Source organism: Rattus rattus, chromosome 1, assembly GCF_011064425.1.
Source record: "Rattus rattus isolate New Zealand chromosome 1, Rrattus_CSIRO_v1, whole genome shotgun sequence".
Classification (NCBI taxonomy): Eukaryota; Metazoa; Chordata; class Mammalia; order Rodentia; family Muridae; genus Rattus; species Rattus rattus.
In genome coordinates, this window is record NC_046154.1 from 252,057,877 (window position 1) to 252,111,091 (window position 53,215).

The 53,215-nt window shown below is 49.9% G+C and overlaps 5 protein-coding genes across 5 annotated transcripts; 2 read left to right on the forward strand and 3 right to left on the reverse strand.

Moving 5' to 3' along the window:
- Window positions 1-1,014: 1,014 nt before the first annotated feature.
- On the reverse strand, window positions 1,015-9,745 carry Naga (alpha-N-acetylgalactosaminidase). Its single transcript, XM_032918496.1, has 10 exons — window positions 9,570-9,745; window positions 9,031-9,107; window positions 8,208-8,343; window positions 7,555-7,726; window positions 6,547-6,724; window positions 6,205-6,299; window positions 5,487-5,648; window positions 3,316-3,513; window positions 2,069-2,212; window positions 1,015-1,651 (listed from the first exon to the last, which is right to left on the reverse strand). Exons 2-10 carry the CDS (start codon window positions 9,044-9,046, stop codon window positions 1,505-1,507), a joined length of 1,248 nt encoding a protein of 415 aa, XP_032774387.1. The 5' UTR covers window positions 9,047-9,107; window positions 9,570-9,745; the 3' UTR covers window positions 1,015-1,504.
- A 1,826-nt stretch (window positions 9,746-11,571) lies between these two features.
- On the forward strand, window positions 11,572-16,164 carry Pheta2 (PH domain containing endocytic trafficking adaptor 2). The gene is made up of 2 exons (XM_032890893.1): window positions 11,572-11,813; window positions 13,721-16,164. The coding sequence occupies exon 2, from the start codon at window positions 13,928-13,930 to the stop codon at window positions 14,705-14,707; it is 780 nt and encodes a 259-aa protein (XP_032746784.1). The 5' UTR covers window positions 11,572-11,813; window positions 13,721-13,927; the 3' UTR covers window positions 14,708-16,164.
- A 128-nt stretch (window positions 16,165-16,292) lies between these two features.
- Smdt1 (single-pass membrane protein with aspartate rich tail 1) lies at window positions 16,293-19,490 on the forward strand. The gene is made up of 3 exons (XM_032918507.1): window positions 16,293-16,643; window positions 18,272-18,412; window positions 19,265-19,490. The coding sequence occupies exons 1-2, from the start codon at window positions 16,323-16,325 to the stop codon at window positions 18,407-18,409; spliced, it is 459 nt and encodes a 152-aa protein (XP_032774398.1). The 5' UTR covers window positions 16,293-16,322; the 3' UTR covers window positions 18,410-18,412; window positions 19,265-19,490.
- Window positions 19,491-20,527: 1,037 nt separating this feature from the next.
- Window positions 20,528-24,491, reverse strand: Ndufa6 (NADH:ubiquinone oxidoreductase subunit A6). Its single transcript, XM_032918520.1, has 3 exons — window positions 24,311-24,491; window positions 21,358-21,473; window positions 20,528-20,759 (listed from the first exon to the last, which is right to left on the reverse strand). Exons 1-3 carry the CDS (start codon window positions 24,453-24,455, stop codon window positions 20,628-20,630), a joined length of 393 nt encoding a protein of 130 aa, XP_032774411.1. The 5' UTR covers window positions 24,456-24,491; the 3' UTR covers window positions 20,528-20,627.
- An 11,349-nt stretch (window positions 24,492-35,840) lies between these two features.
- Window positions 35,841-45,800, reverse strand: LOC116914293 (cytochrome P450 2D4). The gene is made up of 10 exons (XM_032918532.1): window positions 45,625-45,800; window positions 41,125-41,373; window positions 39,637-39,808; window positions 39,259-39,411; window positions 39,018-39,178; window positions 38,459-38,635; window positions 38,133-38,274; window positions 37,727-37,914; window positions 37,157-37,298; window positions 35,841-37,056 (listed from the first exon to the last, which is right to left on the reverse strand). Exons 2-10 carry the CDS (start codon window positions 41,311-41,313, stop codon window positions 36,878-36,880), a joined length of 1,503 nt encoding a protein of 500 aa, XP_032774423.1. The 5' UTR covers window positions 41,314-41,373; window positions 45,625-45,800; the 3' UTR covers window positions 35,841-36,877.
- Window positions 45,801-53,215: the final 7,415 nt, after the last annotated feature.

Genomic DNA, 53,215 nt, shown 5'->3' on the forward strand with positions numbered 1-53,215 from the left:
TATGAGACAGGTACTACTGAGACCATTTCAACCATATTTCCTAGACCAACTTAACAGATCCTTTTAAAACACACACACCACACACACCACATACACCACACACACACACACACATACAGAGAGATAGAGAGAGAGAGAGAGAGAGAGAGAGAGAGAGAGAGAGAGAGAGAGATTTTGTGTTCCTCTAGAGAACCCACACATGGGTGTTCTAAGGTTTTTACATCTTACTGTAGACTTAGGGGCCTCGGAAACCTGAAGGTGGAGATCTTCGAATGCATGGCAGGATAAACACAAGGCCTGCAGCTCAGCTGCCCTGCATTTAAGGTGTAAGGAGGACCTAGCAAGCCTGCTTTGCCACCGCACTGGGAATGGTAAAGAACCAGAGCTGCTGGGCAAAAACGGTGTCCTCCACCCGAAGCTGAATAACGACACGGGGCTCAGGTGTCAGCACCGGTAACAGCTGGTCCAGGTGGTCCAGAGCCTCCCATTCCCTCACCGTTTCTTCCCTTCTGCAATAGACCCCAGGACAGAAAGGGCCCCCAGACTTGTGAACTTAGTGGGGGAATCTGAATCTCTTCTGCTGCCGGGGTAGATAAGAAGACGGGGTAGGGGGCAGTCACCAGGCTGTGGAGCTGGGCAGAACTGACGCTGGGGGGTCTTAGCGTGCTGTTGCTCCATGTCACCTCATGGCCACCAGCTCACCAGTGCCAGGCTCGCCAAGGGTGGCCCCTGTTGGGAGGTAAGTCTGACATTTTCAGAAAGTGGAAAATTGCAGGAAAAGAAATTTTTAAAAGGAATTAGGTCCAAAGGTCACTGTGGAAACACGAGGGTCAGTAAGATGCTATATATGTCGTGTGTGGGATGAGACTCGCTGCCAGCATCTGGCCAGTGCCACCCAGCGCCCTTCAATGAGCCCCCACCCCTGCCACAGGTCATAGTATCACTGGTTGACCAGAGAACATTTTTTTTTTTTTAAAAAAAAAAAACAGCTTTATTCATGACCTAAGGGAGCTAAGGGAGCTAAGGTCTCTGATCCATCCCTCACTCCCCAGGGTACCAACTGCAAAGGCCCTCTCCAGTAGGAAGGCCAATCACATGATTCTGAAAATTCCTGGCAAGGAGTCAAATCTCTATTCTTAATTTTAAAAATTCCAAATCCTGATTTCTGAGTCAGCAAAGTCAGAGGCTGGAGTCCAATGGGCATCAGGGCCCTGCCCGAGGGGGCTCAGGAGACTGGCCCAGTTGTTCAGCGAAATCTGCAGAGCTGGGTGGGGACAGAGGCCCAAAGGCCACAGGAAACCGCCCCAAGAGTTCCAAGTTTCCAAGGGGGCCCCTGCCTCAGCCGGGCATGGCGTGGATCCTGACCCTGCAAACGCACTTTGGGCATGATGGCCGGCACATTCCCAAGTAGCCTGGGGAGGCAGGGCCCTGCCATGCCCTTGGCGTGCCAAGGCTCCATGGTCTAGGCTCAGTGGAGCTGCCGTAGCCTGTCATTCTTGGGTCCTCACAACTGGGACATCATTGTGTATATCCCCAAGCCCTTGACGGGATATAGGTACCACATCACAACCCCCGAAGGGTTGATGGTCACAGTGAAGTTGGTTTCAGGGTGGAGCCCGCTGATGATGTCTCCTGTGAAGACGTTCTGGCCCTGTATTGCGGAGGGATACATTGCTATCAAGGTTACACACCCACCCCATCACCACACACACACCCGCCACTGGAGAAGCCTGTATTTCAGCCTACCTGAGCAAGGCCTCCAGTACACCCCCTACTTATTAGCAAGGCTGACAGATGTTCAAGCAGAAAACAGAAAAGGTCCCACCCCATGGAAAACATAAGGATGTCAGCCGACCACGCTGACCGCTGATGCAAGGGTCATTCATACCCAGCTGGAACCAACGTGCCAGAGAACTACAGAAACAGACACAGCCCCTGGTGCCTCCAGCTGGCCCCACCCACCCCAGGCACCACCTAGGGCCCCAAGGCATCGGTTCACCATGACTGAGGCAGAGCCACCTGGATGCCAGAGGGCTGGGCCAGGGACCGCCGGTGGCAGGGCACTCACCTCATACACACTGCCTTTGGGGTAGTTCAGTTCCAAGAGGGAACAATGGAAGTGGTAAGGCATGTCGGTCCTGCGGCTGAAGAAGACCAGGGCACTGGCATCGTCAGACAGATTCCGCTTGAACACTTCGATGTGGGATTTGCTCTAGGCATAAAAGATAACCCCTGGCTGGAGTCTCATGTTCAGTGTGGCCCTGACATGACATCCCTGCTTTCTCTAGTCCCCCAACCCCCCACCAGCTCTCTTCTATACCAAGCCCAGCCCACAGCTCTGTCACAGAGACCAGAGGAGATGTGACGTGACAACCATCTAGCACCTACATTTCTCTCTCCCTTCCTTCCTGACTCAGCAGGTGCTCTGTGCCAGGCCCCCACGTCAGGACGTCAAGAGGGACAAACCCAAAGACCTGAGGGGCCTGCCGTATGAACACTGCCAAGACTGTTCCAGGGCTGCAGTTGTGGGCCCTGCTAAGAGGGACAAAGGACAGTGCTGGGGAGTACGCATCTGGCCTCAAGCACAGAGTTTCATTCCCAGCTCCTCCAGGGGTCCTGAGGCAGGAACTAGTTATCTCCTTGGGACATCAATAGTTCAAAAGTGCCTTCTGGCCTTTTCATTTTGGGGTAAGACTTATTATTATTCTCATGTGTATGGGCGTTTTGCCTGCATACATGTTATTAACTATTAATGTGTGCGCACGTGTACGCGCATCAGAAAACAACAACTTGCGGCGTTTGTTTCTCTCCTTCTACCTTGCGGGTCCTCAACAAGTACCTTCTATCGCATGACATATTTCTCTCCGTTAGAGGCAAGGATTTATACACAGAGCAAAGGCTTTGGGGTGACACTGTTGAGTTCAAGTATAAACGTGTGGCCTTGGGAAAGTTGCTTAGATTCTGCAAGTCCCAATTTCAGTAGAACAGAGAAAATGTATGCAGGGTGCCCAGCCCTTAGTGATGCTCAATGAACAGTTGACACCTGCAATAGCAACCGTGTCTTTGGCTAAAACATTCTTGAAATTCTGGAGAAAGGTACCCATTTTCTGCAGGACATCACGTGCGCCTGGCTGCTGTGATTCCCTGTCTTCTGTGGGCCTGTCATGTGTCCCCACACTGACTCCTGGGAACTGTCCTACTCTGACCCTGGCAAGAAGGCAGCAGCTCCCACGCAGCCAGAAGGGAGACCCGGCCCCAAGTCCACTGCTCTCAGGGGAGCCCAGTCTCTCTGCCTTCCTGTCCCCATCCTGATACCTTGAAGATCAAGCGTCCCTGGATGCCTAAGGGGTCCTGATTGATTTTGATCAGGAGTGGATTCTGAAGAATGTCTATATTCTGGGGGGAGATGGTACGCAGGTCCGTGGACATGAAGAGGGGGGCTGCCAGCACTGTCCACAGGGCCATCTGGGCCCGGGATTCATCGAAGCTGAGGCCGAAGTTCCCGATGAGCAGCTGGGGACAGAGGAAAGGAGCAGTCAGGTTGGTCTCCTCAGGGAGATGAGCACCAGGGCCACTGCCAAACGTGGCTAAGGCAGGCCTGGCTCACTTAGCACAGTGGAGGAGCACTGGGACAGCAAGCCACGTCCCATTTAGCATCAGCTTCCCCAGCCTCAGTGCAGAGTCGGGGTGACTGGCCTTTTGTGGCTGACTCAGGTGATACAGTGGGATCCTGGGGCCAGAAAGTTTGTGAGTGGGGATCTGCAGGCTAATCAGTACAGGAGCCTGCTCTGGACTAGAGGGTGTTCGGGGTTAGCCTGCGGGGTTAGCCTGAGCAACCCAGTGAGATTTCTCCCAAAGTAAAAAATGTAAAAAGAGTGAGTGTGTAGCGTAGTGAAGGGTGCTTGCCTAGGGCGTGTAAAGCCTGGGTTCGACCTCAGTACTGGGAAAAAAAAACAACGAAACATCAAAAAACAACCAAGCAATCAACCAAAAAACAGAAGAGGCTGGCTGGGCTCTGGGGCTCCTGCCTGTAATTCCAGAACTTGGGAGGAAGAAGCAAGAGGATCAGGCATTCAAGGCTAACCTTGGCTACATAAAGTCTCCACTAAACATGAAAACACACGCCTTTAACCCCAGCACTTGGGGGCGGAGGGAGAGGCAGGTGGGTCTCCATGAGTTCAAGGGCAGCCTGGTCTATACAGTCAACTAGGGCTATACAGATGTCTCAAACAGAACATAAAATAAAAGGAAGAGAGAGGGAAGGAGGGAGAGGTGAAAGGGAGGAGTGAAAGAAAGACATGCTAGAGAGAAGTGGTAGAAACCAGTTTTAGAAAGCCCCTGTAACTGCCACCATTGGATGGACCACAGCAAATCCTGACTGCAAGGAATCAAGTAGTCCATAGTTGAGATGCAAGGAATTCTGGGTAATGCTGTAGCTCTTGCCATTGTCCTCACTTTTCCCAATGACGAGACTGAAGCGTAGAGGATATTAAAGGGTCTGGAGAGATGGCTCAGTGGGTTAAGAGCACTGACTGCTCTTCCAGAGGTCCTGAGTTCAAGTCCCAGCAACCACTTGGTGGCTCATAACCATCTGTAATGGGATCTGACGTCCTCTTCTGGTGTGTCTGAAGACAGTGACAGTGTACTCATACATATAAAATAAATAATTCTTAAGCAGAAGAAGGAGAAGAAGAAGATATCCAGGCCAGTTTGGAGTCCATAAAGACATAGTGAGAAATTGGGGGTAAGTGGAGAGAGAGTAAGAGAGAGAGAGAGAGAGAGAGAGAGAGAGAGAGAGAGAGAGAGAGAGAGAGAGAGAGAACAGGCCAGGTTTGGATCAGGAGCTCTAAAGCAGGTGACTCAGGTCTCCAGACTGATCCTCCCACTAGCCCCGCCACAGGAGTACTTGTGTAAGCCCCCAGGGCTGTGATTGAGATCCAAGGACTAAAAGCAAGATGGAGGGGGTGGGACAGGGCTGGGGTGCTTTGCAGGGTGAGAGAGTAGCGCCTCAGGGGAGCCAGAGCAGAGGTGAAGGCACACAGGCAAGCTGGATGAATGCCACAGATGCAGAGCTCTTTAAGAGACATCAGAATGTCCCGGGGAAGGGTCTAACAATGGGTATCCCAAACTCTGCTCTTGAACATTCTGATGTGTTGGGGAGGCGGGGCAGGGCGGAGCCTAGAAGACTTCAACACACCCAATCCAGGGACACAGTTTAGTGTTGATGTAGGGCCTAAAACAGTGGTTCTCAACCTGTAGGTCAAGACCCCATTGTAAATATGATATCAGATATTTACATTACAATTCATAGCTATGAAGAAGCAGTAAAATAATTGTGTGGTCGGGGTCACTAAAGGGCTGCAGCATTAGAAAGGTTGAGACCCACTGCCCTAGAAGAAAGAGAAGCACAGGGTGTCCGTTGTAAGGGCTGCAGGGACGGAATGCACGATGGGGCTAGAAACCTCCTCCCCCTTCCACACTGGTACCATATCTGGGTCATTCCAGTGCCCAGGACCCGACACGGGCTGCAGTATGTCCTGGTGTTTCACAAACCAGTCCAGAATGGTCAGCACACTCTTCCAGGAGTCCTGGATGTCTTTATAGTTGCGCCAGAGATTGCAGGTGCCGGCGACCTCAGTGTAGTTCACCTGAGTGTGGGAAAAGGCAGGAGTTAGTACCGGTCGGTCACCCTGCTGCTCAAGGCTGCAGATGGAGACTTGGACTGAGGCAGAGAACAGGTTCTCGTGGGTGTGTAGTCTGGGAAGGTAGCCCTGCTCTGGGAATGTCCAGTCCTTCCCTCCATAGAGGGAGCAGGTGCCCCCATCACCCTCCCCACCATGATGTGCACTCCCGTTGACAGTGCCAACGCCTGCCTCCTTTAGGTGTGGAGGTCTGAGCCCTTCTGAGGCTATGCATGGCTTTGGTAGCCTTCTGGGGCTTCAGGCCCACATGGAACCGGGATTCTGGCCACTTGCTGAACACGGTGTCTGTGGTTCACTTGCCTCAGATGCAACCCCAACAGCCTACCTGATAAGCTGGCGGGGGCTATGGCTCAGTGACCTGGTCTCTAGACACCTACACATGGGTGTATTGGCTAACTATGATCAGATCGCTTCTACCTATGCTGTCAGCCTCCCCTAGGCCTGGCACATAAGAGGTGAGGGGGCCAGGCAATGTGAAGCTGTAGCAGGCAGAATGGCTTACCTTGGGAGGTAGGCCCCCTTCATAGGCTGGCCAGCTGCAAGAAAAGGCGATGGGACGGCCTGTGGCATTCAGGGCAGCAGCCATCTTGGGGTACCCTGCAGAAACCCCGATTTGGTGACTGAGCAGGCACAGGGGACAGCCTAGGAAGTGCTTCCCTGTACCTTAAGGCCTACTTGCCAGGTGCCAAGCCTTAGGAGGCACCTATGATGTCATCGCCCCTTTTAGAAGAGCCCGGGAGCCGTAAGCATGGGTGAGGGATTTGGGGAAAACTGTCACCAACTGTGTGCAGACGGAACTCCACAGCGGCCGACCTCTCTGCGTTCCAGCCAGATGTGAACGTACCCTCTGCACGTTCCTTGGGAGTGGAGTAACAGCCATCCAGTTTCAGCATGTCCACCTTCCACTCTGCGAAGGTTGCAGCGTCTAGCTCCACTTTGTCTAGAGTGGTGCCAGGGTAACCCATGCAGGTCATTTTGCCCATGTCCTCATAGATGCCTAGCTTCAGACCCAAAGAATGAGCCTGTAGGGGTTGAAGAGACATGGGCTAAGTGAGACCCTCATCCCAGGCACCTGTGATGGACCCCATTAAAGCTTTCAGTGGTGGGGTTGGGGATTTAGCTCAGTGGTAGAGCGCTTGCCTAGCAAGTGCAAGGCCCTGGGTTCAGTCCCCAGCTCCGGAAGAAAAAAAAAAGCTTTCAGTGGTTCCCAGGGCTGGGGATATAATTAACTAGCACAATGCTTGCCTAACATGTGAAAAGCCATGGGTTCTATCCCCAGGCACTGCACAAACCGTGCATGGTGGCATGCACCTAAACTCCCAGCATCAGGTGTGAGACACAGCCTCTTTATGTAATCCTGGCCTACAGCAGGCTGGCCTTGAACTCACAGAGATCTGCCTGCCTCTGAAGCACAGGATTAAACACATCACCACACCCAGCTAACACCAGAACTTTAAGGTTATCCTCAGCTACAGTGTTGGAAGTCATCCTGGGCTACACAAGATCCTGTTTCAGTAAGAAAGAAGAAACTCTTAGTGGCTCCTGCTGGCCAAAAGATATGTCCCAGGTAGCTGGTTTCTGCCAACTGTGGCCACTTTTTCTCCAGCTGTCTCTTGCCTTGAAGCCTTTGCTACTGCTTCTCAGGCCCCATCTCTGGGATGGATTCAACCAGACGCCTCCTCCAGGGGATCTTTCTTTTTGCTAAGGCCCCTTTCTGGGCCTTTCTCACCTCATTAGGCCAATAGTATGTGTTCATTTTTCTGTTTCTGCCATCATGCTGAGTTGTCACTGGAGACTGTGTTAATGAGTCCCAGGCCCTCCCACTAAGGGGCAGGACTGGAGTAAGACTTACATAGTCAGCCAGGAAGGCAATCCCGTGAGGGAATCGCTTGGGATCAGGTATCAGGCGGCCTGTGGCATCACGTCCACCAATCCAGCAGTCATCGATGTTGAGGTATACATAGCCTAGGTCCCGCCATCCATCCTGAGCCAATCTGTCAGCCATCTCCATAAAGAGTCGTTCACTAGCAAGGGACAGACAGGAGGGTGGCGCTGCTCAGTAGCCCAGGCTGTCCCTCGTCCCTGCATTTCCCCTCTGCCCTGAATTCTGGCTATAAAAACCAAGCCTCTGCTGTCAGCTGATGCTGGGCCAAGATAAGAGTAAATGACCTTCCAGGAGTAGGGTAGGGTGAAAGAGGTGGTCTGGCCTCCAGGCCAAAGGGCAGGACTAGGCCAAGGGAAGCATGTGGGGGCCTGTCTGGCGTTTTATCTTCTTTCAGTTACCTCAGAGGCTAGGTCCACCCACTGAGGCCCCAAGTAAGTCATGGGGCTAGGTGTCAGATACACCTCAAATCGCTCCAGCGTGTAGAATCTCAAGGCTTGGTGATTCTGACTCTGCTTTTTTTTTTGGGCTGACGAGTGTCTTTCACCCACTGACCCACTGACCCACTGACCCACTGACTCACTGACCCCATTTGTCGCCCTGGGTATGCAGATCTTACTCACCTGATGCAGTTCTTCGGGTCCTCCTCACAGTTGATGTTACATCGGAAACGTTCCCAGGCCAGCCAGCCCATGGGTGGCGTCCGCAGTAGCCCATTCTCCAGCATCAGTACCTGAGCCACCAGGGCCAGTAAGAGCACTAGAGGGAGGTGGATGGTGACATGTAAATGGCTCCTCCAGCCCTCCAGTCATCACCTCACTCCTCCAGCCCTCCAGTCATCATTTCACCAGGCACAGCCCAGTAGGGTTAGCGTTGCCTTAGCCTGTGAGTGCAGTACGGAGGGGGAGGTAGGTGGGGCAAGGTACCATATTTAAAAAACTGTTACTACAGACTAGCAATCAACAGAACCAACCCCTGAAGTCACATCCTTGATATAGGTGAGACCAGACCCCCTCTTCCCTCCCTACACAGAAGTGGCAGTACACTGTGGATAGACTCTAGGTTTCTGAGGCCTTGATGTTTTTGTTCTCCACCTCAGAAGGGCCTAACGGGTAGGATGGACTCATACCCAGCTGCTCAACTGCATAAGCCCCTTCCTCTAGGATTTCAGTCTCCTTTTATATAAATCACCATACCACATGACAGGGCTGCTGTGGCAGGCCAGTACCGGGTAAGACAGGACCTTTACCCTGGAGCAGGACTGAGAAAGGAAGTGGCCTCTTTGAAGGGGGAACGACTCCTGGGTGTGGAGTATCTTCTTGATTTTCCTGGCTCAGCTCCAAGGAGAGGAACACTTCTCTCCACAAATCCACACCAAGGAAGAGGAGGGCTGGGATTTCCTCTCCACTGTCCTCCCCTGAAAGCCACCCCAGTAGGTCAGGGTACCTGTCTTCTGCAACATTGCCTCGGAGTCAAATCTCAGGACCCAGTCGAATCTGCTCTTATCAGTTTTATGTGTTGAACTGTGGAAGATAACAGATGTTATATATCCCACCGGGCATTGTGGCACCCACCTTTAATCCCAGCACTCGGGAGGTAGAAGCAGGAGGATCTCTTTGAGTTCTGGGCCAGCCTGGTCCACAGAGCTGAGTTTCAGGCTAGCCAGTGCTACTAGGTAGAGAGATCATATCTCTGAAAACAAACAAACAGACAAACAAACAGACAGACAAAACAGCTACGAACTCCACATTTGGTCCCAAGTTTTCATTACTATCACTCCTTCGCCAGCCATTACTTCCCGGAATCTAAGTCTTCTTTTAGAACTGCAAGTAGTCTAGGACTTTTTGCCCGAGAGTGGATGCGACTGGTTCCAGGAATACCAGGAAGAAGGAAGGCTATAGGCCCTGTCCTGTTCCTGATCCCCGTGTGGGTTCCGATTCTCGGTTCTTAAACATCGCAGGCTCAGCGTCCCCCTTGATTCTTACCCTCGTACTCGCTCAGTCCGCTGTGCGCTTAAGCCCTGGAAGCCCCCGCCGCGGCCGCACGTACCTATAGTGACCGGGGAAGCGGAATGTCACCGGACAACCCTTTCTGAGCAACCAATCAGAATCCCTTAGCAACGCCGTGCCCTCTCTCTGCGCCCCAGCTCCCAGCCTCCATAAGCTCCGCCCATCTAAGCTCGTGTTCTGCGCGCTCCCGAGGCGCGCTCCCGTGGGAAGTCGGCTTGGGCGTTCTGTGCGCGCGCCGCTAGGCTTCTTGTCTGGTTGGTGTCCTTCGTGCTCCGCCCCAGAGGGTGCGGATGGTGGCCCGCACTGCCCGCACTCAGTAAGTGGTTGTGAAGTGAATTCCTACAGGGGGCGAAATGAGACAGCCCAGAAACCTTGCTCTTAACAACTCAAAAAAAAAGGTAGTGAAAGAGGCTGGGTGGGATTTCAGCTCTCAAAAGGTCAGGAGGCTGTCTCCTCCACCTGACACCCAAGGGGTTGTTCGCCCACCCACTCCAAAACATTTTATTCATCATTTATTCATATGTTGAACATATGCTAGGTGCCAGACGCTGTTTCTGGATGCCTTCGCGAGGATGATAATTATAGCCGTCCCCTATCCGAATGTGTGCCATCTTCCTCCTCTCAGGTAACGGCGAACCTGCTTCTCTGTGCATCCTATCTTCCGTTTCCCTCAGCCTTCACATGCAATTCTCCAAAAATCCTGTGCCCTCTGCCTTTAAATCCCACCCCTCATCCCACACGGCAAGGCTGCGCTCATCACATATTGTCTGGATGGTTCAGAGACCCTCCTCAAGGGCCTCCAGCTTCTACCTTTTCCACAGCAGCCAAGGCAAACCTGAAAACCCAGCCCTATGGGCTGGTAAGATGGCTCAGCAGTTACTACTCTTGCGGAACCCAGAGGTTTGTCTCTAGACTCACATGGTGGCTTGCAACCACCCCTACTCCAGTTCCAGGGGATCTGACGTCCTCGTCTGAACTCTGGGGCCAACAGGCATCCACATGGTGCACATACATGCAGGTAAATGCCCACACACTTAAATAATCTAAAAACGAACCCAAACCAGCCCTGGTCAGGTCAGCCTCTCTCAAGTCTATGCAATGGTCACTCTTAGTTTGGAGAAATGGTGTTTCTAAACCCCACCCTCTACCTTTTGACCTTATTCCCTGCCAGCATCTTCCTCATTGCCCTCCTTGTGGCCCCTCAAACAGCATTTGGACCAGCTGTTCCCTCTGCCTAGAATGCACTTCTAGATATGGGCATAGCCCACACCCTCATTTCCTTTAATTATATGTCCAAGTGAGGTCTACTCTGCCCATTCTATTTAAAGCAGCAAGCTTCCCCCCTGCCCCCTCAGGAAACCCCATGCTCTATTTCCCCAGGCGCCTTCACCTTGTAACACATGTACTCTAGCGGATACTATTAGTTGAAGAAAAGTTAGTAAACCACCACCACCACCACCCACCGTAATCCCCAGAAAACCATCCAGCAAAACTGAGAATGTAGGGTATGCTTCTCTACATTGTGAGGTCAGGGAGGGAACCTCAGAGCTGACAGCTGAGACCTAAATGTCAAGGAGCTCTAAGTGGGGGTAGGGTGAGAGGGAAGGGCTGTCTGGGCTTCAGAAACTGCAAAGAAAGGGTTGAGGTGGGAACCCACAAAGCCCTTGGGCAGACATTTGAACACATTGTCTTCAGGGCGGTGAGGGGGTATCCTGGTCTCCTGCCTTAGTGCTTTCCTGCAGTCTTGCTTGCAAACCTATGGACAGACTACTCCAGGTAGAGCCTCAGGGCCACAAGTGGACTGCAGACCCGCACCGGCGGGTGATAGAAGCTGAAATGGTCAATCTCCAGAGGCAAAGATGGGGCTAAGCCAAGGACTTGGTTGAGAACTTGGCAGGGTTTTGCAGGCTGTGTAGGAGCTCGCCTTAGGAAGCGCCCTATCCTATGACTTGTGTGGTTTGGCTCTTCGCGCGCTTGGGAGGGGAGTTGAGGTGGGGGCATCGGGGAGAGACTGGATGGGCTGTAAGGGGAAACTTTGGGGGAAAAAGAGCACCCCGAATTCTCCTTCAGTACTGAGCTGTAGACCTGTGGGTAGCCTGAGGTTGGACTCGGGGTTCGAGACCATTCCTCACCCTGTGGCTCATGCCGGTTCCCACCCTCCAGGGTCTCAGTTTCCCTCCACAGTGCAAGCCGAGGCGACTTTGCAGATCCAGAGGCCTGGTAGGTACTGGGCGGGGAGAGACCGGGGCGGTACCCCGAGCCTCCCGGGCGGGGTCTCCCGGCTCCTGCGGCCACGTTCGCGACCTGGGCGGAGGCGCGGGCTTTGGAGCGAGAAAGACCAGGGGACGATAGCATCGCACTCGACGGGCCAGGCCCTCGGGCGCCGGAGGTGAGAGCGGGCCGGGCGGGCTCCGGGAGGAGGTGACCAGGAGGGCGTGGCCGTGGACCTGGCTGGAGAGCCCGGGCCGGATCCTGGGATCCAGGCACCAGCAAGGTCGCCTGAGGGAGAGGCCGCGGCTGCAGGCGCGCGTGGACTCAGCCCCTCTTTGGGGCCCACAAAGGGTTGCGGCTAGAACGGCCTTCCTCTATTCCAGGCCTGCTTGCTTCTCTTTTTGGAGCCCTTCTTCCCCTCCCGCCTCCTGGCTATGATTTCATCATTCACTACTTGATTAATTCATTAGTTATTTAACTGTATTTGTTTACCGCATGTCTCTCTTGCTGGAAAGTAGATTTCAGGAGGACAGGGATCTAGTCCCGCGAAGTCAGCAATTCTGCACAGGACTGATTCTTGGCAGTTACTGGGGCAGTCAAACTAAGCCCACTCTGGATGTCCTGCAAATGGGGACAGTGATATAAAAACATTAGGGACAGCCGGGGAGATGGGAGGGGTGTGGCGCGCGAAGGGGACAAAGCCAGAAACTGCTGTTGGTCAGTTGACCTTAGATCAAGCCACTTTGGGTAGTGGTGATCAGGATATTTTTCCGCAATACCGTGGTGACAAAATCCCAAAGGGAAAGCCAGGAAACTGTGACTGGCACGTAACTGACCTACCTAGCCCCAGGGGACCCAGAACCACAGTCAGGAGACACACAGGGCAGTTCAGTTGCCCTGGAGGGGATGAGCTGGTCATAAAAATGGGGAGGCAGCGCTTCCTGCGAGAGGCTGCATTTTCAGTGGGGCCCTAAAGTTAGAACGGTTCTCACATTCTCTGAGAACTGTTTTGCAGGCTCTCTGGAAACCATGTGGCTGAGCTCTGTGGTTAGATAAGAGGCCACCCTGTCCTGTTCTGTGGACTCTGCTGATAAGTGTGTCACCAACAGGGTCCCACCTAGAAGGTATAAGACCAAGTGCTGACTCTTGCCAGATGACTCCTGTCATAAGACCCTTGCTAGTTCAGCAACTTCGGAGCACCAGAATTTAGTGGGTATGTCTTCAGTGACCCAGGACATATCACTGGAGTTTACAAAGCAGGTCCCCTTCACCTCCTCCTGGAGCCCATACAGCCTGCTCTCCCCTCCAGTGCTGGTCCGGTGCGATGTGGTCACCCCTGGGCTTTCTCCATCACTGGCCTGTCCCTCCCCTTCCTCCATCTGGCTCTGAAATGATAGGTTCTTATTAAGGTGGGCTGGATACCACCGAGGCTAGTAGGTGCTCAGGTAGGTCATGGGATTGCTGGTGGTGGAGCTCAGGCTTGCAGCGGGGGGTGCGGGAGCCATGTTTGGAATGGTTGAAGCACAAAAGTGTCTTCGGGCTTGAGGTCCCTTTCATCCCCTTCCCTCCCCCTGGGGGTTATTTCTTTGTTTGTTTTTTTTTTTTAAGTGTCAACGGGAATACCCAGGTTAGCCAGGGATATGGTGTGATCAGAAGAGCTGGGATTCAGTGTGCCCAGGACCCCTGCCTTCAAAATCTAGCACGACAGAAGCTGAGCATGGGGTAGGCATGCAGGAAGCACCGGGGAGATGGGAACAGTCAGCTCAGACGCTGAAGATTATCCACCCTTGGCTACATAGTGAGTTTAAGAGCAGCCCAGGCTATGAGGCTTTGTCTACAAACAAACAAACAAACAAACAAACACCAGTCGGTATCTGCTATTCCTGATACAATAATTACTCTCTTTTCTGTTACAGTTTTTTGATGTCCAGGTTCCTTTTTCTTTCTTTCTTTTTTTTTTGTGACCCTTCTATGACTTTTGAGATGAAAGACAAGGAAGACTAGTCCTTCAGCTGAAGTCTGAGAGCTGCAGGAACTACAGTCCGTCGGAGCCACAGGACCGGGTTGCAGATCTGAGCACCTTCCCTCCGGGTGCTACCGTCTCTCTACCTCACCGTTCCGGTATGAAGCTGAACAAGAGGAGTGTGGCCCACTACGCGCTGAGTGATTCTCCAGCAGACCACACTGGCTTCCTGCGTAGTTGGGGAGGACCAGGTTCCCCACCCACTCCCAGTGGCACTGGCCGAAGATACTGGTTTGTTCTCAAGGGCAATCTGCTATTTTCTTTCGACAGTAGAGAAAGCCGGGTCCCGCTGAGTCTCGTGGTACTGGAAGGCTGCACGGTGGAGCTGGCCGAGGCTCCGGTACCCGAGGAATTTGCCTTCGCCATTCGCTTTGATGCCCCTGGAGTGCGCCCACACCTGCTGGCAGCAGACGGGCAGGCTGCCCAAGAGGCCTGGGTGAAGGCACTGTCCCGAGCCAGCTTTGGCTACATGCGACTTTTGGTGCGAGAATTGGAGAGCCAGTTGCAGGATGCCCGTCAGAGCCTGGCCTTGCATCGCTGTGCACCCCAGAGGGCTGTTGCCAGTCGCAGTAAATCTCAGGCTCCTGACCACCGGGCTCCAGGTCCTGAGAATGGCCACTTTCTCCCTAGGGACGGCAGTTCCATGGGTACTGTGGAAGAAAGGGGAATCCGGCCAATAGGACGGGATTTGACTGAGTGGGAGTTACAGGGCCCTGCTAGCCTCCTCCTTAGCATGGGGCAGAGCCCCGTGTCCCCTGAGACCTCCTGTTTCTCTACCCTGCATGACTGGTATGGGAAGGAGATCATGGAGCTGAGGCAGAGGTGGCAGCAAAGGGCCAAGGGGAGCCAGCCAGAGAACAAGCCACACAATAGGCCCTGAGCCAGGGCCCTTTAAACTATGACCCTGTCCTGCTGGTCGGGACGCCAGGGTCAGAACTTCAAGGGTTAAATTTTCACTCATTTACCAAGTTGCTGTGTGGGCTGTGTGTGTGAAAGTGGCTTGAAGACTAGCATCAATGTAGCTTTGTCAGGGCTCTCTGTAGGAGGTCTTCAGGTGCTAAAGAGGGATTTCTTCTCTCCCCCGCTGCCCTGTCAATGTATAGTGGTGGGCATGGCCCGCAGAGAGGCAGGCAGCCTTTTAGACAGGAGAAACTCTCTCTGGCCTGTTGTCATGGCTACTTGTAGGGACTCTTGTCACCTAGCCAGCTGGTTCCTAAGGCTTGTCTGCCGAGGGCCCTCATACTCTCTCCTGTATCATTCCAAGTATCTTTTTCTTTTGTTCTAAGGCCAAATGGGTCTACCGAGTCAGAAGCCAGGCCCATCTGTCCCCTTTATAGAGATGTAATGACAGCGGCTGTGGCTCAATAGAGAGCCGTTCCCAAACAAAATCTGCCTCTTCCTGACCACCCTCCTCTCCCTATCTGGGGCCTTAGGGCAGCCGGGCCAAAACCCATCAAGGCCTCAAGGCCAAACTTTGCCTCCAGGAGACTGAGTTTCATGGTCTTCCTGGCTAGGGCCAATTCCTGTGACGCTAGTCATGTTTCTCAAGCCTGCTTGTAACATCATGGCCAGTGGCCCTCGACTGTACACACAGGTATTACAGGCCTTTGCTAATGTTCCTGTCATAGTCGTTAGTGTCTGCTCTTTAGTTTTGGATTTTGGAGGCCAGGTCTTTGTTTGCAAGTGCTGAGATTATGGATATGAGCACCATGCCGCGTTGGTTTTGTTTTGCAGCAGGACCTGGTGGGAAGGCCTGCTAGCCTCCTCCTTTCCCCTTATAACCAGAACAATAAAGTTTGCAGGGTTGGTAGCAAAGAGGTAGAGGAGGACTAGGAGTTCAAGGGCATCCTTGAATACACGGTGAGGTTTTGGCTAGACTGGGATATGTGTGAGACCCTGTCCGAAAGTTATTCATTTTGGTTATTATAATCAGTGTGTTTACAAATGGAGAATCAGGAGTCAGAGCTGCAAAGCCGGTGTCTGTGGCTAGCAACTGGGTCAGAGAACCTGGCTTGCTGGTACAACCGCCATTGGCTCAACCCCTCTTCTTGCTTGTTCCCTAGACCTATACGGGAAGTCTGCTGTCCACTGCGCTCGTTGTACCAATGTTCACAGACACTCTGAGCTATTGTTAACTTGTCTTTTTCACCACACTAGATAGCTCCGGCTGTCCTGGAACTCACTATGTAGATCAGACTGGACTTGAACTTATCAAGATCCTCCTGCCTCTGCATCCCAAGTGGTGAAGGTGTGCACAACTTCGCCCAGTTTTTTGTTAACTTTTTACTGTTACAGTTTTTGTTTTTTTTTTTTTATAAATTCAGTAAAGTTTTTCATTACACATTCCGGTTCCTTAATTCAAGTCTTCCAAAGGTGAGGGGAGGAAACACCTACAAAGGGAGCCCCTTAAGGCCCCGCCCTCTGGAGCCTAGGAGGCGCTTCTCATGACGTCACTACGTCGTCCCGGCACCAAGGACTTTCCCACTGCTACAGGAATGCGTGCTCTACGCCGACGGGAGGGCGGTGCTTCCCGTGGGCGTCGCGAGTCTCGCGAGTTTTGGAGACAGTTTCGGCGAGAGGGCCGCATTGGATGTGTGGGGTGTGGTTCCCGGCGAGGGGCGGAGCTGGGGATGGCGTCCGCGGCGGCTCGGCGGCTGGCCTGGCTATCAGTTCGACCTGGGGCTCTCTGGACCGGGCCGAGGGGGAGGAGAAGTGGCGATGTCTACACCGTACCGGGCAGCTCAGGTCTCAGCCAGGTACCGTCGAGGTCAGTCATCGTCACTCGCAGCGGCGCCATTTTGCCCAAGCCGGTGAAAGTGAGTGTCTGTCTTGAGGCGGGGCGAAGGGGTTGAGGCCGGTCATTGGGGGAGTGCATGTGATTGACAGGCGCAGAGGCCAATCATAGTGTTGACATGGTCTGGACACTGGACCTAGGACTCAATTTGCGCAACTGGGGTTTGCTGACTTTGACAGGTGGAGGAAAATGCTTCCATAAAACCCAGTGTTAAGCTGGGTTCTTGGACACAGGAGTTGAAAGGCAGCCGCGAAATGTGCAATGTCTTATCTTGAGGGACATAATGATCCATTTCTCTAGGGTCAGCAGAAGGGCTTTGTGTCGATTTATATAAGTCATGCAATCTCTGCTTCAGAGACGATGGGATAAAACAATCCCATCCCTGGAGAAATGGCTTAGCGGTTAAGAACTCTGACTGCTCTTCCAGAGGCCCCGGGTTTAACTCCCAGCACCCAAAGGACAGCTCACAACTATCTGTAACTTCAAGATCTGACACCTTCGCATAGACATACATGAGCAGGCAAAATACCAATGCACATAAAATAAAAATAAATAAATAAAATCCTGAAAGAGTGGGAAGGGAGTGCGGAAGTAATATAGTTAGTAAAAAGCCACTGAAGGAGAAAGGATGCCAGGCTGTGGGAGCAGGACCTTCTGTCCTGAGGAATGTAGGTTTTACAGATGAAATCAGGGCAGAATCCTGAACCCAGCATCTGAAGCTGGCAGCAGAGTTAGGTCTTGACAGCCAGGGACTACATCCTTGTTTTTCCATTCCTGAACTCTGTCACTTGCCCTCTGTACCCCTAAGGAAAATGGAAAGTCTCCTATACCAAAGGTATGCTTTTTGACTGCAGGGCTGTGTGGAATGGAAGGGAAAAGAATTCTTTACAGTAAGTCTGAGCTGTACTAACAGTTGACTGCAGTCAGGGTTCTCAGCGAGAAGCAGGAAGCTGCTGTGTAAAAAGGCACAGTTAGGGAAAGCAGAAAGCGAGTACCGGCAAAATCTCACGGGCGTTCCTCCAGGGCATATCGCCGTTGCATGTTTAATGTCAAATAAGGTTGCTCAGCAGCAGGAACCAATTAAAAGAGAACTGGGTGTAAGAACCCTTCAGTACACACCTCTTAGTAACAAGATTTTTATTTTATGTGTATGGGTGTTTTGCCTGCATGTATGTCTGTGCAGCCAGAGGCCAGAAGAGACTGTGGCATCATTGGAACTGGAGTTGCTTGCTTGTAAGAGGCCACGTGGGTGCTGAGAACCAGTCCTGGGTCCCATGGAGGAGTAGTCAGTGCTCCTAACCACTGGGCCATCCCTCCAGCCCCTGAACTCACTTGTGCGTGTAGAGGGCTGATTACAGTCCAGTCATCCTAGTGTTCATGTCCAACTGTGTGTGGTTCTTGCAAGGAATTAGCTGGTTGGTCCCTAATTTTTAGTTGCTTAGTTTCCTAAATTTAGTTTGGCTTTGTGTCCTTCTTTCTGTTATCCATTTTGATAGCCATAAAACATACTTTGTCTCTTTGTTGCTCTGAGTTTCTACAAAGACTTTAAAAATCAAGTGGTGTCTGGATCCATTGGAGGAAATGCCCCTGAGGGCCGGGGCTTGGGCCACAGCCACTGGTCTGGAGCTCACAGCCTCCTTCTCCCTGCAGATGTCCTTCGGTCTTCTCCGTGTGTTCTCCATTGTGATCCCCTTTCTCTATGTTGGGACACTCATTAGCAAGAACTTCGCGGCTCTACTTGAGGAGCATGACATTTTTGTCCCAGAGGACGACGACGATGACGATTAACAGGTAATATCGCCCTTCTTGTAAGTGGACAGGCACAGGTAGGCGGATCGTCTAGTCTGCGACAGTCTGTGACAGTCTGTGATAGTCTGGCCTTCACACAGCAGCATATGGATCCTCAGGGCAGCTGTGGGTTCACCCACTTGAGACTTACTTTCTCCCATGTTGATGACTTAGAGATCCACTAGGATAAGGTCTTCGATGGCCTTTTCAGTGTCCTTGATGTACCTCAGTCAACTGACATTCTCTTGGTGACTTAATGTGCTTTATACCTTATGAAGTCATGTAATCTCTGCCTCAGAGATGAAGGGATAAAACAGAATTATGAAGGAGGGTAAAGAAAGGGAATGCAGAAGGCACCAGTAAGAAGGTGATGGGGAAAGGAGTGTCCCAGGGTGGCATCCCACAGGAACTCACACTTCCTACTTTATAGTTAGAGCTGCAGTGTGCCCCTCCCCCACTGTTTCTTGAGTTAGCATCGTTCTTACCCATCTCCAAGTATTGGCCCATCCCCCCTCCACCAGGTGACCCTGCCCACTCTTCATTGTCTTGGTCATCTTCCTCTCCCCTCCTATTTGAAAGTGGCCACTGCTAGAGCCTGCTGTGAGATGGAGAGCTTCTGTGATCCCAGCACTGAAGTAGAGGCAGAGCTCAAGGACAGCCAGGGCCGGCAGGAGAGCTTATGGCAGGAAACAGAAGAGCAATGCCCCAGAGCTGGTGGCACACACCAGTAATCCTAGCACTGTAGAGGTGGAGACAGAACACCCGAACTTCAAGATCATCCTTGGCTGCAGTGGGTTTGAGACGACTCTGGGCTGAGGTTGCCTTAAAAGTGACTGATGCACGTCTTTCTTACAGGGCACAGGGAGTGTAGGAGGAAGCACGGATGAATGGAGTGGTGGCATGCTCAGCTCCTTCCGTCGGCAGAAGGGTCAAGGAAAGCCCTCAGCCTCACCTCTCATGGTTTGTGACAACAGCCCAGAATCCTGTGCTCTGGGAGGTTCCCTCACGCTGTCCACAGAGCACCGGAAGTAACAAGCAAGCAAATTATGAGTATATAATAAATGAGTCATGGATGATGAAAGGTCGTTCCCACTTCTCACTCCCGCAGGATTAGTTGTACTTTGTCTCTTCTGTGTCTAAGATGCATCTGGTTTAGAGCCAGGATATCCAGGCTATTACACAACCACACATGCAATTAAGGGGGACGGAGACCTTTTTTCTTTTAAAATTATTTTTAACTGTGTATCTGTTTTCAGGTGCTCTTGGAATCTAAATCCTAGAGCTGGAGTTAAAGGTTATTATGAATTGCTTGATGTGGGTGCTGGGAACTAACTCTGGTCCTTTGCAAGAGCAGCAAGTGCACTTAATCACTGAACCGTCTTTCCACACACCCCCTCCCCCAACTTGAAATTTTTTTACTTTCTACATAAGTCCAGCAGAGACTTGCCTCAAAGCCACTTAGGCTGACTGAAGCCTTTAGCCTGGAGGAGTTGTCATGTTCTGGTCATGCAGTTTTGTTACTGCTTAGTAGAATATTTTGTAACATTGGGCCCTCAGGGCAAAGGGGATCCCTGGTGCCGTGGGGTCACTCAGTAACTAAACCCTGAGACCCCGAGTGCCTTCCTCCAGCATCCAGGACTGTCCAGGGAAGGAGGTGGAAGCACGAACATCAGTACTTCAAGGTCACCCCTGGTTACACAGGGAGTCGCAAGGCTATCTCTGGCTACATGAGATCCTGTTTGAAACAAAAATGTGCAGAAGTAGTAGGACAGTTGTGCCTGCACTGAACAGTGTGCTCTGCACAGTGAGGATGCAGTTCTAAGTGCAGTCATTTCTACTGCTGCCCCACGGTGCTGCTGTTCCCTCTGATCCCAGAGCCTTGGCGCCAAGAAGCCCAGTCTTGGGAGCTTCATACATAAGTACAAGCACAGTAACAACCCTCCAGCTTCACGTCCATCCACTGTGGGAGATCTGGACAGAACCACATAGCCTTTCCTGCTTCCCCATAAAAGGGTCTGACTCAGTCGGCAGCAAACAACCTTCTCCAGGAGAGGGAGTAATCATAGCATGGACACTAAGGCCCCACACCGAGGCAAAAAGTAAGAGAGACCACAGGAAAAGGGTTCACCAGTGCAACGTTATCACGACCATCAAATAATGAGTTTATTTGTACTCTAAGATAATTAAATATTAACATGCACCTTCCCATCAGGTGACCTCATGGGTCATGGCCAATATAGAACTTGGACAAGAAATCTTTTGGCCTTGGTGTTTCTGTTTCATGGAAGAACCGCATAATATGTGTCCGCTGCTTCCACACTTTAATGGTTTCCTGGAGCTCCATCTTTCCCTGTGTACATGAAGGAAGAGGTGGTCAGTTCCAGCCACCAAAAGAACAACACAGCACTCAAGTTCAGCTCTGTGGTGTGTTTGGCATGGACTTGCCAATGACTATAGATTACCATGTCCAGAACCACTCTGCCTTCCTGTGGCTGCAGGCAGTGAGACAGGTGTCCCATAGGAACTCCCACTTCCTACTTTACGTTGTTAAAGCTGCAGTGTCCCCCTCCCCTGCCCCAGACCTCCCCTTCAGTAATCTCAAGCTTACGTGGGGGCTGAGGCAAGAGGATGTCTAGTTCCAGCCCAGGCTATATACTGAGACCACCTCAAAAGTGGAGACCTCCAATGGGGTACGGTGGTGCCACCTTTAATCCTGGCACCTGGGAGGCAGAGGCAGTGGATCTCAGGACCAGCCTGGTCTACAGTGCAAATTCTAGGACAGCCAGAACTACATAGTGAGATGTTGGCTTTAAAAAGAAAAAAGGGGCCTCCAAGTTGAACCTGGAAACACAGCAGCTGTCTTTTAATCAAGGCAGAATTTACTTGAAAACTCAGAGGCACAGGACAAGCCAGCAGAACTTTTAAGTCTGTCAGAGAGGGTCAGTTACCTTAATGACCAGGAGGTCAACCACTCTGGGGTCGGTGACATGGGCATTCTTCATGAACATTTCTCGGACTTTATCCCGTCCTTGTTTCACCGTGATATCCAGCTGCATTAAGTGCACTAAAGAGGAAACATGACTGTGGAAATCAGACCTCTTAAACATGCTTCTAGAAGCTTATGTCAGTGGTGACCGCTGGCCATGTACAAGTGACTTCATGCCACACAGTCCAACCCCCAGCCTGGACACACGTCTTACTAAATCGCCCGGAGCCTGGATCTCAACTTTTTTTTTTTTTTTTCTTTTCTTTTTTTCGGAGCTGGGGACCGAACCCAGGGCCTTGCGTTTGCTAGGCAAGTGCTCTACCACTGAGCTAAATCCCCAACCCCGATCTCAACTCTTGAATGGGCCACTTGCTTTTTGTGTATGGGCAGAACAGGTGGGGATAGAGTCTAGGCCTTGCACATGTTAGGCAAGGGCTTGGTCACTGAGGAATATTTTTATATGGAATAACCAGAAAAAATAAAGGCACCAGAGTTGAAGTCTGTGTAAAATGACGTAGTGTAGGTTTTAACTATGAGTTTGGGAGCTGAGGGGCACTGCTAAGGGTTTGCACAGGGAGGGCAGGCTGTACTCAAACCACCAGACCACCTGGGGAAGGACAGACTCTAGGCCTTAACTGAGAGTGGAACAGTAACCCACGACTGCAACAAGATACACGGCTGCCTCCCAGGATCCATGAGCCACACCACCCTGTGCCTCCAACCTCATATAACACAATAAACTTCTCTTCCCTTAAAAAGAGGGGAGACTGGAGGGGTGGCTCAGCAGTTAAGAGCACATACTGCCTTTCCAATTCCCAGCAACCATGTCAGACAACTGAAAACACATTGTAACTCCAGCTCCAGGGCCCCCATGTGCCTCTGGCCTCTGCCAACACTTGCTTTCACCTGCACCCCCCCCCATGATTTTAAAAGTAATAGAATATATTTTAAAATAAGTCACAATATCCACCAATCCATTAAGTCAGTGGCTAAACAGTGGCACAGACTCAAGTGACTACACTTAATGTGCCACACGGGCCGGGTTTTTGGAGATTAGGTTGTAATCTGGACTCAGTGGTAACAGGCCTGTAACCCAGTCTACAGCCTTGGGCCTCGTGGCACTATGGATCCACAGTAAGGTCTTGTTTCAAAAGAAAGAAAACCAGGTTTCAGTCACTTTTATACCCTGACACTGGCCTTTGGTAGATTTGCTGAGGACATTTAAGGATACAAAAGCACTACGAGGTGTTAGATGGAAGGAAGGTGACAGAGACATCATCAAGGGTTTACAGGCATTCTGGCTACAGAGGTCAGTATATTCATTGTGCTTTGGCCATTCTTGTGACATGTCCACTCCGACCTATAAAACTGCCATTAGCCAACCATGGTGGCACATGCCTTTAGTCCCAGCACTGAGAACTCAGGCTGATAGGTCAAAGGATTGAGGCCAAATCCTAACAAAAACAGAACAAGCCCAGGGTGGTAGCACATAAGCAGATGGCTCTTTGAGTTCAAGGACTGCCTGGTTTATGTAGCAAGTTCCAGGCCAGCCAATGCTACAATGTGAGACCCTGTCTCAGACAAAACAAAACAAAAAGTCACAAAAACACACAGACAAAATCATGCATTGTCTAAATCAGGTTTGAGTCTTATACTCAAATTCAGTGACCAGAAGTGGTAAACACTTTAGGTTCTCAGAGAGCTGGTCACCAAGGTCAGTGTGCACGCAGGGATTTGAGGAAAGAACTGTAAAATGACAAACTGACAATGTAAATTGATACAGAACCAGTCATGCCATTCAGAACCTTAGTATTTGTGAAGCATCAGGCCCAGAGACTGAAGAGTGCAGTGTTATAACTGCTGTCAGGTAAACGTGGGCCTGTGGTTGGCATGGGTTTTTCACTCTAGTCTGTGTTCTAAGAACTAGGAGGAATCTCCCCATCAGTGCCTCCCCCAAGTTTTATGTCAGTTACTATAGTAACCTATTTAATACAGTAACTCCCCGAAGAAGACAGTATTCTAGCTATTTCACAGATGAGCAAATACCGATGAAAAATCTTACCCAAGGTCACACAGCTAATAAGGGTCAGAACCTCAGGACAGTGTGGCTACCTCTCTGCAGTGCTGAGGCCTGTCATGGAGCTGCCACTCATTGGAAAATGCCTTTCCCCTCAGATCAGCTGTGGTGGTTCAAGTTAAATACATGTCTACTCAACAAGAAAAGATGTCCCCGACATTTGTAGGACATTTGAACTCTCCCTCACCCCTTTTTAAAATCCACTACAGTGGCAGCATTGAGGGAGACAACCAAGAGAGCACACTCCCACCCACCACTCAGGTGAACTTAGATTCTCCGCCACCTAAAGGAAAAGGAGAGTGTTTTGCAGCAGTAGGTGTTAGACTTCAAAATTCTGGAGCAAGCTGATTTAGTGAGCGAGGTTACGGAGACTCGAGGGGTCATTGTCAGGAGGCTTCAAAAGTTACCAGGAAGCTACTGGATGACCTTGGTCTAGTCTTTTCCCTCTCGTGATGCAGTTTGTTCTCCAGACTAGGTAATGGATAACTGCTAAAGCCCTTTGCCACTTTAGTTACAAAGTCTAATGGGCATCTGGAACATTTTCTGGAACTGTAAAGTCGGGTTCCAGAAACACCTGGGGCTAGCGTGGGACCGCGGACGCGTCAATTCCTTTCTCATAGTTCCTGCTCGCCCCTCCCTGGGGCTCTGTAAGAAACATAGGAATAAAGGCCACCAAAGCGACTAGGGCTCTCGGAAGCCCTGTCCCGGGGTGGGGCACTCTGGCCGGTGTGACCCTCTTCCCCCGAAGCCCAGGGCTCATTTCTGTCCTAGTAGGTGACCTCAGTCCGGCACCTTGGACTGGTGACTCCGGGGCCCTGAATGCACCCCTGCCTCTCACCAGTGTTTGGCACCTCCCGGTACCAAGCGCGGTAGAGCTCGCGCACCCTCCGCTTGGCCTCGTTCAGGTCGCGACTGAAAATGGGCTTCACCGAGGTACTGGCTGCAGAAGCAGCCTGGCGCAGGCCGCTGGCCGCGGCCGCCATCTTGCTAAGGAAGCCCCGCCCCCTCTGCGCGCGCACGCGTAGCGTTACAGGACGCGACGCCACGCCCTCTGCGGTGAATTGACTAGGGCTCTCCGATTGGACGGGCTCTACCATGCGCATGCTCTACCGCGGAAACACCGATTGGTGATTGGCTCCTTCGACGGCGGCGCTGAAGAACCACCAGGGGGCGCAGCGTCGAGGCTTCCGGCAGCGGTCGGTCTGAAAGTTTGTTCTTCCAGCCGGGTGATGGCGGTCTTTCCGCAGAAACAGTTTTCTTCTAGACTTGGTGTAGATCGCAAAAGCGCCTCCGGCTTGAGCTTTGTGCGGTTTCTCAGCCCCGGGATTATAATGAAAACTCCATTTTGTTTGTTTGTTTACTTATTGTCGTTGTTTTTCGTTGTCGTCTGATTGCGGCTGACCTGGAACTCACTTATGTAGACCAGCCAGGTTGGCCTCAGAACTTGCAGTGATTTCTCTGCCTCTGCAGGTTTGTGTCCACCGCACTTGTGGTTGCCATTTTGTAAATAAATGTGTATGGATGTTTTGGCTGTTTGTATGTCTGTGCACCACGTGTGGTTTTGGTGTCCACGGAGGCCAAAAGAAGGCGATGGATTCCCCTGGGACCGACGGTTGTGAGTTACTTTGTGGAGCTGGGAATTGAATTCAGGTCCTCTGGAAGAACAGATGCTTAATCACTCGCTGAGGCGCCTCTCCAGCCCCTGTGGTTACATTTGGCCTTGCACTCCAGAATCCTCCTGCCTCAGCCTCCTTAGTACTGGGTGCTATTACATCTAGCCTAATCATCGTCATTTTAGACAAGGAATTTTACATCCTAAACCATGGAAGCTGGAAGAACCCTTAAGTCATCCATTTGGGTACCTCTGGCTTTGCTGGCATGACCCATTAAGATTCTCACTGGACATCAAGTGTAAAGAAAAAAGGAACTTACAACATGTCAAGTGGAGCCCTAAGTCTTTAATGTGGTTTAAGCTCATAGTGTAGGTATTAACAGAACCCTTATTTTACAGGCAGGGAACAGTACAGAATCTCTGTCACATTAGATCACTTCCTTGCCTGATCCCTGACTAGAAGCCACTGTCTTTTCCTGAAAGCTCAGTTGACCAGGACTGAAGACATTGAGGAAGGGACAAGGGACAGGACTGAGTGTATGAACACTGACCTTGCCATGTGACTCTGGTTGGTGTGGGTGTGGTCTGGAATCACTCAGCCATTATCCTGTCAAATGATAGTAGATATCTTTCCTTTGAATATTTTTGAAACGCGCGTGCGTGCGTGCGTGTGTGTGTGTGTGTGTGTGTGTGTGTAGAGGTCAGAAGACAGGTCTTGAGAATTCTCCATGTGGTCCCAGAAGTCAGTTCAGGTCATCAGGCTTGGTAGAATGTGCCTTTGCCTATGGAGCCATCCTGCCAGCACATATTTGTATATTTCGATGGTATATACCCCCTGACACTGGAAACCCTAGTTTAGTCAGCAGAGGGCTTGTTATACAAGCATGGGGACCTGATTTCAAAACACAACACCTAAAATAAAAGGCTAGAAATGATGTCTGCAGGGGAGGTGGAGACAGCTAGATTCACGGGTCACTCCATGTGGCCTAATCAGGAATTTCAGGTCCCAGTGAGAGTCCCCGTCTCATGTGCCTAAAGGAGGGCATTAGAGGTTGACCTTTTCCCTTACACATACCCTCAAGTGTGCAAACACAGACCCAAATGTGTACAGTAATACTTCATATAATGACTGTGCTATATCTATATTCTATGACATATGTATATATATATTCTATGCTGTATAATAAAGCTGGAGAATTGCTGCCGAATGGCATTCTAATATAGTAACTGTACCATCATTATGGATATCTTTGTGGTGATGTAAACAAACATAGTACTTCCAGTCAAAGTATAATACACACAGATAATGTTCAGCACACGGCATTTAATAATTACTGGTTTACATATTCACAACTTGTCCTAGTTACAACCCTGTGGCTCTGAATACACCGTGACCAAGCGAACTTAAAAAGTAAGCATTTAGCAGGGGCTTACGGACAGTCCAGGGGGTGAGTTCACACCGAGCATAGATAGCATGGAGGAGAGCATGGAACAGGCCGGCGGGAATGGCACTGTAGCAGTAGCCAAGGGCTTACATCTTATCCCAAAGCTGGAGACAGAGAGAGACTGGACTGGCCTCTAGTCACCTCTAGTGACACATTTTCTTCAACAAGGGCAACACCTACTCCAACAAGGCCACACCTCCTAGTCCTTCCAAAACAGTTCCATCAACTAGGGACCTAACATTCAAATACATGAACTTATTGGGGGGCCAAACCACCACATTATTAATGATTTTTGCTTTTTGTATTTTATCTTTCATTCTCTCCCCTCCTTTTTAAAACCTAGTTAACCTGTAGCTTTCTGTATAGACCCATGTTGGATGGTTCACAACTAGCATAACTAGCTCTGAGGGGACCAGTTACTTTTTCTGGCCCCTGTTGAGCACCTGCACGCATGTGCCCCACACCCACCCCACACGCACAGGAACATGGACACACACATATGGATATATTTTTAAAATTTAGTTTTTTTTCAGACTTGTTTTAAGGTCTAAAATGTAGCCTTTTCCGTCTTGATTGGCATTTCATATAAACCAAGACATTCTTGAGTTTTAGCCACCTATAGGCATATGATCGTGATTCAGCCACGTTCATGACGTTTGGAGGGGTAGGAATAACTGTTACCCACTTGATATCACTGAGTACCTTCAGGGGCAGGGTCTGTGCCCTTCCTCTGCCCTCAGTCATGCCCCACATGGGAGCTCAGCAAACTGACTGGGTGAGTGGATGACACTGGGATGTTGCTAGGCTCTCTTCTGATTTTGGATTCAGAGGATCGGCTGCCCGGTGTTAAGCCCCTCCCACGCCTCTGTGACTTCCTGTCTTCAGGACTTCACGTGGCGCTCACTCTTCTTACTGCATCCTTATCATTGATCACGTTGAACTGAACCAAAGGAATACTTGTGAGGAGGCTACCTCTGACCGGGCACACTTAAAACCACCTCGAGGCAATTGGTGTGAAGCCCTTCTCAGATATGGAGGTGTTGTCTGTCACAAAGCCATTACGATGCCATACCCTCCCTGCAAAAGGAGGGCCTGTGTGCCCGACTCCCAGGTTTAGCTGGTGTTAACACTCTTCCCAGTCTGTAGGCTGCATGGACACTGACACGAGTCTCTGTGGATCACTGACTGTCATCCAGATGGGCGTGCTTGGTAAATATCCTTGTCATCCCATACCCAAGCCAGCGAAAAGGACCCTTAGGACCCAGTCTTGCTCTCTCTGCATCCCTTCCTTCTTGGCTGTCCTCTTCTTCCTCTTTTATCTTCTCACCTAGAGCCCATCTTATTTCCTTTCCTCCTCTTAGCTTCCTTGCAGGATGAGCTTGATAATATGTTCACTGGTACACGATTGACTAACAGAACTTAGAGTTGATCACATTGCAAGCAGCAGTCTCAGTAAGATGCGGTAGCTCTGTTTTAAAATGCTAACCAGGGTTCAAAGCAACAGACGTGAGCTGCAGAACCATGCAGTCAGTCATGTTGTCATTGACCTGTCTCAGCCATAAGACCAAATTTCTAGGCACTGCCAATGGCTTCTTAGATAGAACCCCTCATTGAGAAACCAAGGGAGGTGGACTGCCCCACAACATTCAGGCAGTCAGCAAAGGAAGCATTTCACAACCACTATGAATGTGTACTCTAGGTGAGGAAGGGAACAGAGAAGGACCTGGAGTTTGAGGTAATATAGTGAGTTTTGGGCTAGCCTAGGCTACATATTGAGAATCAGAATATATATATATATATATATATATTCTGATATTAAAGGTGTGTGCTACCATACTCCCAAATTATTTTTTAAAGGGTACATAAAACTGAAAACACGCTAAAGATAGAAGACAGGTGGACCCAGAATGACCCGATGCACTTTTAGGCCAATCAGGGAAGAAGAACATGAGGGGTGGGAGGAAACCTAGAAGATGAGACATCAACAGACAGAAGAGGTGTTTTTAGGAAGAGGTAGACACCAGAGTGCGTGGCATGGACAAGGGAGGCCACTGGGATGGTTGGCACACTGGGAAGGTGACCAGAGTATATCAGGGATGGGGCTGAGACTGACAACTTTTAAGTTTCAATTAGCTTCAAGTGCTTCATGGGTTCAAAGCACACTGAAGTGGGTTGTGTATTGAGGGAAAGGGGGAGCAGTGTAAACATCCACTGTAGACCATTCTTGGAGGAGACTGCATTGCAGGGTGGGGCAGTAAGGGTAGGAGCTGGAAAGGATCTCCAGGTTCCAGAGAAGTCTAGTTTTCCATGGGAGGGGTGTGTGATGTGTGTCAGCGGTGATGGAACTGAGCCAGAAGAGAGGGAAAAGCAGGATATGCAGGTGAGAGGAGGGATCACCTCAGGTCGTTAGAAGGCCAGAGAGATGGGGTACAGGAGCCTTGGAGAAGAGTGGGTCACTTCTGCCACTGTAAGAGAGGCCCTGCGAGAAAGGTGCTCCCTGATGGTGCTCCTGTTCTCGGCTACACAGAGAACCTGGAGCAGAGGTGGGGCGGAAGGTTTACAGAGGGAATCTGGAATCATCTCTTCAGTGTGGGCTGCTGACAAGGAAGTGGAAGGGTCTCACTATGCAGCTGTAGCTGTGGCTGGCCTGGAACTCGCTATGCAGACCACGCTGGCCTTTGACTCATAAAGACACATCTGCCTCTGTGTCCTGTGTGCTGAGATTAAAGGTGTGTGCCACCATACCCCCAAATTATTTTTTTTCTTTTTTTTTCGGAGCTGGGGACTGAACCCAGGGCCTTGCACTTGCTAGGCAAGCGCTCTACCACTGAGCTAAATCCCCAACCCCTCCCCAAATTATTTTTAAAGGGTACATAAAACTGAAAACACGCTAAAGCCTTGATATTTCTGTTTTACCTAAGGACATTTTATACCACGTGTTAGATCTGTGCTTTCTTAAAAATCTGTTACTTGGGGAATAAAAAGGAAAGGACATGATTGCTCCTTGGTATGGTGGAAGAGAAAGAGTTTATTGTAGGTATGAGGGCAAACATAGCCAGAGGAGGGAACATCTGGGAGAGTCCAGAGTGGATGTGACCCTGAGCTGCAGGAGGAGAGAGGGGAGAGGAAAGAGGAGAGCTGGACCAAGAGACCAGGAGGTAAAGAGGGTAAAAGAGGATTCAGTCAGGATCCAAGTCAGAAAGGACACAGACGAGAGAGAGGGAAAGAGGGGGGGGGAGGGAGAGAGAGAGAGAGAGAGAGAGAGAGAGAGAGAGAGAGAGAGAGAGAGAGAGAGATGGAACTGGGATGTGTGGGGTTGTGGACACACTCTGTGTGTTCCAGAGCAGCAGGCAGGCTGTGAGACGCTGTTTCCGGTTTTGGTCGTATGGTCTGTTAGTCCAGAGCAAGCAGGCTTTGGAGCAGTGTAGGAAGAACATGAAATAAACAAATGTGGCGCCCAGCCTAGGTCAGAATCTGCCCCTTGCCTCCGGATCGTGTTTGCCCCCTCAGCCAGATGGACCCAGGTTAACAAGGAAAGGAAGCACGCAGGAGCGCCTGTGTGCTCCACACTGCAAGTCTGGTAAGTTGGGAAGGAATCTGGAGGGGCATGGAGCAGCAGAGTCCCGTCTGGCAGCCAGCAGATGGTCTGGCCTGAGCCCTGTCGCCGCTGAGATGTGCTGCTCATCTGTAGACTTTGAAAGCTTGTATCATGGTGTTGTAAGCTTTAGGGTCTGGACAGGGTGAGGATGAGCATCCATGTGAGGCCAGGGGGAGGTGACAGCCTCATTCAGTAGTGTTGCCCTTCTGGGTTGCACAGGTGCAGTACATAGCTCGCACTGGAACAGGGTAAGGGCCTGGGAAGCCACCCACTGACCAGCAAAGCAGGTTTCTACAGGCACCTTCTAAGGCTGCCATGGACTTAATTACCAGGGGGGACTGACACCTTTGCCAAGGCCAGGACTGCTCATTACTGACTTCTTCCCTCTGGACACATATTGAAATGGAACCTATTTTTCTCTAAAGTTCATGCTGTCCTGTAACCATAAACATAACCCAACAAAGTAAACCCCATACAACCTAATAGTGCCCTACAGTAGCAGGCTTTAGAGCATTGCTTAGCTGGTTTGGAAAAAGCTATACATCTGTTCATACATTTAATATGTTATTTCCCCCATAAGTTTGACTGACTTTCAGGAATATTTCTGCTGAGTGTCATGGTATGCACCTGTAATCCCAACACTCAGGAGCCTGACGCAGAAGCTCTGGTATGATTTTTGAGGCTAGCCTAACCTACGTAGTGAATTCCAGTCAGCCCAGGCTATAAAGTGGGAACCTGTCTCAAAAACAAGCAATTCCTCACACTAGAATGGAGAGGCAGGCAGATCTCTGTGGCTTCAGGGCCAAGCTAGACAACATAATGAGTTCTAGACCAGCCCAAGCTGCACAGTGAGACCCCATCTCAAAAAGAAAAACATAAACAAAACATTCCCTGAAAAACTATAACAAGCCAGGCAGGGTGTTGCATGCACCTAACCCCAGCACCCAGGAGGCAGAGAGGCAGGTGGGTCTCTGTGAGTTCAAGGCCAGCCAGGGCTACACAGAAAAACTGTTCTTCCAAACAAAACCAAACAAACAAACTCAAAAATAAAGCACAAATAAGATAAATAATAATAGTTTTAAAGAATATAATTGTTGTTTTTAGAAATTTGTAACATTCGGTATTTGAAGATAAGGCAGGGACCTGATTCTTTCAAAGGTTTAACTAGTCTTTCTCACCAGCCTGCAGGAGCAAGTGTGTTTTTATTTCAAGTTCATGGGGAAAATGGTTTTTGACTATGAGATTGCAGAGACACAATATCACAGCTAGGGCCTCCTGGAGGCCAGTGCTCTCATGTGAGCCTAAATAATGCTCAGGTCTCATAGTCAAGCACCTACGATATCAAGATAATGTGAAGGCAGAAGAATTCTGAAGAAACTGAGCACAGCGATGCACACCTTGAATTCCAGCACTCGGGGGCAGAAGCAGGTTGATCTCCGAGTGTGTGTGAGACCAGCCTTGTCTGCGGAGCAAATCCCAGGCCAGGCAGAGTGGTCTAAAATCCTGTCACAACAACACGACACAAACCAAAACCAACCAACCTAAAACAACCTCTGGAGAGGGGGTTGGGGATTTAGCTCAGTGGTAGAGCGCTTGCCTAGCAAGCGCAAGGCCCTGGGTTTGGTCCCCAGCCCTGAAAAAAAGAAAAGGAAAGAAAAGAAAAACAAAACAAAACAAGAAAACAAAAACCAACCTCTGGAGAATTCCCCGTGTGTCCTTCGGTAAAGCTAAAAGCAGGGCCTTATCATCGCCCAGGCCCCACCTCCCTTCCAGCCATTGGCTCACTCTCCCTGGTAGTGGCCCAAGCAACTCCATTGTCCCAGTGCATAAATGGCTTCAGAATGTGGCTCAGTGCTCGTAGCTCAGCAAGGTAGCCAGTGTAGCCAGGACACCCGCCTGGGTTTGAGTCTCCTCGATGTCCTAGATCCAAGAGCTTGGAGCATAACATAGACTTTAATGCAGTGCTGGGAAGAAACAAGCATGGGGGTGTGTGTGAGTCCTCAGACTTTAGAGGGTACTTGGTGCTGAGGACATTTCTCTCTCAGCAAATGACCACAGGGCCCACCTGTGTGTGTTTTAGAAGCTTCTATGGTAGAGCAAGGAGGAAAAGTCCAGGAGCTGCGTCCTGCATTTCCTGAGAAAGTCCTGGCTGGGGTGGCGTCTAGCCTCTGACCCTGCCAAGGTGAGGTACCACAAACGAGAAAGGATCCATTAAAGCCTGTGTCTACTGCCTCTGAAAGTCTAGCTGTCTTCTTTTCAGGGTCCCAGGCTGCCCTGGGATATTCATCCCTCCCAACAGCTGCAGGGGCACACTCCCTGCTTCCTAATCTAGTGTGTACTCTTCAGGGACACACAGGGGCCCGGGCCAGTGCTAACGTCCAGTCCAGATGTTCTGGGTCATGAGCTGACGCATGCACGCACGCACGCACACACGCACGCACGCACGCACGCACGCACGCACGCATGCACGCACTTACCGTAGCACCGCTGAGGAGAACAGTGGCCTATGAGAGAGTAGATGGGCGCTGCTGGATCCTCTGTGGAAATAGCCCCAGGCTCTCTGTCAGAGTTTTCTATCCCCAAATGCTACTAAATGCACTAAAGTGTCAGGGGCTCCCCCTGTGCTCAGCTCAACTCAGCTACCATTCCCTAAGGAGAAGTGACAGACAGCAGAGCCAGGTCTCCACAGGTGCTTTACTCTGTGGGAGGGGACAAAACTGCAGAAAGGGGGGGGGGTATTTTGTCTCTCAGTTTGAGGGTGTAGTCAGCATGGTAGGGAAGGCGGGGCTGCAGAGGCATGAAGTGGCCGGTCACACAACTTATAGAGTAGTCAGGAAGCAGAGAGGGATCGTTGGTGCTCTGCTCTCTCTCTCCTTTTGTTCAGCCCTGGACCCAAGCCCAAGGTGCTGTTCATCACAACTGACTCAATCTAGGAAGTCTCTTTGGTGACTCTAGATTCTGTCAAGTTGAACTATCCCCCACAGTGGGAAACGGTAAGCCAGCAAGGGTCACAGGCCCAGGAGTCAGAGCAGGGAGGCACTCTGGTATAGCTTTCTCTGAGTAGAGCAGGGAAAAAGCCCAGACAAGGCCAGTCATACTGTGCGGGGTAGTGATATTTTTTTTGACAATTTTGGAATTTTGTTTCTTTAAAAAAAAACCCACAGAAATATTATAAGAATACGTTTTTGTTCTAATCCTAGGTATGGGGAGATGGGGCTGCTTCACGGCTGCTGACTGTGATTTGCCCCGTACTCGAGCAGAGGCGTGGTTTTGCCAGCTGCAGATAGATTCTGAAATTGTGGGACATTTGGCATTCTGGGGACTTTTCAGAGGGAATATAAATGCTAGAGCCCGAGGGCAGGGTGGGAGTGGGGGTTGGGGGAGGGACTGGTTGCAGTTTGTTAGTCCTGCTCGAAGAAGAAACTAGAAAGAAAGAAATTGGATTCAGAGATCTCTCTCTCCCCTCTATCCTTTCGCTCCTATTTAGTGATAGGGGGCAAAACCAGGGGATAAAGGGTGGGAAAAAGAAGAACCCACAAAAGCAAAGACTGGCTGGCTTCAGTGTGGCACCACAGCAAGGCTCAAGCGGTTTCCTCTCCTCACGACGCCCACGCCACCACAACGGTTCTCTGCCTGTCGCACTGGTGATGGGCTCTAAGGTTGACCCTTGCCTGTGGCAGGCCTATAGCCCTCAGGGCTCAATCCCTGTCTTCCCAAGTGTTAGATTATTTAAAAACAGCTGGGGGGGTGGGGAGAGAGAGAGAGAGAGAGAGAGAGAGAGAGAGAGAGAGAGAGAGAGAAGAAAGAAAGGTGTGGTCTGACCATAGGCAGGGCTGTTTATTCACAGTGAGGGGCATCTTGTCACCCTCATGTGTGGGAGCCAACACGCCTGCAGAAGATGGGATTTGGTCTCTCATAGGGTGGATGTGACTTCTGTGGTCTGCTGGGAAATCTGGGAAGTGTGGTCTTTCAGTGGGAAAGACTCTGAGAGGATATAAAAACCGCAGGTCAAGCCGTTGAAGCTGTTCTCTGCTTAGGAGGGTGTTGCTGTCTATGTGCTGGGTTCCCGGGCCTGAGTGGTACCTTCCATCACGATGTCAGCTGTGCTAAGGCCTGGGGGCCCACGACGTTCCTCCTCACTGGTTCTATGAGCATGAGTCAGATCATGAACTCATCTGGGGGAACAGGGTTATGTTGTCTCCTTAGCATTAACAGTTTGACAGACTTTATTTTTGTTTTATAGAGCTAAGTAGGCAGTTGGGCTATCAGGGTCCTACGGTGAGAGCCAGAAGTACAAGGATCGATGGCCCAGCCATGGCCTGAAGTAGAGTAGTTAACCAGGGAGAACACAGACTGGCACGGGCTGTTAGATTTCGATGTCTCTCTCCTGTCTCCTTATTTTTAAGGGTGCTTGTTTGTTTGTTTGTTTTAATTAAAGGTCCCCTCTCCTCTTTATTTTCCTAGTTTTCATTTGTACCCGATAGGTGTCCAGAAAGGTCCCCAGGGTTGAACGATCAGTTGTCACAGTGGTGGCCAGAAATGGAACTGTATCCTGTGCTGCTCATCCACCCATTTTTCCCTATCCCGCCTCCTAGTCTGATTTTTTATTCCTCTCTCATATATTACATCCTGACCGCAGTTTCTCCTCCCTCCCCTCCCCCTCTCGAAGGTTATTTTTAACCATGGCTAAATCCTTCTAATTATCTCTGATTGACGGCCACAGAATGGACAGATTTTTTTTTTTTTTTTGTATTATATACAGACTTCCTTGTCTCACAAAGAGGAGGTCCAATCCCCTCCATTTTGAAGAGCAACCTCAGCTAAAGAATCTAACTGGGCTTCCAGGTTGGAAGCAGAATTTTTCCATGGCCCAGGTCTGTGTTCCTTGAGTACTGAGTGTTTAAAAAGTTTTTTCCCGGGGCTGGGGATTTAGCTCAGTGGTAGAGCGCTTACCTAGGAAGCGCAAGGCCCTGAGTTCAGTCCCCAGCTCCAAAAAAAACCAAAAAAAAAAAAAAAAAAAGTTTTTTTCCCCCCCCTTAACTAGGGCTGAAGTTTCAATTGCGGCAGAGCCCATGATACTGGCCCCCGCCAACAGGGGAATGGGGACAGCTTGTTGTGCACGGGGAAGCCTAGCGTGTAGATTTAGGTGGGTCCCAGTGGCCACCATTGCCATAGCAACAGCAGCAGCAACAGCCACTGCCCATGAGCCTGAGGGAAGCCATGAGCCATGCAGGGAGGAATGGGGGTAACAGTGGCAGGACTGTTCCCTTTCCACTTTCGATGTTTCTCCCGTCTACAGAACTGACAGAATCATATAGAAAGGCACACGTAAAGACAAGCAGGGGTGGTCACCATACATTCTACAGACAGGCCAGGGGAGTCTGGTAATGTCTCACCTGGATCCCAGACATTGGGTCAGCCCTAACAGACGGACACAGAGCCTCTGGAGGTAACGGACCAGGCAACACTTGAGTTTGTTTCTTTTTGGGGGGGGGTGCAGTGTCAGCTTCAGGGAGCAAATGGTCAAAGGGAGTCCTAAGGCCCTGGAAAGTCCTCTGGTTGCACACTTCCTGGGAGCCCCTAGACTACCATACTCCTCTTCTCTGCACCATGGGGATCTGAGACCCATGGTGCCTCAAGGTCTGTCTCTGGGGATCTTGTTGCAACCTTTAGAAATGGTGTGAGGTATGCACCAGAGAAGACTACTCAGATATGGATTTAAACCAAACGGAGGTCTTTATTAGCTGGCTGGTGACTACACTGGGTCACCCCAATGTCGTCCTGAGCCATTCTCAGGGCGAGCTTTTACCAACAACCATATCCTGGGTTGACATACTTCAGTTAGCAAGAGCAGTTAGCTAGGAGAACTACAGAAGCCAAGATGAGTGCTTCGAGAGACCTTCCCGGAAATATAGAATTTGACGGATTAGGTCTTTGTTTTCATTATGAGAGGAACTGCTGTCTACGTGCTAAGTTTTATGGCCCAAATGGTACTTCCACCATGGAGTCAGTTGTGCTAAGGTCTGGGAGCCTGTTTCAACACCAAGCTTGCGGGGTCCTTCCACCCCTGGTTAGAGTCACTTTCTTACTGTGCATGGGCCTGGACACCAGTATCCCTGTTGGGTCATGGAATTAATGGTGACAAAAGCTTAGGAGGCAACCTGCTTCTGGACCCCCACAAAACCGTTTAGGGAAGCATGTGGTACCTAACAGGTAACCTTGGGCACTTAACCTGCATGTCATTTCCAGCCTCCCTGACTTCTCTACATCTCTGCGACGTCATATAAGAAGTTGTGATGATGCTGGCTGAGGAGTTAGCCTTGGTTGTGTAGTGGGTCTGAAATGGGGGCGTCTGGGAGAAACATCTCAAGTAGAAAGGGAACAATCCTGCCCACCATTACCTCCACCGCCCCTTCCCTCATCTGTGTGACTTACACTGACCCTTCACAGCAGTCCTTTCTGGCCCTCCTTCCAGATGTTGGCATCTATGAATAAACATCATCAATTTGGGTGAAAAGAGGGGGCGGGGGTGAAAGCAAGAATGGCTGCCATTTCGGAGGTCAGCAGAGCAGCCCTTCCATTGGGGCACATGGTCAAGGAAGATTAAGTAGGGGTGCGGATGTCCACAGGAAGGCTGCTCAGACCCCTTAGAGCCTGGAGAGCTCACAGGGATGATTCGGTTCAGAGTAAAACCATTTATTGCACACTAGGACCCCAGCAAGCACAGTGAGGGAGATGCTGTGCCTCCTCTTAGCGGGGCGAAGCACAGAGCTGGTAGGGGCGCGGGGTGGTCAGAGCACCAAAGACGCCATAGTCGCTGGGCCGGGGCTGTCCGGCGGGCACGGAGAAGCTGAAGCGCTGCAAGAGGCAGGTGAAGAAGAGGAAGAGCTCCATGCGGGCCAGGGGCTCCCCCAGGCATGCTCTGCGGCCTGTGGTGGGACAGGGGCTCAGTCAGTCTGGGGCCTGATTGGAGCTCCACCCTCCCAGCCACCCTGGGAATAGACAGGAAGTCAGGCCCCCCAGAGGTACCTGCTGAGAATGGCATGAAGGCCTCATGCTTCACAAAGTTGCCCTGGGCATCCAGGAAGTGTTCAGGGTGGAAGCGGAGGGGCTTCTCCCAGACGGTCTCATCCTTCAGCACGGACGACAGGTTGGTGATGAGGGTTGTCCCCTGACAGGAGGCACATGTTTTGGACATGGACAGGGTGTTACTTCCTAGACCGTAGTCACCAAGTTCACAGGCACAGACAGCTTCTACCTTACACACTGGATCCTTTCTTGTTAACCCAGACCTAGAAGCTTCTCAGCTCTCATTAATGCTATGACAGGGATATGTGACAAGCGACAGAAGGTGTCACATGTCTTTGTGGGTCATGGCTGTTATAACCACTCTGTCACATTTTCCCTTGCTTGCCCTTCTAGCTGTGGATTCCAGGGCACAGCTGTTGCTCTTGTTTCTCCTCCCGTACTTCCCAGGGGAAGTTGGTTCTGTGGAGTTGAGAATTGGGTTGTGTAAAGTCCAGTCCTTCTTACCTGAGCAGCTCAGGCCACTGGGTAGCTGGCAACACTGACTTAGACACTGGGGGGACCCAGGCTTACCTTAGGGATACGGAAGCCCTGCACTTCAATGTCACGAGATGTCTTGTGAGGCACACCAAGAGGGAGAATGTCTGCAAAGCGCTGCACCTCATGGATGACAGCATTGGTGAAGGGCATGCGGGCCTGGTCTGCCATCTCTGGATGCCGCACCTGCCCTATGACCTCATCGATTTCCTGTTGTACTCGGCCTGGAAGGACAGCATCCGCTCAGTTAACGAACAGCAGAGGGTGCCCCTTGTCCCTCCACTACCTCTATGATAAGGACTGGGTCCACGGGAGTAAGGTGGCCACCATCCTTGCTGGAGTCTGGGTCAAACCAGTGCTGGGAGCCACAAATGTCCCAAGTAAGCTTAAGGAGTGTGCCTTCCCCTCCCCCTCCTTTCTTCCCTTCCCCGGCCAGGCTTACACTGCACATCCGGATGCAGGATCATGAACAGCAGGGCCCAGGTCAGTGTGGTGGAGGTGGTCACCATCCCTGCCATGAACAGGTCAGCCACCACCACACGCAGGTTCTCATCATTGAAGCTGCTCTCAGGATTCCCCTTGGCCTGGCCAGGCAGAAAGGAAGGGCTCAGTAGGGAGAGGAAGTCCCACCATGGCCTCCCATTGTCCTCAGGGCAGCCCAGGGCATGAATCACTTGGTGATACACAGGACCCTACCCATCTGGCCTCACAGCTCACAGGACCTCAGCCCATAGCCTTCCGGCTACATCTCTTGGAGCTGCCAATCACCTTCTCCACCTCAGCCAGGAAGGCATCAGTCAGATCTCGGGGCGGCTGCGCAGGGTCCCAGGTCACCTTGTGTTCAGTTAGCAGCTCGTCCAGCATGGCAACGAAGGCCTTCTTTCCAGAGAATACCTTGCCAAGAAGCCCTGGGATGTGTAGGAGCATCGGGAACACATTCAGGAGCTGTGGGCAGCACAGAGGGACCAATGGGAGAGGCCAGGGGGCCCCCGGGCTCACTTGCAATAGCCCCTGGTCCCAGTGTCCTCCAGGATAGACAGGTGACATCGTTCCCTCCCTGCCAGCCTCTGACTTTCCTCTTTGCCCTGAGCTTCCAGAAGGGCCATCATACTGTGGAAATGTCACAGACCTGTGGGGCTGCCACATGGATGAGGAGCCCAGGCACTCACTATTTCTAGGCACTTCTAGCCTACCCCGTCCTTCCCATTGACGTGTGTCCATCTCCTCCCAGAATGTCCTCCTCCTGTCACTCCTGCATGTCAATCATCTCCCTGAGAGACTCCACTGTCTGAAGTCATCTGGGTACAGAGAACCCCAAGCCTCGCACCATGGGCAGGAATCCAGATTCCTCCTCAAGAGTGTCCTTCAGCAAGTCCAGGAGCCTGATGAAGCGTGGGTCATCGTACTCAAAGCGGCAGGCAAAGAGGAGGGACGCGATCACGTTACACACTGCTTTGTCCAGTAGAGTGTTAGGGCTGAAAGGGAATCCTGGGAGCAGAAATGCCAGTCAGGGCCTTGGTTGTCTCTCCCCACCTATCCCCACCTATCCCCACCAATCCACCACCTACCACTATGGTCAGCGAAGGCAGCACAGAGGCATCTGGCCTCCTCTGTCACCCACTGCTCCAGTGACTTCTTGCCCAGGCCAAAGTGACGGAAGGTGGACACAGAGAAGCGCCGCTGCTGACGCCAGGCAGGTCCATACCGCGCGAGGACCACACCTGGAGGACCACACTTAGGCCTGAGACCTCGCCCTCTTTCCCACCCCTGTGCTACTTCACTGCCACCACTGTCAGACCCTTTGCTCACCCGTTAGCCGTCTGCCTTCCTTGTCTTTTCTTTGTTCCTGTCCCTCCTCCACCTCAACTAGGTCCCAAACTGCCTCTGGTCCCCGAGCCCTCTCTAGTGTCCCTTTCCCCACCACTCCTGCCACTGTCTGCATTTGCCTTGAGAGCGTGGTCCAAAGCCCGACTGGTCATTGAAATGCAGCGGTGGCCGGTCAGCGGTGTCCTCGCTGTATTTCACCAGTGCCTCTCGCAGGGCTGGCAGCCCATTCAGTACAACCACCGACTCAAAGGCCAGCTGTAAGCTGAACAGGTCCCCAAAGCGATGTCTCAGCTGTAGGCAGGGAGTGAGGGCGTTACCAGCAAGCCTGGGTTACCGCGCTTAGCTGTTCTGGACAGGACTTGGTGGGGAGACCCAGAGTGAGCCCCACAGAAGGATGACATCTATTATTTGTCTGGGGAACTACCTTGGACTCAGACCTTGCTGGTGTCACGCATTTGCCGGTTGGTCCCACTGGCATCCCCATGTCTAGATGAGGAAACTAAGCCTCACAGATGTAGGGGAGCCTGAGAATCGGAAACAGCAAAAGGATGGGAGCAGCACTTCCTGTCTCTCAACTTTGATTTCCTGACAGAGACACTCGTTTAGGATCATGGCCCCACCCCATTTTTAAAAGACTTTATGTATATGAATAGATTGTTGCTGTCTGCAGACAAACCAGAAGAGGGTATTGATCCCATTATAGATAGTTATAGCCACCATGTGGTTGCTGGGAATTGAACTCAGGACCTCTGGAAGAGCAGTCAGTGCTCTTAACCGCTGAGCCACTCTCCAGTGCCCCTTCCTGCATTCTTGAAACATTTCCCTCCAGTGGAATGAAAAGGAATGTGAAGCCTATATGACTCGATGACTCGATTTTCCATTTATTCATTCATTCATTCAGTGTGTGTGTGTGTGTGTGTGTGTGTGTGTGTGTGTGTGTGTAATTTTTGTCTTAGTATGTAGCTAGGGTCGGCTTGGGACTTTCTATGTAGGTCAAGCTGGTGCTGAATTCACAGAGATCTGCTGGCTTTTGCCTCCTGTGATTGCTGTGAAAGTCTCCACCACTGCATTGATTGCTTTTTTCCTTTTAAAATGTTAGATTTCTTTTGGAAACAGTTTCATTATGTAGCATGGGCCTGGAACTCAGTATGTTAGACCAGACTAGCCTAGGACTCAAAGAAATATGCCCACCTCTGTCTCTTAAGCGCTGGGCTTAGAGGCGAGCACCTCCACAGCTGGCCTTTAAGTCTCCGTTTTAGAGAGAGTTTCGCTATGCAGTTCAAGATGGAATTCATAACCTACCTGCTTTAGCCTCCCAACTACAGGTGCTCTGGGATCAGAATGCAACCCCAGCACCACCACCAACCCTTACAGCCTATCCTGTTAACTGGATCTCAGACGGCTGCCAGGACCCATCTCACCTCCTAGCTGTTGCCTTTGGAAACTCCAGTGAGTCCTCCGGTTCTGCACCACCCTCCTCAGGAGGAGCCTCTTAACCCGCTTTGTCCTGGGAACCAGCTCCGTGTCCAGCATGCAGTTTCACCACCACTCACCTGTTCTAATAAGGGGTCACCATGGCCTCTCCTGACCACCAACAATTCCCTTACCTTTTGAAAGCCCGCTGGCATATTCTGGAAGTCTATCTGCAGCAGGTTACCCAGCACAGGCCAGGGCACAGGGCCCGGAGGGTAGCGAGAAGTCCAGCGCTGGCGCCTGTGCATCAGGTCCACCAGAAGTAGGAAGATGACTGTGAATATGGCTATGGGCCACAGTTCAGACCCCGTCGGCAGCCTCATGGCTGCCCTGCTGCTCTTTGGGTTTCTCTGGAAACACCTCTCAATCCCGACTACAGCCACCTAGGACCAAGGAACGATAGCATTATCAGGCCCTGGGCGCTCAGTAAGGGACCGAGCTGCCCTTTCTCCTCTGCTTTAAGCAGAGTGCAAAGAAGGTTCAAGGCAGGCCAGGGGCATTGGCCTTAGAGATCCCTCCTTCTCTAAGCTCTGTTTGTGCATGCATGTGTGCATGTTTGCGCGTGCGTGCGTGCGTGCGTGTGTGTGTGTGTGTGTGTGTTGCATCTCCCCAAAAGCAACATCTCTTCAAGAGGAATGGCAGAAAATTGTAGGCCCAGGGCAATAGCCACTGATGGCGTAGGGAATTAGAAAGCCATGATTAAGGGTTTGACACCCACCCCCCCAACCCCCCCAGCAGGAGAGCCAGCGCTTGGATGTCTGTGACCTTATCTAGAGCAAGGTTTCCACAGAATCAAGGAGTACAGGTTATATGAACTGAGCGATGGCTCAGATGGCTCAGACAAGCTTGAGAGTTTGGCTTGGCTCCTATGTGGTGTCTCCCACTCCCACAGGCCCTATTTTACTTTGTCACACACTTCTCATCAAACAGGATGGCCAAAAGCCAGCTCAGATGCGTCTCGTACCCTTCCACTGCGAGCAGTTGGCAAATGCTAGCGATTGCACGCGCTGCAGAAGGCTCCCAGGCCTCTCGCTCATTCAATCATCAAAATTTAAAGAGAAGAAGCTAGGCTTTTCCTAGTGACCCAGACAGACCTCTGTCCACTCCAGGTCCACTAGAATGAAGACCCTAGCTCTCTGAGCCATCCGCACAAGTCCGAGAGTCAGCGAGTTTAGCATTAGCTTCTTACACACTCTAACCTGCAAGCTTCACCGCCTCTAAGCCAGACTACGGCTGTCTGCAACCAAGATACATTCCATCGGCATGTTGTGAAAATGCCTTTGTTTGTGGGCAAAGGCCCAAACAGGAAAAAGCATTCCCTTGTTGAGTTACAATCAACGTCGCTGAGTGGAAATCACATTGCTGGGGGGTGGGGGGGAGATCAAGCTCCCTCCCCCCATTCTGCCCCTCCCCCTTTCTCGTTTCCAGACAGCTGCATTATTTGGCAATTTTGAGGAAGTCACTTAGCAACTCTGGCTGCTTTCTTAGCTGGGAGAACCATGTCTGTCCCTGGATGATAAGTAGCTACAGAGCACACATACACAGCAAAAAAAAATCATCATTTGTGCCCCCCAAATGACGATGCTGTTGTGCTCAATCCCCCCAAATATTAACAGATCAGAATTCTCCCAAAATCCAAATCAAAGTGACTCTTCTACTCCAGTCTACCTATGTCCCCTGCCCTGGCCTCCTCTTTGAAGGGAAAATTCAAACACAGGAAGTAGATCTGGCCTCAGAGGGCATTAACATTTACGGAATACACGCACGCACACACACACACACACACACACACACACACACACTCAGTTTTGACCAAACACTCATGGTGCCTCTTTGCAGTCGCAATGCCTGCTGCTATATTGACTGACTGACTGACAGATAGACAGGCAGACAGAAAGACAGACAAACAGGGGGCTTATTGCACTCATAAATCCAAAACCCCAAGATGGTGACAAGAAATGCGTTTGGGAAGACGATCTGATATTTCCAAAAGGCTTTCATGAAAAAGGTGGGAATGTCGTTGACCCTCCGTGCTGTGTTGCCTGGCTTCCCATTGCTGTCACCATGTCTAAAGGCAGGGAAATGAGTGCAGTGCGTCCAAGAAGCACAACTCTTCCCTGGCCTAACCATCACTCTTCACCTATCACAGATGTGGCCGGCAAGGCCCTGGGAAGGTGCCTGCCTTGTCAGCAGGCTTCAAAGTGACAGAGTGCGGCTGCTGGTGTGACCTGTCAACCTTAAATCTAGGTGGCATGGTCCCATGATCCTACTTTTTTTTTTCTTTTTTCTTTTATTTGGAGCTGGGGACTGAACCCAGGGCCTTGCAAGCGCTCTACCGCTGAGCTAAATCCCCAGCCCATGATCCTACTTTTTAACAGAGTGTTGCCTGCTGAGTTACAGGACAGGCAGTGAGAAGACCGGCAGGGTCACAGGCTCAGTGTGGGCTGTATGAGTGGCTTCCCTGAGTAAGGAACCCTGCAGGGGTAGAGGGGAGCCAAGGAATCCTTCTACTGGGCAGCACTGTAGTCCAATGCTCCCTGCCTCTCTGACAGGATGGTGAAGGGACAGAAGCCTGAAAGTTGTCTTAGAAATAGGAACACTTCCTTTTTGACAGTTTGTTTCCAAGTAAGAACCCTTGTGTACAAGAAGCTTCCTAGCACAGCCAATGAACAGGCCCTCTTCTGCCCATTTAGTAGGACCACAGTCTTCTGTTGAGTGTTCCCCGCTCCCCCCCACCCCAAGCGCCAAGAGTTGCTTTCTCACAGCTTGTCAGGACATAGGCAGCAGCATAAACTGCTCAAGACGCTAACTGCCACATTGCCCCAACGGTATCTTCTATGAATAAAAGGACGTCCCTGCCCTTTGAACAGCATTTCTGACAGTGGAGACAAATCTCCCAGGGCATGTCTCCTCTCTCCCCCTCAGACAGCTGAATAGGATGAAGGGTCCGTGGTTTGTCACTGAGTAAAAACGTACTTGGACCCAACCGTCTCAAAGCCATAACCTCCAATTCATCACCAGCATGAACTTGCCAACTGTGCCCTCGAGCTTAGAAATCACACATGGAACTGGCAGGTTCAAACCAGGCAAGCTAGCAGTATAAAGGACTAGCGCAGAGCACAGAGGCTGGTGACCCACTTCAGTCTCTGCCAACGCGGACCGCTGAGGCTTTTGGAAAACATTCCATTCGCTTTCTTTTGAAACATTTTGTCCCATAGGAATTACTCCAAATCGTTTTGTTCTCTGAAGGACTATTTGCACCGTCCATGTCTGTTCTTAGGATCAAGCTAAACGGGACAGCTGCTTCCTCGGGAGCCCCAACTCTTTCTAGATCCTGTAGTCACCCCCTGCAGGAAAACCCTGCAATCCTCCACACCGTCAGAGCTGGGAGGCAGTAGTACTTTCAAAGCTTTGGGCTAGATACACATGGTGGCTCACTTGTAATCCCAGCCTTTGGGAGGCGGAGGCAGCAGGATTGCACTGAGTTTGAGGCCAGCCTGGGTTAAGGTATGAAATCTGGCTCAAAACCACAAAACAAGCAGCTGACATGGAAACCAGATGTCTAGGACAGTCTGTTAGTTAACATAGACAAGAACCGTAGGACTCTAGCTGGCGTGAGGGAAGCTTGGCTGTGACAGTGTCTGCTGCTGCCCTGACACCCACAAAACCCCAGTGGGCTGCTTGGTTGAGAACCACACTAGAGTACAACAAACTATTAACTGTAGATTTTAGTTGGTGGTCCGTGGGTGTTTACTGTGAAATTCCTCTCCCCTAATCATTAGGTCATTCCTTCCCTCCTTCCCACCCTCCCTCCCTCCCTCCCTCCCTCCCTCCCTCCCTCTCTCCCTTCCTTCCTTCCTCCCTTCTTTCCTGTTTGTTTTGAGACGAGTCTCACTGTGTAGCTGCTGTTTTGGAACTCACTATGGAGACATGTAGAGTAGACCAGGCCATCCTGGAAACTCACAGATATCCTCCTGCTCCCGTGGGCTGAGATTTTTATGCCCAGCCCAGCGTAGAATTTCTTTTAGTTTTCCCTAACTAAATGGGGGATGGGTCCTCTAAGATAGCCAATCACTTAAAACAGCATCCCAGCTCCAGAGAATGCAAGCAGGGTTGGTGGGGTCCAGGGTCCACCAACTATCCCCATCTTCCCTTCCCCACCTCCCGTGAGCCCCAAAGGGCAAGTAGCAGGGTCTTCGGAGAGAGGTCTGGTTTGCTTAGGTACTGCCTGTCCCCATGAAGACCAGAATACAAAGGGCAAGTTATGCAAAGGTCCAGGGTCAGGCTCCACCCTGCTCACTGTATGACAGAGATCCTCAGCCCTGAAGCCTGGTTATAAGCAGGTTCCCCAGCTCCGTGACTTCTGGGGTGAGCCCCCCAAAACCTGCCCTTTATCAGATTCTAGTTGTTTCTGGCATCTTAGCCTCGGCCGGGGACAAGCAAAAAGAGCTTACTCCATCCTCCCTCAAGCTACAAGAAGCCCCGGGGTTCCCCTCTGCCCACTCCAGCCCCGCCCAGAGGGGAGGGACTGCCAAGCTCCAGTACTAAGGTAGCCCCGGCTTAGGAGTTGGGGTTGAGGCTCGCCTCACACTCCCTTCGCAGCGAATGGGCAGACCCGCAACCATTGCCTTTACCGGTGCTTTCTGAAACCAAGTCGAGAAGTCTGGAGCCTTGCAGGACCGGGAGGAGGAGGAGCTCTGAGGAAGAAGAGAAACTCAGAGGAGGATCCACTCGGAGGTGGAGGGGGAGCTGTGAGGAGCAGCAACTCTGAAGAGAATGGCAAATTCGAGGAGGTGGGGGGAGGTGAAGGAGGAGATGGGAGGGGCGGGGAGGAGGCGGGGAGGGGAGAGGAGGAGGCGGGGGAAGAGGGGGAGGAGCAACTCTGAGGAGGAGGAGGCGGAGGAGGAGGCTTCTACTCGGAGCTGGAGGGCGACACTCTGAGGAGGCAGATCCACTCCTGGGAGGTGGGACCGATCTGAGGAGGAGGGGGAGATCTTCCTGGGAGGGAGATCTGCAATGAGGAGGCGGGACTCTGAGGACAAGGCTTCAGCCCTGACAAATCTGAGATCAGAATCTGGTCATCTCCCCCAGCACCCAGAGAGAGCCCACTGTGATTTAGTTTGTGCTCCTAGAGGGATTAGGGACCTCAATGAGCCACAGATGGTTCTTGGGGACGCTGAAGACAGAGGGAACTGCAGTGAGAATTTGAATTTTAAAAGCAGGGTAGAGATTTTATTCACCCTTTACACACAAGGGGACCATCCTGAGATTAACAGTTAATTTCCTATCAGAGACCATAGAGGCCGGAAGACAACAGGACAACACATGCAAATCCTGAAGAACATCATCCACATTGCCTTCGTTAAGAAAAAAGTACCCTTCAGGAAGTAGAAAGCAGGTCATTCCCAGATAAAAGTTGAAGGTAATCGTCAATGGACTTGGCATACAAGGGGCAGTGGAGGGAGCTCTCCATGCTGAAATGAAGTGATACTAGCCAGTTAACTCACAGCGACAGAAGAAAAGAGCACAGGGCACAGTAAGAACACAGTAAAAGTGCTAGTGTATAAAACACAGAAATAGCCTGTGGCAATGAAAGTACAGTGGGGGAGGGGGAGAGACGAGATGCACCAGATCTGTATACTACAGAAGGTAACTTGTTATTCAGATAAGGTTTTTGTAAGTTTAAGGTGTTGGTTTATGCCTGGAAGCTTCCTCTCCAGCTATCCTGGAATATGTAGTGTGGCAGAAACAGCAAGGGAGGCTTTGCCTCAGCAAGGAGGAAGAGGGGAACTGAATCCCGGATGTTATCCTTTGACCTCTCTATATGCACTCTGTGGCACTCCCCCAACCCCGTGTACACACCCTAATAATGAGTTTTAAAAGATGTTGATTTGATCCCCAAAGTAAATAATGGGAATCAAATAAAAGGTACAGAGACGAAAGGAGGGTCAAAGAGGAACGCTAAGATGCCAACAACATGAGGAAGGCAAGGGCAGGGGAAGGGAAGAGGAAAGGAATGCAGAAATAAATGGAAGAGGTGGTGAATCGCCGTGACACAAACATTTGGATCAACAGTGACTCTGGGGAGGGACAGTCATGGCAGAAGCTGAAGCAGAAACTGTAGGGGATTGTAGTGGTTTTTTGTTTGTTTGTTTTTGTTTTTGCAGATGTTGCTTTTTGCTTCCTATTTTTTTCCTTTATATTCTTATCGATACTTTGTTTATGGGTCCTTCTTTTAGCTGTCTCCTCACAATATCTTCTCTGGCTCAGCTCAGCTTCTCCTATCTCAACTGTCGCCAACTGTCTTCTCAGTCTGCTAGCCCATTCACTTTAAACTGTCCCTTATTTTCACTCTTCTCCTCTCTAGCCTTATTCAGTCTTCTTTCTTCCTGCATCAACTGTCTTCTGACTCTACTCTTCTGTCTCCTGGGCCTTACTTCTATCTACTGAGTCCTAATACTCTCATTTTCTCTCCTACAACTACTCTCTCCAGCTCTGTACTCTCTGCTCCACTGCTCTTGGAATCAAGCCTCCCATTCTGCCTAGCCACAATGGCGGCCACATGTCTTTCAGTGTTTTTTTTTTTTTTTTTTCTCCTTCAATCAGCTTGCCACATTAGGTGCCAAATGTAGCTTTTTGTAAAAGCTTTTTTTGTTGTTGTTCTTTAATTCTTTCTCTTTTCTTTTTAACAGCTACTTTGTATGCTAAGAAGATCCATTCTAAAATACCATCTTCACTTTGCATAATGAGCCAACTAGGAAAATGAGTAGAAGGCAAAATAACTAAAACATGGTCCAGTTTGGGATCTATACAATCCAAATATGATCCTTGTAGTCTCCTTTTCTACTAAAGTTAACACTTTCTCTGCTTCCTTTGTTAGCTGTCATGGACTAAGTCTGAATCTCCTTGTAATGTTTGAAACAAATTACTTAACTTATGAGTCGTTAATCCAGTGGGGGTGCTGTATCTAATTAACATCTCCCATTGATTTTTGAAAATCATTAAGAGTTTGCAGCTGATCTCTTCTGATCTGTACCTTCTGTGGTTGACTTTTTTTGTTGACTTATTTCATAACCTAGATAGTGGATGGAATCTCATCTCTGTTTTTTGATTTTTACAGGAAGAAGCAATCTGCAAACTCCAACAAGGTAAAATTCTTTTGGTTTCACTAAACATTTTCTCTAAAGTATCTGCACATATGTCAGCCAACAAAATATCATCCATGTCATGGTAATTAACGGATTGAGGAAATTCCCTATGAATTATCTCTATCTGATGTTGCACAAAAAAAAAATTGGCATAGGAGCTGGATTATTTAACATCCTTGTGGAGGAAGTTTCCACTGATACCTTTTTACAGGTTGTATATTATATACGTAGGCAAAGTGAAGACAAATTTTTCATTATGCTGCTCTTGTAATGTGAGAGTAAAACAGCAGTCTTAAACCAATTATTATCATAAGCCATGCCTTAGGTGGTGAAGAAGGCAAAGGAATTCCAGGCTGTAATGGACCCATTGGTTGGATTACTCTGCTCACCACTGTCAAATCTGTTAATATTTTCCATTCCCCGATTTCTTCTTTTATAGCAAATATGGGGGGAATTCCATGGGCTGGTAGACTCTTCTGTATGCTGAACCTCCAGCTCTTCTTGTACCAACTGCCCAAGTGCCTGTAATTTTTTTCTTTAGTTAAGGGCCACTGCTCTATACACACAGGCTTCTTAGTCAACCATTTTAAAGGTAGGTTGTTGGTATGATTGGAGCAGTCCCCCATATAAATTTGGAAACTCAATCCCTGTTCCACCCTGATTTTGGACAACCTGCACAGTCTGGGATTGTTCTGGATCACGTTTTTTCTTTTTTTTTTTTTTTTGGTTCTTTTTTTTTTTTTGGTTTTTTTTTTTTCGGAGCTGGGGACCGAACCCAGGGCCTTGCGCTTCCCCGGCAAGCGGTCTACCACTGAGCTAAATCCCCAACCCCACGTTTTTTCAATACTTTCCACCGAAGCATCTTCCGTCTCACTCTTTACTTTAGAACTGTCTCTGGTGTGGAGGGAATATTAACCTGAGCTCCCCACTGCTGTAATAAATATTGTCCCCATAAATTTATGGGCATGTCAGCCACTAAAGGCCTTAACTTTCCTATTGGCCTTCTGGTCTCACACATTTATTCCATCACACACTTGGCTTTATCTGAGATATTTCCAATCCTGAGGATCTGGGTATAAACCTTTTGAAGTAGCCATTCTGAATTCCAAGATTATTAACTTTTTTTGTGAAATTATAGTTGCATTATCTCCTGTATCCATCAAACCTTCTATTCCAATGTCAATCACTTGTAACCTTAATTTTGGCCTCTGATCACTAGCAACTGTTTCCCAGAACACGTGCTTTCCAGTGTTTCCAAACCCTCCTGGTCTTTCCACTGGGGCATCTTTGCCTTGGATATAGGGAAACAAATAGTAACAGTAAATAGTTGAGCAATTCTATCACCTGTGTTAAATTGCATCTCTCTCTTTAACCTAAGCCAGTATTTTAATTTCTCTTTTGAAATCTTCATTATAATTCTTGGGTGCACAATAAACCCTTGGGAAGTCAAACTGCTCCTTCCCAAGACCATTCCTACTATCCTTTGAGGGCAAAGGACCATACACTCAGTAGATATTTTATAACACAGGACTTTTGGGGATAGTGTAAGACGTTGATCTATGGCCAAGTCTAGAGAGGCATTGCCTTTAGTAGCATGAATTCGATCTGCAATACTTAGTTGAGTATTTTTCTTCCTGTTTGTTATTTCAGGGAAATGGTTCATACTTTTGCTGTGGGGCCTCAAGCTAGCAACCCCTTATCATTTCCTAATGGTGAGCAATTGACTTGTACATCTGTCTTGGACCTATGTTCATTGCCACATCATCTGCATACTCCTATAAGTCTGGACCTTCTTTTGGATTTATATTTTGAAAACCATTGCTCTTAGAGATGCCTTGCTCACAATTTGGTTTCACATGTCCATATTTCCCACAATTAAAGCACTAGGCCTTTTTATATCAGAGATCTCTAGCTATTCCTTGGCCTATATTAGCATGTCATAAGTTAGAACCAGTATCATTTATATTCTTTATCCATTCATCTATGGGCACTGCCCATGCCTTCAGTTGTCTTATGGCTTTTTACACTCTGCAATTGCATTTTCAAATGCTAGGGTCTCTATCAATACCCGTCTTTCATCGGGGTCTGCGACAGTCTTATTTACTGCTGAGATCCATCTTTGTGAAAAAAAAATCAGTAAAGGCTTCTCTGGTGCCTTGTATAATTTTGGTAAATGGTGTGGATTTCTTTCCTGGCTCAACTTTGTCCCAAGCTCTTAAAGCTGCTAAATGACCTTGTTCTACGATTGCATCTTCAAAGTGGACCTGTTCTTGTATATCAGCATAATAACTTTCACCTATCAACTGTTCTCTCACTATATTAATTCCCCCTTGCTCTATTGTGCTGTTCCAAACTCCTGGCTTCTTCTCCTTGTCATGGCAACCATTACAATTGAGGACTAGCCTCTAGTATAGCTGTTATCAATTCCCTCCAGTATTGGGGATTAATTCTATTTTGAGTAGCACAATTATTTAGAGAATGTTTCACATATGGCAAGTGCATTCTGTAAGACATCATTGCCTCTTTAACTGCTTTAGGTCCTTCATTTCTTTAGGACTCCATCCTATTTCATTGTAACCATGTGGATTATCCTCGCTAGCAGGCATATGCTGTATAATAAGTACTGGGAACACTGTTGGTTATTTTTTGACTAAGGACTGCCTGCCCTCCCAAAGGTGCTGTAGGTTTAACCCTGTTTCCTGAAAAAAGCTGTCTCATCTGACCATTCTTCTGCTTTTTCAATTATTTGACTAGGCTGCCCTTTGACACAGTTCTTTCCCCTCTTTCTACCTGGGGAAAACTCTTCAGATTCAGTCTCAGGGGATGGACCTATTTCTTCTTCTTTTTCTTGATGTTCTTCCTTTCTTTGCCCAAGCTTCTCTATTTCTACCTCTATTTCTTCCCATTTACTCAGACAATCTTTTCTCTAATTCTTCCTGCATTTCTTTCTGTTGCTTAGACAGTATTTTATAAACAAAATAGCCAAAAATGAGAAAAGAGAGAGGGGAGGGGGAGAAACAAGCCTGCTGCTAAAAACCATGTAGGTGATGTCCAACAGCAGCTTCAACAAACTCCCTATCGGCTTTTAGAAACAAAATATCCATCCCTTCTTTTCCTGTCTTTTGCTCTACCCACACAGGCTTGTTAGTCAACCATTTGAAAGGTAGGGTGAGGTGAAGGAAAACAGCACGCAAAAGCAAACACACACCCAAAAGCCATACACTAAAGACTGGGGATGTGGCTCAGAGGTAGAGCATCTCACCAGGATGCAACTGAGCCCAGTTCAAACATTAGCATAACAAAAATTAAAATAAAAAAATTAAAGTTAGAGGAAAACTAGATGTAGACTAGATGCGAGAGAGGGAGGGAGCTTTCTGGTCAACACCTGTACCAATGGAGGGTGACTAATGCCAAGTCGAGATGGAGCTCACAGAAGAGCACTTTAGTGTGCTTAAGCCAGGTTCAAAGATGTCACCTCTGTTTATTAAAATTTCTGTTCCACTTGGCTAAGAGCCTATCTTCACTAGTCACTGAGGGCTGTGGGTCTTTGACCATTGGATGGTCAGAGGAGCCAAGGTGAAGCTGTATGATATGTTCACACAGGAGCACAGGTAAGGCAGACAAAGACACCAGACATGGACTTCTGGTCCCTATGAGCAAATGTATAAGTGAATTCCCCTAAATAAACACAAACAGATATGGACACAAAACGCGCACATACACATGACCATGCATACACACACACACACACACACACACACACACACACACACACACACACACACAGAAGTTTAAGGATGCCAAGGAGGTAATTATAAACCCATGACCACAGGAGCATCATTCATATTGGTTGAAGGAGGAAACACAAGAATCCACTGACAGATGAGTGGATTAAAAAAAGAAGAAGAAAAGAAAAAAAGAAAATAAAATATGACCTTCATGCTGTGACCCCAGAAATAAATCATAATAAAAAGGTTTTTTTAAAAAAATATTTATTAGAGTTTAATTTGTGTGTGTGTGTGTGTGTGTGTGTGTGTGTGTGTGTGTGTGCACTCACTACACTTGTATGGGTGCCTAGTGCCCCCTGAGACCAGAAAAGGATGTTGGGTCCCCTAAAGGTAGAGTTGCATTTGCCTATGAGTCCCAGTGTAGATGTAAGAGATGGAACTTGGGTCCTCTGGTAGAGCAGTAAAAGCGTTTAACCTCTGAGCCATCTCCCCAGCCTCTATAGGCTTTAAAAGTATGCACACAGCATGATATTTATTTTATAAATCAGGGGCAGCAAGAGATTAACAGAAATAACAAACGAAATCCGTAGGCAAATGGTTGGAACTGGAAAATATCATCCTGAGTGAGCTAACCCAATCACAGAAAGACATACATGGTATGCACTCATTGATAAGTGGCTATTAGCCCAAATGCTTGAATTACCCTAGATGCCTAGAACAAATGAAACTCAAGATGGATGATCAAAATGCGGATGCTTCACTCCTTCTTTAAAAGGGGAACAAGAATACCCTTGGCAGGGAAGAGAGAGGCAAAGATTAAAACAGAGACTGAAGGAATACCCATTCAGAGCCCGCCCCACTTGTGGCCCATACATATACAGCCGCCCAATTAGACAAGATGGATGAAGCAAAGAAGTGCAGACCGACAGGAGCCGGATGTAGATCGCTCCTGAGAGACACAGCCAGAATACAGCAAATACAGAGGCGAATGCCAGCAGCAAACCACTGAACTGAGAATAGGACCCCGTTGAAGGAATCAGAGAAAGAACTGGAAGAGCTTGAAGGGCTCGAGACCCCATATGTACAACAATGCCAAGCAACCAGAGCTTCCAGGGACTAAGCCACTACCTAAAGACTATACATGGACTGACCCTGGACTCTGACCTCATAGGTAGCAATGAATATCCTAGTAAGAGCACCAGTGGAAGGGGAAGCCCTGGGTCCTGCTAAGACTGAACCCCAGTGAACTAGACTGTTGGGGGAGGGCGGCAATGGAGGGAGGGTGGGGGGGGAACAGCCATAAGGAAGGGGAGGGGGAGGGGATGTTTGCCCGGAAACCGGAAAGGGAA

What these genes read in the sequence shown, in the direction of transcription:
- Naga (XM_032918496.1), bottom strand. An exon ending in GACCCGAAGAACTGCATCAG is followed by an intron (nt 7,727 to 8,207) that starts GTGAGTAAGATC and finishes GTCCCTTGCTAG; the next exon opens with TGAACGACTCTTTATGGAGA. An exon ending in CCAAAGGCAGTGTGTATGAG is followed by an intron (nt 1,652 to 2,068) that starts GTGAGTGCCCTG and finishes TCCGCAATACAG; the next exon opens with GGCCAGAACGTCTTCACAGG.
- Pheta2 (XM_032890893.1), top strand. Translation starts at nt 13,928, where the DNA reads ATGAAGCTGAACAAGAGGAGTGTGGCCCACTACGCGCTGAGTGATTCT.
- Smdt1 (XM_032918507.1), top strand. Translation starts at nt 16,323, where the DNA reads ATGCGTGCTCTACGCCGACGGGAGGGCGGTGCTTCCCGTGGGCGTCGC. An exon ending in TTTTGCCCAAGCCGGTGAAA is followed by an intron (nt 16,644 to 18,271) that starts GTGAGTGTCTGT and finishes TTCTCCCTGCAG; the next exon opens with ATGTCCTTCGGTCTTCTCCG.
- Ndufa6 (XM_032918520.1), bottom strand. Translation starts at nt 24,455, where the DNA reads ATGGCGGCCGCGGCCAGCGGCCTGCGCCAGGCTGCTTCTGCAGCCAGT. An exon ending in CCGGGAGGTGCCAAACACTG is followed by an intron (nt 21,474 to 24,310) that starts GTGAGAGGCAGG and finishes TTTCCTCTTTAG; the next exon opens with TGCACTTAATGCAGCTGGAT. An exon ending in TTGACCTCCTGGTCATTAAG is followed by an intron (nt 20,760 to 21,357) that starts GTAACTGACCCT and finishes TCATGTACACAG; the next exon opens with GGAAAGATGGAGCTCCAGGA.
- LOC116914293 (XM_032918532.1), bottom strand. Translation starts at nt 41,313, where the DNA reads ATGAGGCTGCCGACGGGGTCTGAACTGTGGCCCATAGCCATATTCACA. An exon ending in TGCCTTCGCTGACCATAGTG is followed by an intron (nt 39,179 to 39,258) that starts GTAGGTGGTGGA and finishes TTCTGCTCCCAG; the next exon opens with GATTCCCTTTCAGCCCTAAC. An exon ending in AGGGCTTCCGTATCCCTAAG is followed by an intron (nt 37,299 to 37,726) that starts GTAAGCCTGGGT and finishes GCCTCCTGTCAG; the next exon opens with GGGACAACCCTCATCACCAA.